We start from the raw sequence: 72,089 nt of genomic DNA, 5'->3' as shown, positions 1-72,089 counted from the left end.
AGGGTCATGTGTTATATCAGTTCTGGCCTGAGATGTACATATGGGGTACTAAAAGGTTCCCCAAAATTTGCACATGTTTAAGGCCTGAGATTTTGCAGATGATAATGTTGGGACCTGCGGTATGACTGCGTCCATAATAATCCTATATTTTAGTATCAAAGGAGTTAGAGAAATAAATTCAAATTTATAGAAGGTCTATTCAACGTGGACGTCTCGGTTGCGGCAGTATAGGGTGCTTCAGAGGAAGTACGGTGGTTGATGAGCTTATGGGCTACGTGGTTCGTGCCAAGATTTGTCTGTACTGAGCTTTATTTTTGGGATCGTCGGGTACAAATAGGGGGGTATTACCCCAAGGAAGAATCGAGGAATATGTGAAGAAATGGTCAACTCGGTGGTGCTGGGTCAGCATAGCAAAGGAAGAAATTGGCCTTTGGAGAGATAATTCTCCACCGATATTTGTGGCAAGTCTATGAAGAGGGCAAACCCGCCAACATAACACCACCTACTTGGGCTAAGTTTTTAGAGATATTTTTGAGGGAGTTTGTTCCCCAGACTCTACGGAATACGTGGCGCACTGAGTTTGAACGGTTGCGTCTGGACACAATGACGGTGTTAGAATATGCCATTAAGTTCAAAGAGTTAGCCCGTCATACTCTTACTTTGGTTCCTACAGCCAGAGAGCGAGTTCACAGATTCATTAAAGGACTCAATTATGATCTTAGATTATGTATGACTCGGGGGCTACAAGCTGATACTTCATTTTAGCAAGTGGTGGAAATTGCCAAGATGTTAGAATGTGTTTGAGGTAAGGAAAAGGAAACTAGGGAGACTAAGAGGTCTCGAGGTTCTGGAGAATTTAGTGAATGTTACTCTGTAGCTACAACTCATTATGGCGGAGACTCGAGCAGTCGGTTAGCTCAGTCCGCGCATCAGATTACTCGGGGTGCACCAGTAAGTTCTTTTACTGCACCACCGACACGAGATTCCTATAATGGTTATTCGAGTTATTCGGCACAGACTCAGTATGAGCAGCCAAAATCATAGATGAGTTGTTATGAGTGTGATGATACTAGGCACATCATGAGAGATTGTCCCAGACTTGGGAGAGACATATTACATCAGAGCAATCAAGCAACGGGCTCCATTTCAGTTGGTACTCTACCTACATATTCAGTTAGGGGTGGAGGACAGGCGGATAGAGGGCGTCCTAGAGGTGGAGGCCCACCCCGTTGATATAATTTCTATGAATTGACTGAGGCTATTACACCAGATGGTGTCGTTATAGGTATGATTTAATTCATAATACATAAGCATTATTCTTATTTGATTTGATTCCGATTATCGAGGTGAGATCTCCTTTCGTGCTCCTTATATGGTGAGTTTGTGAATTTGTACTCTACTCTCGTGTTTATCCATGTTGGAAGATTTGATGGTGTTAGCCCATGTCTATCATTTTTTTTATATATACTATTGAGTGCTATGAGTCCAAAAGTGACTTTCTGTTACTCACTACAGTGGGTTTTGATGTAATTTCGGGATAATTGATTACAATTTGTGAATTATATGCCCTACCGGTATGGAGGTTCATTATGTGTTGTGATTCTGTTTAACGGAAATTATTTTAAACAAGAAAATGGAAAGATTTTGATTGGCATGATGTGCATATTACTTGTGATTCAGAGCTGATGACAGAATCCTCGCATTTTAATATGATTTGATATGATTAAACCAGGTTACGCGCCACGGTGGAAGTTACATCAGGATGAGATCCTTGTGATAAAAATTTAAATGTTTAAATTCTCCCTTGTGAAATTAAATTTGTACTATAGTACTGAAAGGGAGTCATGCCTGTTAGGCTTATTTGATAATTCTTATATATGCTTCTCTGTGCATAATTTTCCATATTCGTATTGTAATTATTGAGTTTTAGCCTACGAGTTGGGTGCCCAGATGACGTTAAATGTGACCCGTTAATTCGGGTAAATAATTATAAAGTCTTCATGCCTCGTGTCGCGTTGTCAGTATTGTGAAGGTTTGAAACGAGATTTTGTTAACATGAAGTTAATTGATGATGTTGTAATTGGTTATGTAACGAACCGACTGGTCGTTTTGAGCAATTGCATCCGGTTTGGCAGTTTGAGGTCACGAGTAGTTTCACACAGTGTAATATGACTTGCGTGCATCATTGGTTCGGGTTTTTGAGGGGTTCGGAAAGGAGTTTTAGAAGTGACTCTCATTTTGAGAAGCTCGAAGTTGAAAGAATTGACCAAGGTTTGACTTTTGAGTATTTGACCTCAGATTGGAGTTTCGATAGTTTCGATAGCTCCGATAGGCTCGGGTGGTGATTTTGGACTTAGGCGTGCGTTTGGATTTGGATTTGGAGGTCCGTAGGGTAATTTGAAGTATATTGGCGAAAATTAGAAAGTTGAAATTTTGGAGGAGTGAGAGGTTTGACCGAGAGTTGACTTTTGGTGATATCGGGGTCGGAATGCGGTTCTGAGAGTTAGAACAACTTCGTTATGTTATTTGGGACTTGCTTGCAAAATTTATTATCATTTGGAGTTGATTTGATATGGTTCGGACGCTTGGTTGCGATTCTAGAAGTTCTTGAAGTTCATGGTGATTTTCATGTATTCTGGCATCCGATTCATGGTTCTGGAGGTTATTTTGGTATTCTGATCGCGTGAGCGAGTTCATATTATGTTTTTAGACTTGTGTGGGTATTTGGTTTGGAGCCTCGGAGGCTGGATGAGTTTCGGATTGGTTTCGGATTATTTTTGTTAAAATTTTGAGTGTTGGTTCTGGTTTAATCGCATTTGCGATGTTTTGGTCACAAATGCGACTATCGTATTTGCTAAGCAGCCTTGCATTTGTGAACCTGGGCTGCTGGGCAGGAATTCATTTTTGCGGAGAATTCCTCGCATTTGCGAAGGTTCCCTGTTCGCATTTGCGAAGCATTTGGTCGCAAATGCGACCTTAGCAGAAAACCTCTTGTTTTGCTTTTGCGATGTTTTGTCCGCATTTGCGAACCCCCTGTCACAAATGCGACATCTGCAGCCTGCTAATAGCTGGGCATTCCGAGTTTTAGCTTCATTTTATCATATTTTGAACCCTAGGTCCGAGAATGGGCGATTTTGAGAGAGGATTTTCATATCAAATCAGTGGGTAAGTGACTTTAATTAATTTTCAATTATATTTTATGATTATACCTTAGATTTAACATCATATTCATGGGAATCTAAAGGAAAATTTGGGGAAAATTTGTAAAATCTTTCAAAATTGTAAAATGATGATTTGAAGGATGAATTGGTATCAGAACTTGATAATTTTGGTATGGTTGAACTCGAATCATAATGGGTGTTCAAGTTTTATAAATTTTATCGGGTTCCGAGATACGGGCCCGGACAGTTGACTTTTGTTGACTTTTTGCAAATTGTATAAGGATCATAGCTTTGTTAATTGAAATTATTTTCTCTTGCATTATTTGATGTATTTAAGTCGTCTTTGGCTAGATTGAGCCGAGTGTTGGTGAATTGGTAAAGGAAAAAGCTAAATTGAGTATTAAGTTTGCCGAATTGAGGTAAATGTCTTGTCTAACTTTGTGTGGAGGAAACCATCCCTTAGGAATTGAGTTAATTGTGCTATCTTGTTATGTGAAAGCCGTGTATGTAAGGTGATGAGTGGGTACACGGTCTATATGTGATATTGACCGGTTTAGATTGTCTAGTCTCTTCTTATGCCTTTGATTAAATTGTCATAACATGAAGTATCTCGATGTTAGGCTACTCTCACATGTTTTATTTGACGTTGTTAGCACTTATTGTACCTCTTACTTGTTGTTTGGCCCTTATATGCCTTAGCTGAAGTTATTGTCTTCCTTATTGCCTTGTTACCTCTTAATTGTTGAGTTCGTCTATGACTATATGCATATCTGCTACATGTCCAAATTGTTGTGATTACCTGCTTAGTTATCACTTGCCTTACATGTCTTGTCATTTTATAAAGGTTGTTGTATTCCTTTGATTTTACGTGGTTCCCTTGTTGCCATGTACTCATACCCTTGATTGTAGAAATTCTGATAAATTTAGTTATTGAATTGTTGTTGTTGATTTAAATTATTGTACGGGGGATCGGGTTGTACGCCGCAACAGGTGAAATAAGGGAGGTAGTAGAATAAGGGAGGATATTTATATTGTGATATTGTTATTGTACGGTGGGATCGGGTTGCACGCCATAACATGTAAAATAAAGATGGATTATTATGGTGAAAAAAGGGTGAATTATGATATTGATATTATATGGTGGGATCGGGTTGCGCGCCGCAACATATTTTGTTTATTGTTATGATATTGATATTGTTATTGTATGGTGGGATCGGGTTGCACTCTGCAACAGGTGAAATAAGGATGGATTATTATGGTGAAATAAGGGTGAATTATGATATTGATATTATATGGTGGGATCGGGTTGCGCGCCGCAACATATTTTGTATTTTGTATCCCCTGCTTTATTGTATTGGCTTCAGTTCCTTCGTACGAGACTCTGAGAATTTGTAATTTCGGTTGTCCCTATTTTTCTGAGGGTTGAGTTATTGTCATTGACATATTGCCTTACCGTCATTTCCTGAGCTCTTTTCCTAATACTATTATTCTCGTGAATTGATTTTCAAGGTGAATTTACTACGTTGAGTCATTACTTCCCGCCCTGCTGAGTTGTTAGTAATATAGTGATTTAAAATAAAAGAATTAATATCATGCCACCTTGTGTGACTTTTAAGTTAGAACTCGCCGTATATTTCAGTATTTACTATTTCTAATAATTGTTATATTTTATTTCAATTGATTTCTCAACTTAATCTCCTTAATCTGTCTGAGGTTTTTAGTTTACTTAAAAAGGAATTATTATTATGTTTTAAATTTAATAAATTCCATATTAAATGCAATAGATTATTCGATGTTGTATTTTATTTGAAAATGTTATTTTTTTCACTCAAATGATTTCTAAAATAAACTCATCTTTCTCGGTGATTTCCTATTTGGTCTAGAAACTGTAAATTTATTTTATGATATATAGATGGAATCTCTTGAATATCTTAATTAGCATTTGACACGGATATTATGTACCGAGTAGCACGTGAATTTTGCCGTGCAAAGTGAGATGGAAAGATGTGGGCACAAGGTGCCGTGTGTGTTAAAGGTTTGGAAGATGTGATTTATGGTATGAGATTACGAGAATTTGGATTATTGGAATCGTGTATTAAAAACGATTTGATTGGTTGAGTTGACATCGTTTTCCCTACTTGAGCACATTTACACTTATCTGTATCCCAACTATGTTATTGTTTAATTACTTGGCTATTCTTGTTGCCATTCGTGTTTTCCTTGTCACTACTACTGTTTGTGATCCGATTTCTTTTTGCTATTGGTATTGCTTGATATTCCTTCCTTGTTAGCTTTATATCCTGCATAGGTTTATATATTCGGTAGGTGTCTTGACCTGGCCTCGTCACTACTCCACCGAGGTTAGGCTTGACACTTACTGGGTACCGCCATGGTGTACTCATGCTACGCTTCTGCACATTATTTTTGTGCATAACCAGGTACTTCGGATCGAGTTGGTTTTAAAACTTACGCTTGGTGAGGCTGGAGACTTCAAGGTACACCTGCTGGGCATTCGCAGGCTCCGAAGTCACCTTCTATTGTATTTATTTCCATTGTTTCCTTTTGTTCCGGAATAGTGATGTATTCATTATGTAAAATTTCTCCTAGAAAGGCTTATGACTTGTACTACCGGTTTTGGGATTGTAAATTGTATAGAGATTTTTATTTCAAAATTGTTCGATGTTAGTAAACATTGTCGTTATTTCAGTTAATGTTAGGCTTACCTAGTTTTAGAGACTAGGTGCCATCACGACTCATTCGGATGGATTTTGGGTCGTGACAGGTTATGAACAACTATTATGACCAGAGATGTGGTTATGGGCGTATGCATATTGTGATAAGTTATGTGGTTGTACCGTGCGACTGTAGGCACGAGTTGCTACAGCTGGTTGAGACTAATACCGTGTGTTGATATGAAAATCAGACCTTTTGAAAATATTTGGAGTGTAAGAAATTTGGTTCTAAGGTCTATAAGGGTAGACAGGAGAAATAATCTCAATGGAGATGGTAATGCCAGACTTATGTCGATCGGGGTGACGTGGGATCACCCGCGAGTATATGTGTGAGAGTAAAATCAGCAATTTGATAACCTCGGAATAATTCTTAGCACGTTCGAGGATGAACGTTTGTTTAAGAGGTGGAGGATGTAACGATCCGACTTGTCGTTTTGAGAATTAGCACCACGTTCAGCGGCTTAAGATCTCAAGCAGCTTCGTAATGCGTATTATAACTTGCGTGTGTGGTCGAGTTTGGTTTTCGGACGATTCAGGATCAAATTGGAAGAACAATTTTTATTTAAGAAGCTTAAAAGAAAAGAGTTGACCGGAGAGTTGACTTTTGAGAAAATGACTCCAGAATGGAATTTTTACGATTCCAATAGTTTCATATGGTGATTTTTAACTTAGGAGTGTGTCTGGATATTTATTTGGAAGTCCGTAGCTGATTTTGGCTTGAAATAGCGAAAGTTGGAAATGGAAGGTTTGGAAGTTTGACCCGGAAGTTGATTTTATTGAAATCGGGGTTGGAATCCTATTTTGAAAATTTGAATAGGTCCGCTATGTCATTTATGACATGTGTGAAAAATTTGAAGTCAATCGAACTTGATTTGATAGGTTTCGGTATCGAATGTAGAAGTTGGAGTTCGATAGTTTTATTTAAACTTGAATTGGGGTGTGATTTGTATTTTTAGTGTTATTTGACGTGATTTGAGATCCCGAGTAACATCGTATGATATTTTAGGACATGTTGGTATATTTGGTTGAGGTTCCGAGGGCCTCGGGTGGATTTCGGATGGTTAACGGAATTTAAATTCTAGAATATTTTGACGTCATTTTTTCAAGAATAAGTGGTATCACATTGAGCAAATGAGCTCCAAATTCAGTTTTGATAGAATTATTAGATCCGTATTGAAATTTCGGAGCCATAGCAAAAAGAATCGTCGAATTCGGACATCGTATGAAAGAGTTATGCCCATTTCTGTATCGGGATAAAAAAATTCGTCGCCAGCGTCCAAGGTAGCGTGTGGCGCTATCCCTGGCACTGGGACTTTTGGAGTTCTGTAAATGGTACCACAGGCAGCGCGCCACACCACCTGTGGCGCTACAGACATAAAACCCCTATAAAACGAGGAGTTTTGCCATTTTTAACAAAAGTAGAGTTGGAGAGCTCGGTTTGGACGATTTTCAAAGGGGGTTTTCACAAAATTTGAACTAGGTAAGTGTTCTTTATCCTAAATCATTTATATATCATGATTCCATACTTATTTACATCATGAATCCGTGAATTTAATTGAAGAAAATCAATTTTTTGTAAAATCTTTCAAAAAAATATAAAATGAAGATTTGAAAGGCAATTCGATGTCGGAATTCGATAATTTTTGTATGGTTGAATTCGTATCGGAATGGGTGTTAGGATTCCGTTATTTTTTCATCGGGTTTCGAAAAGTAGGCCCCGCGTTGACTTTCGGTTGACTTTTAGAATAAAATTAGAAATCGACGTATTATTATCCGAAATTATTTTTTTATGAATTATAATTAATTTATAAAAATATTTTGATTAGATTGGAGCCGTCTGAACGTCGTTTCGTATAAGAAGGCTATTTTGGGATATCGGCCTAACTCCGTAAAGGTAAGTGTCTTGTCTAACTTTGTGTTGGGGAAACCATCCCTTACGATTTGAGATGATTGTGTCATTCGTGTTATGTGAAGGTCGTGTACGCGAGGTGACGAGTGGGTACACGACCTATATTTGGTATTTGACTAGTTTGGACTGTTAGGCTCCCTTCATGTGACTAATTGTAACTATCGTTTCATGACTACATCTTTTGTGTTAGAATTATTTGTACGTGTTTTACTTGAAATTGTTAGCACATGTTCCATCTTTGTTGTCAAGATCACCCTATGCCAATTGTTGATTGTAACCACTCGTTGAATTCATGCTTTACTTGTTACATGCCTTAATTGTCAATTGATTCTCATAAATTGTGCCTTGGCTTATAGATTATCATTTTCTTGCTATTTGATTTCGTGAGCTATCGTGTGGCCTTTTTCAGTAGTTGCGAATTCTTTGTGTAGCCTCGTTATTCCTTTTGATTTTGTGGCGTAGTTGGTTATAAATTGGTTGCTTAATTTGTGTTGCTTGAGGATCGGGTTGCACGCCACAACGAAATTTATTTGAAAGATTATATTGTTGGATCGGGTTGTACGCCGCAACAAAATTTATTTGAAAGATTATATTGTTGTATCGGGTTGCACACCGCAATGAAATTTATTTGAAAGATTATATTGTGGGATTGGATTGCACGCCGCAATGAATTTTATTTTAAGTTTATATTGATGGATCGGGTTGCACGCCGCAACGGAATTTAATTGAAGGATTATATTGTGGGAATGGGTTGCACGCCGCAATAAATGTACAAATATGAAATTATTGCGAAATTAAGGTTAGTTCCAATTTGTGATTCTCCTGATGCATTTCATGCTAGGACGGTTACTGTGATTTCTTAAATCACTTCATTGTATTTGATCATAATTAATTAACTATGTATATATTAAAAATAGAATAATATGGACTTCTTGTGTGAGTCATGCATCATATGTGTTATGTTAAGTTGCTGAGAATTTTGTAAAGGTAAATGAAAGCATTTTTTTTCAAGTTGTTCCACTTGTGTGTCTTTCAAAAATAAAACTCATATCTTATTCGGAGATTTACTAAATTAATTGGTGATTATAATTTTACTCTAATTGATACCTCAACTTTCTCATTATCTTATCGTCATGTAATTGTGTGAAAAATTATTATTTCATTTTACTTTAATAAATCTCATATTGATCTCGTTAAAACTTGATTGAATGTCTTATTTGGTATAAATGCAATATTTTTATTGGATCTCATATATTTATAAACTAAACTAAATTGATAATCTATTTGCACAACCTCTCTACTATTTTACCTTATTTGAATCCTAAATTGGCTCAGTAACCCATTTGACGCTTCGCTGTATTCAATTTGGAAATTGTATTTAAGTGTGTTTAAATTATTTATTGGTCATCTTGGTTGATATTGATACGGAAACTATACACATGGTAGCACGAGAAATTTGTCGTGTAAAAGTGATTCGGAAAGATGTGGGCACAAGATGCCACATGTGTAAGAATTGGAAGTTGTGAATCGAGATTTGAGATTTCCAAGGAATGATACCTCGGGAAATTTATGTTGAAATAAATGCATTATAAATGATCTAATTGACTGATTATCACATGATTCCTTACTCGAACCCATTCATATGTGAATTGTACTCTGATTATGTTGTTGCTTAATTATTTGGTTATTTCCTCGTTGCGACCCGTGTTCTCATTGTTCTCATTGTTTATTGGAATTAGAAAGTCTTCTGTTATTGGACTTACAATGATATTCTTTCCCTGTTAGCTTTATGTAACGTTTGTACAAGTTTATATGTTTGGTAGGTGTCTTGACCTAGCCTCGTCACTACTCTACTGAGGTTAGGCTTGATACTTACTGGGTACCGCTGTGGTGTACTCATACTACTCTTCTGCACATTTTTGTACAGATCCACGTACCTCAAAGTTGTTGATATTCCTGTTATTTGATCGGGCATTTCTGTGGAGACTCAAGGTACACCTGCTGTCGTGTTCGCAAGCCTCAAAGTCACTTTCTGATATTTTCTTTGCACTGTTTGATTCTATTATGGAATAGTTGTATTTAGAGATTTTCTAATAAACTCTGTAGAGCTTGTGACTTGTACTACTGGTTTTGGGATTGTAGGAAATTTCTATTTCATATTTAATAATTGTTGGTTGAGTTACCACTAATTCAGTAAGTGTTAGGCTTACCTAGTCCCTAAGACTAGGTGCCATCACGACATTCTACGGAGAAAAATTTGGAATGTGACAGGCCCGGACCTCGGAATCCAATGAAACTCACAAAATCCGACAACCCATTCAATTACGAGTCCAACCATACTAGTTTCACTCAAATCCGACTCTGAATCGAATGCCAAAAATAAAGATGGATTCATGAAATATAATCAAAACCGAATGTAGAACACTTACCCCAATCCATTTGGTAAAAATCCCTTCCAAAATCACTCAAATCCAAGCTCCTCAATTCAAAATATGACCAAATGAACAAACCCTCGATATTATATACTTCTGGCCAGCTGTTCTGCCTCGTTTCTTATGCCAAACGATCCCCGAAACTCACTTTTGATGCCTCCAATGGATTACTCATGAAATTCCAGTCAAGTTAGGCTTTTGAATCACTCCATTTGACCTTATAGTGAAGGAGATATGTTGGTTTCAATATTTGAAAATAGTGTAGATTTTTAAATACGAATTCAATGGCAATTTCGTAATTAATCTAAAACAAAAAATCTAGCAACCCAATTTTTAATAAAATGACCATAAATTCTTCATACAATGTCGAAACTTGATGATTTCAGTTGTTATGGTTCCAAAATTACGATACGGATATAATGATTTAATTGAAATACGAATCAAAGGTCGTTTGCTCAATATGGTAACCTTTATGCTCAATTCGACGTCGAAACCGAAAACAATCACCATACAACCCAAACTTATCCAAAACTCATTGGAATTTAACCAAACTTTGTGGATATGTCCAAAATCATCATACAAACTTATTGGAATAATTAAAACCCGATTCCGAGTCTGTTTAATCAAAAGTCAAACCTTGGTTAACTCTTCCAACTTAAAGCTTCTAAAACGAGAATCATTCTTCAAAATCAATCCCGAACCGCTCGAAAACCGAAACCAACTATACACACAAGTCATAATACATAATATGAAGTTACTTAAAGTCTCAAACCAACGAATGAAACAATAAAGCTCAAAACGACCGGTCGGGTCATTACACAAGTGTTGCATCGAGTTGCGATTACCGAGTTTCAAACTTTCGAAATTATCTTCGATACCCTTGACGATTGGGTCATCAGACCTTGGAGTGAAAGAGAGGGTTGGGAACGATGGCTCTAATACCAATTGTAGTGAATGCCACGGTGGATTCACCGTTTAAACAGGAAAGCGAAATTAAGAGAGAAAAGAAATTTAAAAAGATAAGAATTCAAATTTTCATTCAACATCTCTTGAAGTTACATCAGTATATAAAAAGAAAAGGAAAAATGTGTAAAAAGCTAACTTCAAAGGTAAAAGTAAAAGCTACTATAATACTTAGGACTAAAGTATAACTCTGAAAAACTTTACAACTATTCAGGAGGCTTCATTCGCAACAGTTAAAGAGCTATACTTTGATTCTTTAGAGACGTTGTAAATTAAAGTCTTTTAATGGTCAGAAAACATCAAACAAGTCAAGTAAAGTGATTTCTACCTTACATTAAATTAACTACTTTTCATGATTATTGGACTCCTCCAGCTAACACTTAATAATTATTTGAATTCGAAAGAGTTAGAAGATAGTATATATTATACCAAGGTTAATTTCACAGGAACTATCCTATATCTAGTATTAATGGTGAAAGGCTTTGTCATTGACCTCATTCGTCCAAACGTTTATAAGAAGTAGCTGTTAAATATTGCTTCTCCATTCTCCATAAATAAAAAATAAGCTTGTCAAGATATATCCTCCAATCAAACTTGATCAGCAATACGGACACTTAAAACCAAGAAAAAGAAACAAAATGTCTAAAAAAAGGAACAACATCCGAAGTGCGTGTCACAGGGATATAAGAAATGTTTTAAAACACAGTTTCATTTGTTCCATAAAATAGAATGATAGAATCTAAAGTTTAACCAAGTCAGCTAACGGGATTATTAGTTCTTTATACAATAGAAAAGGTAACACATGAATATGAAATAAAAAATGCAACTCGATTCAAAGTTCAATCTAAAGTGACAGATTTAAGGCTAATGTGGAAAGATGATATACCCTTTTTTTTAACTTACTGACAAGACCTTAAAACTAAATCTTTTACTTCTCATCCTACAATTATCATCTTTTTTCCCCAATCAAACATAATATTAACTAAAAATACAGCAATTTCTCAAAAGAACACCCAAACTACGAGCATCTGGCCACTTCAATATGATTACAAGATGACGATGTGAACAATAGGAGGCTGCAAATAGTACACACTTTCCAGCCGGAAGAACATGAGTACATGACAAAATCTTCACATCTGGAAGTGAAAAATCAATAATGGTCGAAGTTGAGTTTGTACACAATTGTTTGCGGGATAAATTAAGATATGATGAAGAGGAGAATCATATACACTGTACACAGGTATATTACATCACACTAAAATATCTGACCGGAACTCTCTTTCTAGTTTACTGTTTCAGCTTTCAACAAGTCCTTGAAGGATCTTTTTAGCTTGAGCGAGGCTGTCCATGTGATGAACTTTGGAAACCCATATATTTTGCATGGGAAGCATCAACATATCCAGCTCAGTCAGATGTGTTTCCAGCCACCTTACAGCATCTGAACTCATGAGACTGCCAACAACAGTCTGCCAAGAAAACAATAAAAAGCACATCCTGAAGTCGCTCATCATAAAGCAAAATGAGCATCACGGGAAAATATATAGCTACCGAGCTTGCAGGAATTGGCTGGTGGGTGAAAACAGCATAAAAAAATAGATTGAAGTTAACCCAAGCACACCTCCTTAACCTATTATGTGGTAGACCATATGCTTATTCAACCATTATATTGGGTGAACTATTATGCCGTGTTCCATTCTTTGTTCAATCGATATATTGGGAACTTACTGTTGTTTGCAGCTAGTGCAAAGTGAGAACAAAAGGTAAGTTGAGAGCCAAAATAACAGAACAAATTCAATGTGACTGAAACTGCTTCACTCAAATTGATTCTATTATTATTAAAAGGTATAGTGATTCCATAAATAGAGAACTAGTCGTACTACATCTCTACACTTCAATTTAAACTGCAATCAATACAATATGCACATTGTATATGTATAATTTATAATATACATACACACACACACACATACATATATACAATCTATAGGTATACATGCCTTGCTTGTATTATGCCATACCATAAGACGAGAAGGTAAGTAGGACACATGCGACTGCCAATGAAACTTACCAAAAGGGAGCTGCAGCAAGCTTTGAGGATGAGAGACTGAAAGAAATCTTGATCTGAACTACTTATAGCCTTGTCGGGATTGGCAGAACACACAAGGTCTTGACATGATGAATCAAAGATGGAAGCCTGGTTTCTCACTGTGACCCTGCCATGCCGCTTCATAATTCTCCTTAAATGGGCAATAGTTAAACTGCTGCATGCCTGCTTTCTCCTGGTCTTCTTTGATCTCTTGTGAGTTTTAGCATAGCTTTCACCTGAAACCTCATTATGTAACCCCAACAAAACTGCTGCAATCTCCCAACTAGCCCAGCAACAACATGATGATGACCCGTCATCTGCGCAAGCATAGAGAATAGTCATGGAAAACTAGCATTGTCTGATAACTGGACAGGACACTTTTCAGAGACTAGGACAAGATCTAACTGCCTGTTGCAAGTGAGCTTTTTCCAGTAGCAAAAGAAACTTCATTTAATATGGAAAAAATGGAAACAACCTACCCAACCACCCCCCCCCCCCAAAACCCCACAGGGGTTTGGTGTAGTGGTACAAGTGCAGCCTGTGATGTGGGTTTGAACCCTGACAAAAGCCTAGTATTTAAGTGGAGAAGAATAGAGAGCCGGGCCCATCATCCACCAAATTTTGAACCGTGCACAATTGGCCCTGGAGGACTTCTCAGTTATCAAAAAAAGAAAAAAGGAAACAATCTAAATCTCTGCATAGAAAATCCAAATATAAAACCCTGGCAGTCTTCATGAAAATTAAAAAAAAAAAAAAAAAAAAAAAACTACTCATCGAAGAACTTGGTGGTTTATAAATTTTAAGAAAAAACCACATGACTGTAAAAGTAAAGGAAGAATAACAAGGAGCATCATAAAATCAAGTACAGTTCTTTGATACTGGAGATCAAAAGCTGTGCAACATATACATACAGAACATACCAAAGATAAAACCAGCAAGTGGAATGTCAACACCATATGAATTAGGTCTAGGCTCAGTTCTTGTATGAAGGTATTTGCCTTTCCTGTTGTACTCCAAGACAAGGACATAAATAGCCACAACCTGACATTATTGAGCAAAAAAATAGGATGTCCCATGAGAAGATAAGTCCAACTATCACGCACAAAATGTTAGGCAAAATATTATAGATGCCCTAATAGCCCATGTACACCCTAAAACATTTTCAACTCACTTAGCTTTTATATCTTCAAAATTCGCCTTAGATAGGCATTTCTGTCATATCTATAGAAATACCATTAAAAGCTTTTCCATTTTGTAGAAAACCTAGGGCTTATGATCAAACACATTTTCTTAAATTACAGTTGGTCAAATACTTTCCATGGATCCTAAAGGTAGTAAAGAAGATACAGGTTCTTCTAACTCTATCAGCATCTATAAATTTCATCCTAGAGATACTATTTAACCCAAGAAATCCAAAGGTTGTTGCACCAAGGAAGAAAGCAACAAAATGATGGAATAAAGGAGATGACGCACATGTGGAAGCTTTGAATATGCAATATGAGCGGTGTCTTGTTAATGCGCTTCTCTTGTTTTCTCATTCTTTTACTTTGAATTATGTTTTTTCTTTTCCACTTGGTTGGTAATGCTCAAGTGATCTTAAATGAGAATAAGTAGAAGAACTAAAAAAGGTAGTAGAAGAACTAAAAAAGGTTCTTGTTCAGTTCATTCAATTGAAAATTGGAGTGGGCTATACAAAATTTTGGATGGTTTATTCAGCGCTTCAAAATATGTCCTCTTTTCGATAAATTGAGGTTTCAAAGTATGTTTAGGGCCAAAGAAGATATTGTTAATAGCATTCCTAGCAGGAGTTCAAAGAAGTGACTAGAAGAGAAGAATTCGCAAGTAGATAAGAGTGAAAAATTGTTCAAAAAGTTACATGTTTTCTCTTTTCAACAAGATCAGAGAAGCAAATTGTTTAATAACCCAACTAATATCTGCATAAGAACTGTGATTACCCTGCAATGGAACTCCACTGGTTGAGTCTCTAAACAGTTTGCTGTATCAGAAATCAGAGATGCAGTAATAGCACATAATGGAGAACCACCATCCAAGTTCAAAGCAGCAGATTGGCAGGTGTATGCATCCTCGTTATGATCATTAATCACACTTGATGGGTTGATAACAATGAAGGACGTAGATATCATCATAAAGTTGTCCTGCGCACTGGAAAAACAACATGCTTTAGCATATCGAATAATTTCAGTATCAAACAAAATGCTATACTTAATTAACTTTGTCCTGCGCACTGAAAAAAAAACTTGCAGGGTTAATAATTAAAGCATAAACGCTACTCCAGGTTAAAAGAGAATATTAAGATTATTAATACACTGCTAGTACTGCACTGCAGTATCAAAAAAACAAGCAATTTTTGTCAACCACAGCCATAAAAAGGACTAGTGACAGTCTCTGTCATTTTTATTTGTCAAACATAGAGAAGTTTGTTAGTGGAAACATATTAGTGGATAATGCAAGAAATGTAGAAGCTTACGGGTCAGAAATTTTAGAATGTTTCAGAATCTTTTCTAGATCTTAATCTTCCTTTCGCGTGTCAAATATGCACTCACATGACAAAGCTCATTTAGTGAAATAAGCAATAATAGCACCAAGCAATTGCAAGAGAAAATTATTACTATGATCTACAACTATTTATTATTTTCAGCTCAAATGTCTCTATATCTTACATGGGTAGAAGTGCTGGAGGTGAAGGTTAGCAGAACCATTGAGCTGAAAGAGTTGCTAAAATATATAGAAATTGCATACCTGAGGGCAAGTACTCTGTGAAATGATGCAGTAACGCCTCGTCCAAATCCAGCAGGGTAAGCAACTTTTTTTGCAGTCCCAAAAATCTTGACCTAGTCAATCATGAAACAGTCTTAAAGTAACAAAAATGCTGTCTAGAGAGAAAGAGGCAATAGCATTATATAATAAGTTACAAAAGATGAGAAGCAAAAAGAAGATACCATCTTATGGTCCATTAAAACGTGGACACAGATACTGATAGTTCCTTCAAGGAATAATGACGAACAATCATGATTGATGCTTTCACACCTTAAATGTTCTGCATACGATTTTCCATCTGAACAATGAACCGCCTTGATCTGCCCATGAATAGATGTTAAGTTTCCCTCGGGCAAATTATGATCAGAGGGGTAGATGTTGGTCATTTCTCCAAATGGAACAAGAGGCCCGAGAGAACAGTCCTCCAACAACTCCAAGTTAACATCAAATAAGTTTGTGATATCAGATGAAATATATAAGTTGACATCTGAAGAGATCTCATTGCTTCCATTATTGGGTACACAATTTGGAGTTTGAAACCGATGATAGTCTTCTGGAAGAACCCTATGGTGGCTTAAAAATGAGTCGCACTGTTTAAATAAGCAGGATACATCTAAACTTTGGAGAGAATTGACATATGCGAAAGAAAAACTCCAAATATTTGTTCCAGAATTCACAACTATTTTATCACCTATTCCATCAGTACATAACATGCCTTCTTTCTGATGTTTTATAAGGTAATGACCACTGATTTTCAGCACCTGCAATGTTAAAGAACAAAATTTATTTTAAGTTGTTAATGCAAATTTCGTATAGCAAAGTTTTATGTCATACATCAGAACAAATAGTGATGAAATGACATACCTCATAAACAGAAAAAGCTTCTGATTTGAATTCCAGCAATGCCTTTCTCACTTGTGGTTTGCAACAGGACCCCACATCTGCTTTCGTACCTGTGTGTTGCAACATACCAAGAGACGGATAATTAACACAATTTCCAGTCACAAGGCACGGAATTTTGCCTGGGCAGCATGAGTTATGATGCTTGTCCGCCACAAAAGAGCACATGTAAGCAGAGTGACTGGAGCTGCAACTTGGTTCATTTTCAGTATCATTCAATCCAGACGTCAAAGCCTCACGAGACAGTTGGTCAGGTTTATGTCTTTTGCACGCAATAAGTTTTCCATTTTCCATTCCGTTAAAAAATTTCATTGGTTCCTTCAGTTGATCTATCAAAGGCTTATCAATATGGGTATCTCTGCTTTTGTCAGCAATAAGTAAATCCCAAGGCAGAATTAAGGCCTCGGCAAATGCGCTTGATGTACTTGAAGCATGTTGACTTCCTTGAAACTGCTGCAAACATATCCATAGACTGATTAAATTTGTTATCACGAACTCGTAAGAAGGCATTGTTTTTTGCAAGACGCCTACCTTTTGCAGAATAGGGAATTTATGCATCAACTGAAGTAGGTGAAACTTTCCTCTTCCAACCTTCCCAAAGTCAACTTGGGAATCTACGCAGATAGTAAAATGATGATTTACAGGTATTACGTCCCTCATGTTGTAGTAAAGATGGAGTGGCATGTTCATCTCTCTCACAAATGGGGCATTCTCAAAAATACTTCTGCATGTGAAAGGTTCATTTTGGATTAAATCCACATGATCCAGCTTCATGGGTATGTCTTCCATAATTGACAAAAAATTTCTGACCTGAAAAAGAAAATATTTAGTGGGAGAAAAGAAAAAGAAAATTTTTAGTGGATGGAACAATTTCCACCATGTAACATTGATAGTGCTGCACATTAAATGATCAGGAAATGAGAAACACAAAATGAAAGAAGATTGATGTTGTATCACACCTCATACATGTTATTGAAATTCCAACTTGATGGAAGATCTGGTATGATAACATCAACGCTTCCAGTTGCATCAACAAGCAACATCCTTCCAGAAGATGGTGAGACCTGGCTGAACATAAAATTAACTTGATAATATCTTATAAGTTTATAAGAAATATAAAGTCTGAAAAAGGTTGCTTTAGATATCAAATGCATGCAATGTTAAGAAATCAGGAAGCTTGCATGGGGAATCTTAGTAGCTCAGTTGGTTGGCTGCATAAAACTTTCACCTTATTGGTGAGGGTCCGATTCCGCAATTTATATTCCCCTCCCCCATTTCCTTTTCCAAAAAGAACAAAAGGAAGCTTGCATAATGTTAAAACTTCTATTGGCCTCTTTTCTATACATAGAATGATGCTAATAAATGATTTGTCCCATTTATACAGATCAATGCAATATGACTACAACTCTTTTTTCTATGATCATAAATCAAAGAGGCCAACCAATAGTTAGGAAATGCTACCTAACGCTAACATCAAATAGCATACCATACACCATAACGTCATAAATCATAACAGGTTCAAGCACCTAAATTCTGGCAAGTATATCCTTGCAACAACAAAAAAGAAAGTACAAATAAAACGTCCGAACCTTCAAGATTCCAAGCAAAGAAACACCTATGTCTTCACTGTGAATGGCTCTCTTTATAGACAGCACAAAAGGTCTCCTGCCACAAGATATGGAGTTATACTCCTTTTGGGTACCCATGATACCAAAATCTCTGCCCTGATGGCAAATCAGTTTCCTCCACATTGCCTCACAATAATTAATTAAATTAGCAATAGGTGCCACCTGAAAGTGATTATGCAACGACTATTAGATCTTTATGCAGCTAAGTGAGTTTTGATTACTAGAAAGTAAAGCAGTGTCCAACCCCTGACCCCCAGAAAGAAAAAGACCTTTGATAATGATAATTTCATAAAACCTGCAAACTTACCAACTTCAAAGGAGCGGAACTTGTTTCCCTGCTACAAGCACATCTATCGTGCTTGACAAATTCCATAAACAACCCATGCTGCCGAACCAAAATTTATTTACAAGTGAGTACAACAACTAAGACCCAATTTATATGCTCACAATGACAACACACTTACCCGAATTTGGAAGGCTGAAGCGGGCAAATATGAAGTTGCATATATCTGAGCAAATCCTTTCTTCTGGCAATACCTTGCAATTTTGCACATCAGCTAAGGATAGTTTTCTATGACACTAGACACAAAGAAAAGATATCATGATAAAACAGAGTCTTAGTTCTAATGTATATCACCGGTAAATGCAAGCAACTTACACTTGTCGATCCCAAGATCTCTTTCTCAGATAAGATCCCAGAGAACTTTCTCCTAAAAGAGATTACGACAAGTAATACCCTGAAGCAAATGAAAAGATCATCATATAAATAATAGTATAAAGACACACACAAAATCAATTTGATCGTTGTTACTCTTGCATTACTACCATAGCCTGGCAACAAATACTAAGGAGTCAATAAACTTCGCAAGAAGGCTCTGGCAGCAGGTCACTGTATAACATCTGTGGGCCCAAAAAAGATCGAACTAGTGAATACAATGAATAAGCATCTTGTACAGTCGAAACATTTACAACGAGTATCTAGAAGCCCTAACCCTGTTTCCAGCGAGGAGAAACATTCCACAGAAATGCTAGTTTTAACACAAGAGCCGAGTATAAGTGTCTTTGTCCATGAATAACTAGGATTTATAAAATGAACCTTTTTCACTGATACCTGAGAAAAAGCAACCCATTAGAAGAATAAACAAGTAAACGTCATACTTCTCTCAATGTCTCTCTTAATTTTCTTATCAAAGTAAAGTTACACTTTACCACCTTGAAAACATGGAAATTAGTCTAAAAGCTATTGTAACATACCATTGCTCCAACTCTCACACTATGTGGCACAGAAAGCTGTGGATCCGTTAACAGTAGCAACAGTTCATTATCCAACTCAACAATCATACCCCTCGTGTAAACTCCTGTCACAGTCCCAGTATAAGTAACAAGTTCTCCCTCCCCGCTAGCGTCAATTTCCTTAACGGGGATACATTGCTGGGGCAACTCAGGAATATGCATCAAAGAGTTATCCGCAGCTACATACATCAAATGAGACACCTTTTTCCCCACAAATACAAGTCTCTTCTTCAACCCCGATAATGAAACAATTCTCCTTATTAATCTTGTAAACACTGGATGCCAAGAAGAAGCAGATCCACAAAAGTACACAATCTCGTGTTTGTTATAACAATGACCACTCATTTCATCATTCAAATTCTTCATATCCAATCTTAAATCTTTAGGATTACACAATTTACACCCACAAACTAAAACATTTACGAGGAAACCCCGAAGATTTTCCGGACCAGCTCTTGACCCATCTCTGCAGGGAACTACTGAAACAGGGCTAACAGATTCTACTACGCCGCGTACAAAATACCTAGCTTTTATACTAACATTTTGATCAACGCAACAGCCAGACAGTACATTAAAAGTATCTGAAGAATTTTCAGAAGAAGAATCAGGAAAAGCCCACCTAATAATTTCTAAAAACCCACCATTACATTTCATGGGAATAAAATTCCAAGCCAAAATTTGAACTTTTTTGTTAATTAAACTAGGATTAAACCGAAGAATGTCACAACAAACAGTGGCGGACCCATCAGAGAAACGAAAACAATTGCATTTAAGAGGTGAGTTTTCTGCGTGAGGTAGAAAAAGAGTGCCTGTAAGGACAGTGGGGTAGTTAAGGGATTTGAGGATTTTGGGGGGGAAAAGTGTGGGGAGGGAGGGTGTATGGGGTTGGTTTGAAAATTGGGGCGGTGGAATTTTATGAGAAGGATTGGAGAAGAGTGAGGATGCGCCGGTGAGAGGACGAGATTGATGAAGGAGCTCGGCGATTGATAGGGTTTTGACGGTTGCTTCCTCCATTGATGATACAACTCACATGTACACTGGCGGATAAAAGAAAATCAGAGAGAAGGCGACACAGTATTGGGGTGGGGTTGGGGATGGGAGTTTGCCGGCAAGTGACGGAAGAGGGAAGCTGTACGCTGCAGCTGCGCGGGAAGGAGTGGAGGACTATTTTAAAAGTATTCTTCCTGTATATAATAAGAGGGACTTGGATTATATGGACTAATTTGTGAAACATGGCACAAACTTTTCTTTGCCTTTTCTCTTCTTACTCTCTTTTCTCTTCTTACTCTTGTTCTTATCGGTACCAGACATATTTTAGAGAAACTTGGCAGACTAGAAAGCTTGGGAGATGCAGGTTCTATATATCAAAAGGTTAACACCCAAGTTATTCCAAATTCAGTATCACCAATATCCGAAAAGACAGTTTCCACCTTTTCGCTTCTCGCGCTTCCTAATATTATAGTTGCACTTTTGTAAATTTTCTCGCTTGGATATTGTTTCTTGTGAGTTTTCTTCTTCTCATCCTGTATTTCTCTATTTAAACTTTGATGGCATGCTAGGGCTTTGTTGCACAGAAAGTTTAATGTGCCCGTCCACATTGTTCTTTAGGTGTTTTGGGTAATTCTCGAAGGACTTTTTCAAGATTTCTATTGCCGTGATGGCACTCACATCGCCGCTAGTAAAGCTAAAGGTGAACTATTTATGTAATTGTTCATTTTAATATTTTTAAAGTAATTGATTTTATTTAATAAGAGAACGATTAATAGATGATTGTAGTAATGTAAGACATAAAATAATGAAAGAGTAAAATAGTGGATTTAATACTCAAACCATATAATATCTACTAGAATATTCCCAAAAACCCGATGTCACAAGTGCATGAGCAAACTAGTAGAATATACAAAACCTCCTATGCTACTGTCTGGAGTAAGATAGACAGAAAAATAAATACAACAAGAAGAGACTCTCACCGTTGCAGAACGGCATAGAGAGCAGCTCACCACTAAGTCTCCGAGTAGCAGGGGTACACGCCTGTATGGCCGCCAGATGCACCTGCCTCAGATCGTGCACGATTAGTGTAGAATTGTAGCGTGAGTACATAAACAACATGTACCCAGTAAGTATCTAGTCTAACCTCAAAGAAGTAGTGATGAGGGGTCGACATCGACACTTACTAAGGGTCGATAAATAAAGTGTAGAAATTATAAATATGCATGGAATATATTAGTAATAATGCAATAATTAGCAATAAATAAGTGGTTCTTTAACTAGATATCAATTTAGAAAATCCAACCATCATATACTAATTTCAATAAATAAGAGCCATCAAGTAATTATAAATTCTCAAGTCATGAAAGAAATATCAAGTATAATCGGACTCCGAGCAATATCACGCACGATTTATGCCGAGGTCGTACGGCCCGATCCAGAATAGTGTATACACTGTTGAGGGTCAACCGGCGCGAACTATAGATGCATCTATTATATTGTCGAGGCGTTCGGCCTGATCCACAGGAAGAGAGAATACTCTACGAACTCCAATTAACGGCTACTACATACTGATAATATTCAAGGAAGGTATAATTTCCACCAACAGTTAAGTAACCCGCCAAAATTCAAGGTAGTGAAGCTCGGTCTTTGCGAATTCTTTATCCAATCTTTCAAATATAATTTTAAGGAATTAAACTAATAAGTTGGGCACAAATAATACAAGAAACACATGGTAGAGTCCTAAAACTACCCGGACATAAGCATGATTTTAGTTACATGCGGACTCCCATCACATCGTACGCACGTGGCATCCACAATTATTAGCAAACAATCACTTATAGCACCTACGGGGATAATTTCCTCTTTCAAGGTTAGGCAAGAGACTTACATCATTTTCAAGTCCTCTTCCCGGTCCACAATTCACACTAAAGCCTCAAATCTGTGTCACGCAATCCGAAACTAGCCAAATATTGTATAAATTAATCTATATATGCTCAAAAGTCTATAATTTAACTATTAGAGTAATTACCTAACCTAAATTGAAAGATTCCTAAAATTCAACCCCAGGCCCACGTGCCCGAATTCCGGAAATTTTTGCAAACAAAAGTTACCCATAACCTTATGATCCCAAATATATAATTTTTGCTCAATTCCATAATCATTTTCGTGGTCTAATCCCATTTTTATTAAAACCTAGGTTTTTCAACTAAATCCTAAAGTTTCCACAATTTATATGTTAAAATCTACCCAAAATTAGTGTATTAAACTCACATTAAGTAGTAATTACTTACCTTACAGTGATAGGTAAAAAATCTCTCTGCAAGAGCTCCACAATCGACCAACCCAAAGTGAAAATTAGAGAAAAAGAGCCTAAATCCAGCTATAAATGCACCTTTCTGCCCCCAGCGGTTTTCGCTTCTACGAAAATTTCGCCGCTTATGCGGCTCCGCATTTGGGGAAACTACATCGTAGATGCGGTCCTTACCCACTGGCCCCCTTCCGCTTCTGCGGTCGCGCACCTGCGCTCTCACGTACGCACCTACGGACTCAGCCCACCTAGCCAAAACTCGCACCTGCGTCTAGCCAGCCGCTTCTGCGGTGCCAAACTCGCGGCAAATTCCTAGCAGGTGTGAAAACACCAAATCCCAGGTGCCTTCAGCAGTTCTCCTAAGTTCAAACATGTTTCGCACATCATCCGAATAGCAGCCGAGGCCCCAGGGGCCTCGTCCAAACATACCAACAAGTTCTTAAACATAAAAATAGACCTGCTCGAACCCTCGGAACGCGTAAAACAACATCAAAACTAAGAATCGCACCCCAAAACCAAATTGAATCAAATTATGAACTTCAAGCTTTTCCAACTTACTCCAAACGCGCCGAATCATACTTAGACTACTCGTAATGACCCTAAATTTTGCGTACAAGTCATAAATCACCATACGAAACTTTTCTCAGGCTCAGAATCCCAAACGGACCTCGATAACACTAAAGTCTACTCCAAACTAAATTTAAAGAACTTGAAAACCTTTAATGCGCCAACTTTCAACATTAAGCATCGAAACGCTCCCGGATCGTCCGAAACCCGATCCGAACACACGTCCAAGTCCAAAATTATCATACAAACCTTTTGGAACCGTCAAATCCTAGTTTTGAGGTCGTTTACTAAAAATGTTAACTCAAGTCAAACTTGGCCATCTTAGGCAATATTAAAGAACCAAATGTTCTGATTTGAACCCGAACCCTTCCAAACCCAAGTCAACCATCCCCGCAAGTCATAAAATAGTAAAGGCACATACATGGAGTCTTAATTGGGAGAACGGGGATTTAGAAAGCAAAACGACCAGTCGGGTCGTTATATTCTCCACCTCTTAAACAAACGTTCGTCCTCGAACGGGTCTAGAATCATACCTGGAGTGCTGAATAGGTGTGGATATCTACTCTGCATGCCTTCCTTGGTCTCCTAAGTCGCCTCCTCGACTGGTTGGCCCCTCCACTGGACCTTTACCGCAGAAATCTTCTTAGACCTCAACTGGCGAACTTGCCTGTCAACAATGGCAACTGGCTCCTCTTCATAACCCAAGCTCTCATCTAGCTGAACTGTGAAGTAGTCTAACACATGCAACCTGTCGGCGTGGTACCTCCGAAGCATAAACACATGGAAGACCGGATGAACTCCTGATAGTCTGGGAGGCAAAGCAAGCTCATAAGCAACCTCCCCAACTCACCTCAACACCTCAAATGGGCCAATAAACGTTGGGCTCAACTTGCCCTTTTTCCCGAACCTGCGAGACTTTCAAGAGAACCTTCTCGCCTACCATAAATGATAAATCATGCGCCTTCTGATTCGCGTAACTCTTCTGTCTGGATTGTGCTATGCGAAGTCGCTCCTGAATCAATACCTTCTCCAAGGCATCCTTCACTAAATCTGTGCCATATAACCTAGCCTCGCCGGGCTCGAACCATCCGATGGGCGAACGACATCGCCGACCATATAAAGCCTCAAATAGAGCCATCTCGATGCTGGAATGATAAGTGTTGTTATAAGCAAACTCGGTCAAAGGCAAGAATCGATCCCACTGCCCTCCGAAGTCAATCACACATGTTCTGCGCTTATGCTCCAGGATCTAAACTATCCGCTCTCACTACCAGTCAGTCTGCAGATGAAAGGCTGTGTTGAGCTCTACCCTGGTACCCAATTCGCTATGTACTGCTCTCTAGAAATGTAAAGTGAACTGAGGGCCTCTATATGAAATGATGGACACAGGCACACTATGCAACCGGACAATCTCCTGATTATAAATCTGGGCCAATCTCTTTGACGAGTACGTAGTCATCGCTGGAATAAAGTGTGCCGACTTGGTCAGCCTATCGATAATGGCCCAAACGGCATCAAACTTCCTCAATGTCCTCGGCAACCCAACTACGAAATCCATAGCGCTCCCATTTCCACTCCGGTATAACCATCTGCTGAAGTAGGTCACCTGGCCTCTGGTGCTCATACTTAACCTGCTGGCAATCTAGGCATCTCGCTACATACTCAACTATATCCTTCTTCATCCGTAGCCACCAATAATGCTGCCTCAGGTCGCGATACATCTTCGTAGCACCTGGATGAATAAAATATCGAGAACTGTGTACCTCATCTAGAATCTTCTCCCTCAATCCACCAACATTAGGAACACATAGGCGACCCTGGAGTCGCAGAACACCATCCTCACCGATAGTAACCTCCTTGGCACCACCATGTAGTATCGTCTCCCTAAGAACCAGGAAGCAAGGATCATCATACTAACGAGCCTTGATCCGCTCAAATATTGAAGACTGAGCCACAATGCATGCAAGAACTCGACTGGGCTCTGAAATATCCAACCTCACAAGTCTGTTAGCCAAGGACTGAATGTCCAAAGCCAATGGCCTATCCTCCACTGAAATGAATGTCAAACTACCCATACTCTAGGCCTTACTGCTCAAGGCATCTGCAACCACATTCGCCTTGCCCGGGTGATAAAGGATGGTAATATCATAGTCCTTCAGTAACTCAAGCCACCTGTGCTACCTCAAATTGAGATTTCTCAGCTTGAATAAATGTTGTAAGCTGCGATCGGTGTAAACCTCATAGGACACCCTATAAAGATAATGCCTCTAGATCTTTAGGGCATGAACTATCACGGCCAACTCCAAATCATGTACGAGGTAATTCTCCTCATAGGGCTTCAGCTGACGTGAAGCATATGCTATAACTTGCCTATCCTACATCAATACACAACTCATGCCAACGCGTGAAGTGTTGCAATACACAGTATACATCCCTGAACCGGAAGGCAACACTAACACTGGTGCTGAAGTCAATGCGGTCTTGAGCTTTTGAAAGCTCACCTCGCAATCATCGGACCATCGGAACGGAGAACCCTTTTGGGTCAATCTAGTCAAAGGTGCTGCAATAGACGAGAAGCCCTCCACGAACCGGCGATAATAACCTGCCAACCCTAAGAAGCTCCTGATCTCGGTCGCTGTGGTAGGACGAGGCCAACTCTGGACTGCCTCGATCTTCTTGGAATCTACCTTAATACCCTCACTGGATACCTCGTTCCCCAAGAATGCCACAGAATCTAACCAGAACTCACACTTGGAGAACTTGGCATATAGCTTCTGTTCCCACAAGGTCTGAAGCACAACTCCCAAATGTTGCTCATGCTCCTCCATACTACACGAGTAGATCAATATGTCATCAATGAAGACAATGACAAATGAGTCAATATATGGCCTGAATACGCGGTTCATCAAATCCATAAACGTTGTCCGGGCATTGGTCAAGCCGAAGGATATCAATAGAAACTCATAGTGGCCATATCTAGTCCAGAAAGTCGTCTTCGGAACATCCGAAGCACGAATCTTCAGTGGATGATACCCAGATCTCAAGTCGATCTTAGAGAACACCCTCGCACCCTGCAACTAGTCAAACAAACCATCAATACGCGACAACCAGTACTTGTTCTTATTGGTAACTTTGTTCAACTGGCAGTAATCAATGCACATCCGCATAGTCCATCCTTCTTTTTTCACAAACAACACCGGTGTACCCCAAGGCGACATATTCGGCCTGACGAACCCCTTTGCTAGCAACTCCTCAAGCTGTTCTTTCAACTCCTTAAACTCTTTCAGAGCCATGTGGTATGGTGGAATAGAGATAGGCTGGGTACCTAGCACCAAATCAATACAGAAATCGATATCACGATCTGGTGGCATGCCTGGTAGATCAGAAGGAAACACATCGGAGAACTCCCGCACCACGAGCATTGAATCAATCATGGGAGTCTCTGAAACAGTATCTCGAACATAATCCAGATAAGCCAAACAACCCTTCTCGACCATATATCGAGCCTTCAAGAAAGAAATAACCCTACTGGATGTACTGATTGATGAACCCCTCCACTCCAATCTAGGCAACTCTAGCATCGCCAATGTAACAGTCTTGGCATGGCAATTAAGAATGGCATGGTATGGAGACAGCCAGTCCATGCTCAGGATGACCTCAAAGTCGGTCATGTCGAGCAACAGAAGATTCGCTTTGGTCTCATAGCCACAAAAAGTCACAATACATGACCGGTAAATCTGATCCACAACAATAAAATCGCCCACTGGCGTGGAAACATATACAGGAGCAGCCAAGGACTCACGAGAAATACCTAGAATATGAGCAAACAGAGATGAAACATATGAATGCGTATACCCTGGATCAAATAGTACCAAAGCATCCCTACCACAGACAGAAATAATACTTGTGATCACGGCGTCTAAGGATACTATATCTGGTCTGGCTGGAAAGGCATAGAACCTAGCTGGAGCACCACCTGACTGGCCTCCACCTCTAGGGAGACCCCTACCCACCTGCCCTCCGCCTCTGGCCGGCCAGACGACTGGTGCGGCAGCTAGTGCGGTGATCATGGGTTGATGGCCCTGCTATACTACCTTGACCCAAAGCCTGGGGCAGAATCTCCTCACATGACCAAGCTTCATGTACTCATAGCAACCTCTCGGTGCAGAAGATGACTGACCCTGAGTCTGACCCTAGGACCTGAACACCCACTGGGAACACCTGAATAGCCGGTGGACGGTAAGAGATCTCTAGAATGGCGCTGAAATAGGGCCACAGTGGAGCACCCCGAGAAGGTGGCGGTGTTGAATACGTGAGCCTGCTAGACTGGACCCTCATAAACTGACCTCTACCCCCAGACGGAGCACTAACGAACCCTCCAGAATATCGAGATCGCTTGTCCCTCGGCGCCTGTGATCTCGTCCAAGTTCACACCTCAATTCGAGGTTATGAAAACGGCCGATGCAATAATAGTACCCAACAAGAGTCGGGGTCGAATTCCACAGGGAGCTATATGAATAGGAGTTAGTAGTATATATCTTAGTGCGTGAGTTTGTATATCTAAATTTGTACTTCCACAATATTTTGTTTGTTTAAAAATCAAAATTACACTACGATTGCAATTTAAAGACTGAAACTGGGAAATTAGTTTTGTTGTTTTTCAAATGATATAAAAGGCATAGGGCTATGACCTTTACCTAGGTGTTTGCCTAATAGGTTATAAACTTTAAAGCTTGTTTTATTGATCGGGGTGTATTATAGCTATCAAAACTCGGTTACCCACTCAATACCTCTCGGTCAGAGAATGATTTTGCCCAGTTTGGCTTTCTCAAATCCAAATGGGTATTGAACAAAACGGTTGAATAAAAGCTCAAGTCGGGTTTTCCTATCTCTAGGTTCAACCATTTAATTAGGCTTATCAATCTCTCGATTGACCCAATTTCTTATTAGCCAAGTTTTTCTAGACTAAGTCTCTCTTTCTCAAGTAGAGATCAAGTCAGATAGGCATGAGCTAATGTTTGCAACCATTAACTCTTCAAATAAAAGCAAGAACAAGGCTAAATAATAAACACCCAACCATAAACAAGCAATAAATCAAACACCCATTAAGTTTATACATTAGGGTTGGGTCACAACCCTAGTAAAAATCTAGCTACTCATGCTTAAACTAGAAGAAATAGGAGAAGAAATGATAATTAAACCCATATTGCTAATTAAATTGATAAACTCTATGTTCAAAAAGCTCAAAATAGCTAAAACTACTAAAAAGAGTAAAAGAAACTGTCTATTGTAGCATCTGATGTCAAAAGTTGACCTAAAAAAGTGAAACTCTTCTATTTATGCAAGGCTGAAATTTTCTGACAAAAATGCCCTTTCGGAGGTTCTACGGCCGCACAATTCCATGTGCGGTATGCACTTTTCTTTAGCTTGACAGGATTGGAAATCTGCGGCCACATATTCTGATTTGCGGCCGCACTGCTCTCCTTCTGCGGTCTGCATAATTGTAAGTGCGGCCGCACCTTGCTCTTCTGCGGTCCGCACAATAATTGTGCGGTCCGCACTTTTGTTGGATTTGAGATGCAGGTTCTCTGAACTTTTGCTCTGACCCAGCTTCTGCGACTGCACATTTCATGTGCGGACCGCACTTTGCACATTTCTCTGATGGCAATTTCTTCAGAACCTGCGGCCGCAGATGATATTCTGCGGTCCGCACTTCTAAGCTTTTGTGCCTATTTTTGTCCTTGCGTTCAGATTACTCCTTCTTGAGTTGGATTTAATCTTGGGAGCTCATCTTTCAATATTCATGCAATTAAGCACATTTCATCAATTTTCGGAAATACAATTAAGCGCTTTTGGACTAAAACGAAAGATAAAGGGCGCTAATAAGTAGTCAAAATCCCCACTTATCAACTCCCCCAAACTTAAGTTTTTGCTTGTCCTCAAGCAAATAAAGTAATTCCCACCTCCACAAGTTAAGAGCTATTCCAGCTAATCAAAGGTAAGTCATTCACACATCAATTGGGATCAACAATTACCCACACCACTTATGAATTATCAACAAGGCAACAAGTTAAACTTTTAAGCATAAATAGTTCTAGTGTGACACTTGAGTATCAAGAGTTGACTTTGTTCATCAAGGAAGCTCGCTCTTTCATGTAGGTCATTGTGGCTCCCAAACTCCTCCTCCTCTACTCTCCATTTGCCTATCTCACTTAAGAATATAGCACTCAATCCAAAGATTTGTGAAAGGTTCGCTCAATTCTCTCAAAAGAATGTCGCAAGTACGGCTTTAAGTACCATAGGCTTTCCCATCATGTAAATCACCACTAATGTAAGCTTACTCGGCTTAAAATCACGTAGGAATTTTTCGGAATGCAATGAAGGCTTTTGGAGTAAGGTTGGATATGCTATGAGAGAACGGGTCATCTTTCCTTAAGCACTCAATTTTCTTTTCTAGGCTCATGCTTTGCCAACTCTTTGAGGCATTTTCTTTTCCTTAGGGAAACTAGAGAGACTTAACATCACTCTTTCTTGGTCATGATATTTATTTTCTCCTTCTTTGATTTCTCCATGCTTTGCATCATTACTTTTCTTTGAATCCCTTCAACTCTTCAACTTATTCACTCTCTATTTGTTCTTTCTTTTTCTTGCCTTTTCTTTTCTTCATTTCTTTTCTCTTTTGTGCCTTGATACCTTTTTCAAACTCCTCGTCTCTCCCCCAAACTTACGTTTTTAGCCAATTATTTCACAAGAGTGTTAAGAAAAGCTCGGGTGCCAAGAGAGGGTCACGACAAAACGGGTAAAGGCTTGTAACATGGTTATCAAATAAGAAAGGTTTTAGGCTCAAATGGGTTGACTAGGGATAACAACATTGATGGGCCATGGAAAATTTCAAGTGGGACAAGGAGAGCCTACAATCATTTTTCAAGCTAAGCAAAACTTAAAATTTCGCCTAAAAACATATTCGGGGCAAGTTTTAGAGCATTCGCACGGGTACTTGGACTTGCAACAATAACATCTCACCCCTCACGTAGCTGGATTGTTAAAAAGGATAGAGTTGAGGGCCCACAACGACCATATTCAAGATTGAAAATCACTATGGTTCGACGAAACCACTCGATGATTGCCTAAGTCAACACAAGAGTCAAAAGATCACTAACTAGAGCTATTTCTTTCCAAAAACCTTGTTTTTAACATAAGCACATAACTAAGTATGTTGGTACCAAGTGAAGCATGTTTGACTCTTCGAGCATGACTCAATTAGGTCTTTTTATTCATTATTACTACTATTATTACCTAACTACCAAAAACGGACTCAATCCCTTAAGAAGGTTGTCACGCCATCCATCGTTGGTAAGAGTCACCCGGTTCACACAAAAAAAAAACTACCTTTGGAAAGAACCGTGGCATTAAGAAAACCAAAGGCTTATTATCCACTAAAACATAAAAAGAAGCTATTAAAGCAAAAAAGAATCTACTAATTCAAAAAGAAAATCCAAAAGAAGTTACTAAGTCAAAAAGAAGACAAACATAAAGATAAAGAAGCTATAAAACAAAAATAAGCTCCTTTTGAAACAAAAGCAATGAAAGCTACGGCGTATTCATTAAAGTTACTTGAAAATTGAAATGGTGCTGACTTTATGCAAATTATTGAAAGCTAGACGAATATACATTATGAGGGAATAGAGAGAATCTATACAATAATGAGAAAGAAGAAGAAAATAGTAATAAGTTAATTACAGGTCAAATGTGTCATAGTTATCAAAATACAGAATCAGAATCATCAAAATATCAAAGAAACTCCACCTCCCCGAATAAAAATAAGCATTGTCCCCAATGCTTAACAAAATAAGAGTATACGAAGGGTGAGAGTGAAGAAAACTCCCTATGACTCTGTGGCCATCTCTGTGTCCCCAGCAGTGGCACCGATCTCAGTCTCCAATTGGATCTCATCATCCTCAAGTCCGAGAGTAGCTGGGTTGGTAAACATCTGACGGATTGCCTCAACAGTGTCAGCAGCAAGGTATGCCTCCTTACACTGGCCAGCTGCTGTAGTGGGCTCTATGGGATTTGGGCGTGGGTAGTGCGGGTCTATCAACATGTCAAATGGAATGTCTCTGGCTGCTGCAAGCTTGGTGACCTGTCGCCGGAGCTTATCCACTGATTTCTTCGAAGCTTGTGACTTCCGCATCTTCTTTACTTCTTTGGCCAATTCTTCAATCACGAACCTATGATGTACCAGAGTGGCCATGATAGTGTTTTGGTTATCCAGGATCTTCTTCAAAGTTTCTTCGACTGTGGGAGGAATCTGGGGTACCGGCATAGATGACTGTGTTGCAATATGACCGGATATGTCAGATAGCTTTGCAGTAGCTGTCTGCATCCAGTTGTTTAGGCTCGCCAAAGTCTGGGAGACTCGCAGTGCAGATAGTGGGGCAGAAGGCATAGGCACTGGCTTCAAAGCTGAGGAGGGAGGAACTGAGGCTGAAGGTGGAGGCATGGCAACTGCCCTGGTAGAAGGCTCTACTGAAGTGGATGGCATATCAGCTGTCTCTGTACCCACCACCGATGGCTCATCAGATTAGCCTACGGTGGTAGTCGACTGACCCTTTTTCTTTGGGTTGTGTGCATCTATCAGAGAATACCAAGAGAAAGGCTTCTTTGCCCGAACCTTCGTGTCAAAATCCCTGGGCTCTACCCATGCATCTGTAGGGTACTAATTGAGGGTGTTGGGATATGAGTAGGATGTATCAGCCTGCCTGGCGACCACTGACATATTGGCCGCCATCATGGCACCCACATTGATCGGGTACCCAGCCATAATAGATGCGACTAGAACAGCCCGTGGAATAGGTATGTTTGTCTCGTTCTGGCACGGGTCTAGTCTGCTACATACGAAGGTCTGCTATCCCTTCGCCTCAAAATTTCGGGTGTTTCGCTGAATAGGAACCCCTGCAGTGATCCATGGTGGTGGTGGCCCCAGGGCTGCAAAAATCTCAGCTAGCCATGGGCGAGCTGCATCACCCATCGCCAGCTTCTCCAAGTATTGCACTGGATCCACGTCCTCATACCCCAAGTAGGAGTTCAGTGTGTGCTGGTCGAACCGCACCTTCAGGTTTATCACTTTTGTAACTTTGGTCCCTTTCTTTATGTGTGCCACATTGGCATAGAATTCCTGGACCAAATACTCCTTGGCATCAACCCCAGTCTGGGTAAAACATATCCACCCCTTCCTCTCCCGAAACTATCTCAACACGGATGGATTATACTTGTCAAGATCTTTGAGTTGGAATTGTCGCTCAAGAGTGAGAGATCTCACCGGCCACCACTGACGGAAGCAGGTGAAGGCAACGAGACTCACAAAATGGTCCTCCTAGACCTCTTTCTTCTTCGACCTTTCAAAGCCGGCAAATGTAGTATCACCCCCTCGACCATTTCCCGGAATATCATCAACATCGGCTGCTGGTGCCTCAGGGGCAGGTTTAGAAGAAGGCTCCGAAGCCTGACTGGCACTCTCCGAACCCTCGAAGGTGCTATGCGAGGAGGAAGGCTCGTGCCGGAGTTAATACCTTCCCTGTGGCTGTTGTGGTTGTGATTGGACAACAGGCTGCTCTTGCACTGAGTCTCCCTCCGATGCTTCCTGAGATTAGGCATATGAACTATATTCGGAGGGCTCGGGCTATCTTCCTCGGCCTATTGTAGCTTTCTTAGTGATTATCTTCTGGAGGGCGAGGGGTAAAGTGCCTTTGGCTCGGCTCTGGAAGGTTCACCCCTCCCTTTTGAAGTGTCACCGCGGCCACGAGATCTAACCATTTTCTGTAATAAGCAACAACAGAAGTTACTTGTAATTCAATTGCACATAGACAGTATATCACACTGTAAAACATGAGTGAGGGGTGGGAAAGTGCGGTCCGCACAATTACAAGTGCGACCGCAAACTGGGTTGTGCGGACCGCACAATTTGGACTTATGTCCGCAGAGATAGAACTGCGGTCCGCACAATTTTGAGTGTGACCGCATAATAGAAGTGCGGTCCGCACATTTCTCATTACGGCCACATATTAGATTTTTCAAAAGTGCCAACTCTCTGATGACAGAGATTGGCCTGATCTGCGGCCGCACACACTTTTCAGCGGCCGCGGTGGAATTTCTGCGGTCCGCACAATTTTAAGTGCGGATGCATAATCTTACTTGACCGAGGACCCTAGATCTCAACTCTGCGGACCGCACAATTGCTTGTGCGGTCGCAGATTTCAAAATCAACTTGATTAGATCTATATGGTTTTCAAGTTTTTGCACAGTTTCAACATGGTATTAACAATTACGCATGCAAATCAAGTTACCAGTCCCTATAAAGCAATTAGTAGTTGATCCAACATAGATTAACCCCCACATGGTAGTAAAATTGAAATCTATTGACAAATGTCCTAAAACTATCTAACAAATGATAAATTTAACTAAAAAAATGAAAACTTCTATGAGAAATTAAACATACCAGATATGAAGGAGTGCAACTAAGTGATCACATATATGTATGGAGTGTGGTAGATAATTGAACAAATGATTTCTAAGTTTTAGAATTTAGAGTGCTCAGAGAGGGAAAAACTTGTACAGTAGCCCAAGGCTACTATTTATATTTAGACGCAGACTTGGGGAATCAACAGAGGAGTGCAGCCGCAGAATTCCTTCTACGGTCCGCACTCTGTTACCTGAAGGCTCAATAGCCTTGTTGATCTGTAGTCCACACAATTTATGGTGCGACCGCAAATTTTGGTTGCGGACCGTATAATTCGATGTGCGTCCGCAGAATGGCCAATTCTCTTACAGACCAAACTTCAGAGAGTTTGCAATTTCGCATCTGAATTTGTGTGGTCCGCACAAGAATTATGAGGCCGCAGATGCCTTCTGTTATAGCATTCAAAATTGTGCGGTCTGCACTTTTTCCACATTTAGCCAATTTTTCTGAGCACAATTCCTGTAAAGCACACTCATTTCTGCAACACACTTCAAATCCAGTTAGCACAAAATAACACCTATCTACAAAATAAGAAAAGAAAAAGAAAAAGAAGACATGGGTTGCCTCCCAAGAAGCGCCTGATTTAATTTCACGACACGACGCAGATTACCATCACTTCAAATGAATAACTGCCACCACGTGGCCATCATCAGCTTGTCCCAAATAATGCTTCACCCGGTGACCATTGACTCAGAATACCTCATCATTTTTGTTCTTCAAGTCCAATGCACCAAAGGGTGTCACACCCACAATTTCAAAGGTACCACTCCATTTGGATTTCAGCTTTTCGAAAAACATCTTCAATCGTGAGTTGAACAACAAAACAAGATCTCCCACCTTGAACTCCTTGTTTCGGATGTATTTGTCATGAAGGTACTTTATTCTCTCTTTGTACAAGGACGAACTTGCATATGCATGGTACCAGAACTCATCCAATTCTTTCAAATGTACAGCCCCCAAGTTGGCGGTTGCATCCCAATCAAGATTCAACTTCATTAAAGCCCATATGGCTTTGTGCTCAAGTTCCACCGGAAGATGATAAGCTTTGCTAAACACCAACCGGTATGGAGACATCCCGATAAGAGTTTTGAAAGCAGTCTGATAAGCCCATAGTGCATCATCAAGCTTCTTGACCAATCCGTCTGGTTAGCATTCACTGTTTTAGACAAGATACTCTTTATCTCCCGGTTGGAGACTTCCACTTGACCGCTAGCTTGAGGATGATAGGGAGTTGTAACTTTATGAGTGACACCATACTTGCTAAGCAAAGTGTCAAAAGCCTTGTTGCAAAAATGCGACCCCCATCGCTTATGATAGCCCGCGGAGTACCAAATCTTGTGAAAATATTCTTCTTCACGAACGCCACCACACATCTCGCTTCATTGTTGGGTAGAGCAATGGCCTCAACCCATTTAGACACATAATCAACCATGACTAAGATGTAGGTGTTTCCACAAGAACTCACAAAAGGACCCATGAAGTCAATACCTCACACGTCAAAGATATCGATCTCCAAAATGGTAGTGAGAGCCATTTCATTCTGCTTCGAGATTCCACCGGTCCGTTAGCATTCATCACATCTTTTCACCATATTACTTGCATATTTGTAGAGAGTGGGCTAATAGAAACCACAACTTAGCACTTTAGCCGCCAATCTTGATCTGCCATGGTGACCACCATAAGGCGAAGAATGGCAAGCCTCAAGAATAACATGTTGCTCTTCATCCGGTACACATCTTTTAATTACCCCATCCGTTCAAATCCGGAAGACGTAAGGTTCATCCCAATAATAATCTTGACAATCCCGTTTGAGCTTTTTCCTTTGATTTGAAGAGAACTCATCAGATATGATTCCACATAAAAGGAAGTTTGCTGATCGGCGAACCATGGCATCTCCTTCATTAAAATGGCCAAGAGTTGCTCATCGAGGAAGGAGTCATTGATTTCAAGGCCATCATGCGGCCTCCCCTCCTCCTCCAACCGAGACAAGTGGTCCGCCACTTGATTTTCACTCCCTTTTCGATCTTGAATGTCAATATCAAACTCTTGCAACAATAGCACCCATCTCATCAACCTAGCTTTTGAATCTTTCTTGCTCATAAGATAGCGAAGTGCCGCATGATCTGTATGAACAATAACCTTTGCATCCATCAAGTATGGGCGGAACTTCTCAATTGAAAACACAATGGCAATGAGCTTTTTATCAATAACGGTTTAATTTACTTGGGCACCATTCATGGTCTTACTAGCATAGTAAATCGGATGAAAAATCTTGTTGATACGTTGCCCCAAAATTGCTTCAACCGCTACATCACTAGCATCGCACATGAGCTCAAAAGGAATACTCCAATTAGGAACGGTGATAATGGGAGTTATTGTCAACTTGAACTTTAGCAATTCAAAGGCTCTCACGCAACCATCATTGAAGTGAAACTTAGCATCTTTCTCTAAAAGCTTGCACAAGGGTTCACCACTTTGAAAAAATCCTTTATGAAGCGCCGGTAGAACCCTGCGTGACCCAAGAAACTTCTCATGCCTTTCACTAATGTTGGAGGTGAAAGTTTAGAAATCACCTCTATCTTTTCCTTGTCGACTTCAATGCCCTTCTTTGAAATTTTGTGGCTAAGGACAATGCCCTCCTCGACCATGAAATAGCATTTCTCCCAATTCAACACCAAGTTCATTTCTTCACACCTTGCCAATACTTTATCCAAATTTTCCAAGCAATCATCAAAGGAATCCCCGACTACCAAAAAGTCATCCATGAAGACTTCAAAGTAGTCCTCGACCATATCCGTAAAGATCGCTATCATATATCATTGAAAAGTTATCGGTGCTTTGCATAAGCCAAATGGCATTCGCTTGAAAGCGAAAGTGCCATAGGGACAAGTGAAAGTTATTTTCTCTTGATCTTCCGGGGTAATAAGGATTTGGTTATAGCCAGAATACCCATCTAGAAAGCAATAGAAAGCACAGCCGGCCAACCTATCAAGCATTTGGTCAAGAAAGGGGAGTGGGAAATGGTCTTTCCTTGTCACTTTGTTTAGCTTCTGATAGTCCATACACACTCTCTAACCGGTCACCGTTCTTGTTGGAATCAACTCGTTCTTATCATTGGTGACCACAATTATGCCCCCTTCTTAGGGACACATTGCACCGGAGAAGTCCACGAACTGTCGGAAATGGGGTAGACCACCCCGACATCTAACCAGTTGATGATCTCCTTTTTGACCACGTCTTGCATGGATTCATTGGGTCTCCTTTGATGTTCTATGGAGGATTTGGAATCTTCCTCAAAGTTAATCTTGTGCATGCAAAATGCGGGACTTATTCCCCGAATATCCGCCAAAGTCCACCCAATGATTTTCTTCCTCTTGTGGAGCACCGCCAATATAGAATCAACCTGCACGTTAGTCAAACAAGAGGAAAAAATAACTAATAAAGTAGAACAAGGGCCAAGGAATTCATACCTGATATGTGGAGGCAATGGCTTCAAATCCAAGAAAGGAGGCTCTTCAATTGAAGGCTTTGTAGGAGGAGTTTTCAGATTCTCAAGATCCAAGGAAAGTTTCCGGGGTGCATAGTTGTACGACCCCATTCCTTGCAAAAAATTAACACATTCCATGAAACAATCCTCCTCGTCATCATCACAATTTAGAAAGACAGCCTCCAACATGTCACCCACATTAATCGTGGCACTTGTATCATCAATAATCACATCGGTCACCAAGTCCACGAACGAACACACTTTATTGCTATTCGGTTGCCTCATAGATTTGCACACGTAGAACACTACCTTTTCATCACCCACCCAGAAAGTGAGTTCTCCAGCTTCCACATCAACAAGAACCTTCCCCGTAGCAAGGAAAGGTTTACCAAGAATAATCGGGACCTCATAGTCTACTTCACAATCAAGAATAACAAAATCCGCCGGGAGAATGAACTCTTCAACTCGAACTAATACATCCTCAATCACCCCCAGCGGTCTCTTCATTATACGATCGTCCATTTATAATCTCATAGATGTGGGTCTTGGTTGCCCGATTCTCAATGTCTTGAAAATCGAATAGGGCATCAAATTGGTACTCGTCCCAAGATCACAAAGAGCTTTTGCAAACTCAGCACTTCAAATGGTACAAGGAATTGTGAAAGTACCAGGATCTTCCAACTTAGGAGCCATCGAATGCACAATTGCACTCACTTGGTGAGTGACTTTGATAGTTTCAAAATTCATCGACCTCTTCTTCGTCACCAAGTCTTTCATAAACTTAGCATATCCGGGCATTTGCTCCAAATCTTCAAGTAATGGTACATTTATCGAGAGACTCTTCATCATATCAATGAACCTTTTGAATTGATTCTTGCCATTTTTCTTGGCAAGCCTTTGAGGATAGGGAGGAGGTGTCTTAGGCAATGGTGCCTTAGCTTTTTGCACTACCGGTTCCGGTATGTCAATCACATGATCCCTAGATGGGTTCACTTCCTCTTGAGTCTCGTCCACCGTGTCATCAATATCAATCCACACTTACTTCATCATTAGCTTGCACTACATTGGTTGGGATCTCCTCTTCTTCTACCACTTGGTCATCATCCACAAGTTTCCTTTGACTTGAGGTGGGTACATTCCGACCTCTTCCACTTCTTGTAGTAATGGCCATGGCATGCCCCGTATTGTTCCCACCCTTCGGGTTCACCACCGTGTCACTTGGTAGTGCCCCCTTAGGATGAGAATTTAGAGTTTGAGAGATTTGACCCATTTGCACCTCTAGATTGCATATCGATGTGTTGTGTGAAGCAAGTTGGGCATCGGAATCGGCATTCTTCTCCATTATTTGTTTGAATATATTTTCAATACGGCCCATTTCATTGTTGGAAGAACTAGGACCATGGGAAGGATAAGGGGTTGGGTTGTTCGGTTGGTAAGACATCGGGAGCCTTTGAAAATCCGACCCCCGATTTCCTTGATTGTTGTTCCACCCGCTAATTGCCTTGGTTATTATTATTATGCCAATTCCCTTGGTTATTGCTTCCACTCTCGCTTTGATTGTTTCCACCACTCCAATTACCTTGATTTTGAGAATTCCAATTGTCTTGATTGCTTGAAGGTCTCCATTGTTGTTGACTAGGGCCTTGGAAGTTGTTTCTTTGCCCTTGAAAATTATTCACATATTGGACCTCCTCTTCTTGTTCATTGTAAGATTCATCTTGAGCAAATACGCTATCATCTTGCACAAAATTATCCACTCTTTGTTGCACTTGTGTACTTCTTGTTCTTCGCTTGTTCACCATCATATTTACTCCCTCTATTGTATTGACTTGCCTCAGGTTTTGCACTTGTTGAAGTTGAGCCTTTGCCAATTGGTTCATGGTGGTTGTTAACTCGGTTATGACTTGTCCATGGTCATGTAACTCTTTGTGAAGAAGAATCACATTTGGATCACCTTGTGGAACATTGGCTCTAGACTGCCATGCCGATGAAGTATTCGCCATCTCATCTAAAATATCACACGCCTCCGCATAGGGGCAATCTTTCACCATTGTTCTATACCTTTCCCATATCTCGTATAATGGTTCATTGGGCTCTTGCTTGAATGATAGAATTTCATCCCGAAGAATAGCCATGTGCCCGGGAGAGAAGTACTTTGAAATAAATTTCTCCGCTAGTTCATCCCAATTATGAATGGAATGATTTGGCAAACGTTCCAACCAATCTAAAGCTTTTTCCCGTAGAGAGAAGGGAAAAATCCTTAGCCTCAAAGCATCCTCGGAGACATTTTTTGTTTGCTCCCCCAACACTTATCTACGAACCCCTTCAAGTGTTTATATGTATTTTGACCCGGTGCACCGGTGAAGAACCCTCGTTGCTTGAGCAAAGTGAGCATCACGTTGGTTATTTGGAAGTTTCCCTCCCTAATACGGGGAGGGACTATAGCACTTGCATACCCTTCATTCGGCAACACCCAGTGTGGAGCCGCTCGTGGTGGAGGTGGGGTTGGAGCGTGTACATTGTCTTGAGGCGGTCGACCTCGTCTATTGGCTTGAGGTTCAAGAGCGACCTCATCCATTTGATCATCCTCAACATCCACATCCCCCATGGCTATGTTTCCGAGCTCGTTGTTTTCCATGATTGCACCTACAATACTCACACGTTAGTAACAAGGAAGGAAAAGAAGATATCCTAAAAACACACCTAAATATATAGCTAACACCATTTTTAGCTCCCCGGCAACGATGCTAAAAATTGATCTCGTCCAAGTTCATACCTCAATTCGAGGTTATGAACCACAACATACAGCCCATGACCTCCTGGAATCCCGGTGCGGACATAAAATCCGTCGGGGCTAGCTCAGCTGCAGGTACCTCACCCTGCTCCTCAATAACAGGATCCTCTACTAGATCCACTTGTGGCACAACAGGAGAAACTCTAAGACGCCCTCGTCCTCTGGCAGGAGATGGAGCCCTCCCTCGGCCTATGCCTCGGGCTCTAGCAATAGGGGGAGCAGCTCCTCCACTGCCAGGTACATCTGCCATGCGTGTTTTCACTATCTGTGAGAGAATAAGAGAAAGATACTTAGCACAACATCAGCTGCACGATAGGAGATGAAGAAAGAGAAGTTTCCTAACACCCTATAGCCCCTCGAAGATAAGTACGGACGTCTCCGCAATGATCCGCAAGACTCTACTAGGCCTGCTCATGACTTGTGAGACCTATGTGAACCTAATCCTCTGATACCAAGTTGTCATGACCCAATTCCCAATATAGACCGTGATGGCACCCAACGCCGCCTCTAGGAAAGCCAACGGTGAACTATCCATGTCATTGTTCATTTTAATATTTTTAAAATAATTGATTTTATTTAATAAGAGAACGATTAATAGATGATTGTAGTAATATAAGGCATAAAATAACAAAAGAGTAAAATAGTGGATTTAATACTCAAACCATATAATATCTACTAGAATATTCCCAAAATCCAGTGTCATAAGTGCATGAGCAAACTAGTAGAATATACAAAACCTCCTATGCTACTGTCTGGAGTAAGATCGACAGAAAAATAAATACAACAAGAAGAGACTCTGAGCGCTGCAAAACGACATAGAGAGCAGCTCATCACTAAGTCTCCGGGTAGCGGGGGTACGCGCCTGTATGGCCGCCAGATGTACCTGCCTCAGATCCTGCACGATTAGTGCAGAAGTGTAGCATGAGTACATAAACAATATGTACCCAGTAAGTATCTAGTCTAACCTCGAAGAAGTAGTGACGAGGGGTCGACATCGACACTTACTATGGGTCAATAAATAAGGTGAAGAAATTATAAATAGGCATCAAATACATTAGTAATAATGTAATAATGAGCAATAAATAAGTGATTCTTTAACTAGATATCAATTTAGAATCTCCAACCATCACATACTAATTTCAACAAATAAGAGCCATCAAGTAATTATAAATTCTCAAGTCATAGAAGAAATATGAAGTATAATCGGACTACGAGCAATATCACGCACGATTTATACCGAGGTCGTACGGCCCGATCCAGAATAATATGTACACTACCGAGGGTCGACCGGCGCAAACTATAGATGCATCTATTATACTGCTGAGGCGTTCAGCCCGATCCACAGGAAGAGAGAATACTCTATGAACTCCAATTAACGGCTACTACATAAAGATAATATTCAAGGAAGGTATAATTTCCACCAACAGTCAAGTAACCCGCCAAAACTCAAGATAGTGAAGATTAGTCTTTAAAAATATATAATATAATTTTAAGGAATTAAACTAATAAGTTGGGCACAAATAATACAAGAAATACATGGTAGAGTCCTAAAACCACTCGGTTATAAGCATAATTTTAGTTACATGCGAATTCTCGTCACATCGTGCACATGTAGCAAACACAATTATTAGCAAACAATCACTTATAGCACCTACGGGGATAATTTTCTCTTAAAAGGTTAGGTAAGAGACTTACCTCGTTTTCAAGTCATCTTCCCGATCCACAATTCACACTCAAGCATCAAATCGATGTCACGTAATCCGAAACTTATCAAATATTATATAAATTAATCAATATATGCTCAAAAGTCTATAATTTAACTATTAGATTAATTACCCAACCCAAATTGGAAGATTCCTAAAACTCACCCCAGGCCCACGTACCCGAATTTCGGAAATTATTGCAAATAAAAGTTACTCATAACCTCATGATCCCAAATATATAATTTTTACTCAATTCCATAATCATTTTCGTGGTCTAATCCCAATTTTATCAAAATCTAGGTTTTTCAACTAAATCCTAAAATTTTCACAATTTATATGTTACAATCTACCCAAAATCCATGTATTAAACTCACATTAAGTAGTAATTACTTACCTTACAATGATAGGTGAAAATCCCTCTCCAAGAGCTCCACAATCGACCAACCCAAAGTGAAAATGAGAGAAAAAGATCCTAATTCCCGATATAACTGCACCCTTCTGCCCCCAGCGACTTTCGCTTCTGTGAAAATTTTGCCGCTTCTGCGGCTCCGCATTTGGGAAAACTACATCGCAGATGTGGTCCTCACCCCAACTGCCCCCCTTCCGCTTCTGCGCTCCATTCCCCCAGCTCCAGTCCGCTTCTGCGGCCGCGCACCTGTGCTCCCACGTCTGCACCTACGGACTCAGCCCATCTAGCCAAAACTCGCACCTGCGGCTAACCAGCCGCTTTTGCGGTGCCACACTTGCGGCAAATTCTTCGCAGGTGCAAAAACACCAAATCCCAGCTGCCTTCAGCAATTCTCCTAAGTTCAAGCATGTCCGCACATCATCCGAATAGCACCCGAGGCCCCCGGGGCCTCGTCCAAATATACCAACAAGTTCTTAAACATAAAATGGACCTGCTCGAACCCTCAGAACGCATAAAACAACATCAAAACTAAGAATCGCACCCAAACCAAATTGAATCAAATTATGAACTTCAAGCTTTTCCAACGTACTCCGAACGCGCCGAATCATACTTAAACTACTCGGAATGACACCAAATTTTGCGTATAAGTCATAAATTACCATACGGAACTATTTCCAAGCTTAGAATCCCAAACGGACCTCGATAACACCAAAGTCTACTCCAAACCAAATTTAAAGAACTTCAAAACCTTCAATGCGCCAACTTTCAACATTAAGCGTCGAAACGCTCCCGGATCGTCCGAAATCTGATCGGAACACACGTCTAAGTCCAAAATCATCATACAAACCTATTGGAACCATCAAATACTAGTTCTGAGGTCGTTTACTAAAAATATTAACTCAAGTCAAACTTGGACATCTTAGGCCGCTATTAAGGAACCAAGTGTTTCGATTTCAACCCGAACCCTTCCAAACCCAAATCAACCATCCCCGCAAGTCATAAAATAGTAAAGTCATATATATGGAGTCTTAATTAGGGGAATGGGGATCTAAAAAATAAAATGACCGGTCGGATCGTGACATCTACTATTATTTTCGGTTTAATTTTTTGATTGTGAAATAGTTGGGGAAACCTATGAGGAAATACTAACAACTGCCTTTGCTTTCAATTAGACCATACGAATTGAACTAAACCATCCATGCCTTGTGTATTTTTCTCTAAAAAAGAGAAATTTCAATATTAAGTTTGTGTTAAGCTCTTTAATTGTTTTTTTCACACTTGGTCTTTGTGAGTGAGACTTAGAAACTTAAAGTAACATCTGCATGTAGAGTTACCACCTGATTTTTAATGAAATTGTGATATAGATAGAGCTATTTATTTTTTATTCACATTGATAAGATGCTGAATGTACAAAAGTCCATAAATGTTCTCAAAGTCTTGAAGCTTAACGCTTGATGTATCCGTCACAGGTGGAGCTGAAATTTTTTGTTTGACGACTACATTTATTTTTTAGCAGGATCCTAAAACACATCAATTCTTTTTTGTTTTTCCATTTTTTCCCCTTTTCCCTATTTGGTTAGCCCCCAAGGGTTGAATAGTTTGTATTAGCAGTGAAGGAACGTGAATAATAGAATTTCTCAAATAAAACATTTAGAGTCATTATCATTTCCTTAGTTACAGAAGAGCGCAAAAAAATAGATTTTGAATGTTATTTCATTGCCAATCAACTTTTATTCTATTTGTTTAGCTATATTGATTTCTTATAATTTCATTCCTCTGTTGGAGACACGCTTTAATTTGCCTACCCAGCTCTGAACGAGAAAGAGCAAGCACGATTCCAAAAGGATATCCTGATTTGAGAACTATATATTCATTGGAAGTAAGTAGTCTATTGTTGTCCTTGCTTTTCCGGTTCTTATCTTTACACTTTGGTGAATTTTCCTGTTTGGATCATTGCTTTCTTGTGAGCTTTCTTCTTATCTTCTATTTCTCTATTGTATCTGTTGTGGCATGCTAAGGCTTTGCACCCAAAAAATTTAATATGTCAGTCGTTTTTGCTTGATACCATATTTTTCACGACCCAGCCTAGGGTCGCGACGGATAACCGACACTAAGTGTCGATCATCACTAAACTTGCTGATAATCTACTAATCATGAATATAAATGGATAAAATGAACAAGCATAAGCATAGCTGATAAGAACTGTACAATCTGGAAAACTGACAAGGCTAACACAAGCTGACATATAAAACCATACTAACTGCACATGTGCATATCTACAGGCCTCTAGGAGTACTGAACTGAACAAGTACTGGACAGAACAGGGCTCCGTCATACCCAAACTAGCTGAATGTACACATACAAAAAGGTAAATAACTCTGGGAGTAAGCGGAGTGACTCCAATAGCTGGTGGATGGCCTACTGATGTGGCTCAAACGCTGATCTATCTGTACCTGTGTGACATGAAACACAGCGCCCCGGAAGGGACGTGAGTACGATATGTACAATGTATGTAAGGTGGAAAGCATATGTAAATCATATTAAAGTATGACTGTAAGAGGGAAATCTAAATATAAGCTGAAAGCTAAACAAGAGTCTGAACTAGCAACTGGTCTGGAACTGAACCGAAGTTTAAGTTGAAATTGTGCTGAAACTGAACAACTATCTTAACTGGTACCTGTCTGGTGTTGTGGGTTGTATTCCCCCAATCATCTAACTGTAAAATTAAACTAGCCTCATGTGTAGTCATGCAATGCAAAATGTAGCTATATACGCGTACGTAACATGCTTGACTGGCGTTATGGGCTATATCCCCCAAGCAGGTAAATATATAATAAAAAAGTCCGGCTGGTGTTATAGGCTATCTATCCCAACATATAATCAATAGGCCTCGTTGGCGTTATGGGCTATCTCCCCTCAGCATATAATCAATAGGTCTCGTTAGCGTTATGGGCTATATCCCCCCGGTATAATCAATGTAAGCATGTATGAGGCATAACACATGTGGCAACATCATATGAACTCAAGGGATCATGAAGGAAACTATAAACAGAATAAAAAACATAATCCGATGCTCATCATCCATATATTGGACAAAGGATCCTATCCCCATTTTAGGGAGAAACTGAGTATGTACATGAGATACTACGGCTAATTAACTCGTTAGGATCCCTCTAGAATTAATTTAGAACCAAAGAACTCAAAATTTATCCAACTCTTCGAATTTTAAAAAATTTCGGCAGAGTTTTTCCTAAAACTGGATGATCCCCAAAAAAATAGCAAGCACCATAATATACACGGGCATGGATACCCGGACAAGATAATAAAATCAAACTAAAGGATATCCTATTATCCAAAATAGTGTCAAACGATCGACAAAATGAAATTATAACATAATGTCGGCTCATAGTAGCTAACTTGTGACATAAAAGTCTAAATATGATTTAGGAACAATCTAACCGTCAGTACATGATAATTAAACTTATATAATCTTAAATGATACTATTAGGATCATATGGGGGTTAGGTGTACATAAACATCAAAGGAACGAAACAAACGGAAGTCTGGAAGGCATAGGCCAAATTGGCGATTTGCCCTTTTTATTTTTGTTGTGTTTTGAAGTTCCAACCTAAACTAGTTTCTTGCATACTTCACATATGGAATTGAATATATACAAGGATACAATACATTCTGAAATTTTCGTTGAACAACTCTTAAAATATCAAGAAGAAAGACTAGAACATAGCTAAACTAAATTATGCCGAAAATGAAACAAAAACCGTACATACCTCTTGTGTTCTTGCTTCCAAACCTTGTTACCTTTTATCCACACCCTTACTTATACTTGTATAACTAAAATATAGAGGTGACAAGCTTTCTTAGCGATGAATCTCTTTCCAAAACACGAGTTATAAGGAGACAAGGGGGATAGCAAAGTCTTACATATGTCGTAAGGATCGCGTTGATGTGTTCGCTTCTTGATTTTGAGTTGCGGATGATGGAATTGATTCAAAACCCTAAGGATGTGTTTAGGAGGTCTAGAGAGAGTTTTTAGGTCTGATTTGGGTTGAAATGAGGCTTAGAGACGAAGGCTACAACTTTATATATCAAGATAATCCTCAACCGACCGTGTGGGTCTCAAAGGGAGCTGCTTGCGCAGTCTTGCTAAAACGCAAATATCTCTCCATTCCGACGTCGTATCGTCAAATAGTTTAGCAGCTCTCCGTCGTCATGTCTGCTTGCAGATATAGGGGCCTTTAGGTCTTTTTGCTTAGCTTTTGTGTTCTAAAATATTACGAGGAGCTTTTGTACAGCCACACGTGCCCTAAATTGCTGAGTTGGCTGGTTTTGAGATAAGAACCTACATTAAGCGATGACCCATATACATTTCTCATTGTTTTCATTGTTTTGCATTTGGTTTCCTCTGCTCCATCATCTCTTCTCCTGTATTGCTCCTCAGCTTGGGTATCGAAATTTCAGGTAAACTTTTACCTTAATTTTTGCTTTAATCTTCTTCCATTACTTTTCAATCCATCCTCCTCTCTCTTTCAATCTTCTCCTAAATACTTTTTTTCAATGGCTTTCTTCCTATTTCATCGGCTTCTAGCTTAAAGTATATCTACCCTCAGTACTAAGTTTAGAAGTGTTACTAAGAATGTATACTGATTAATGTGTATATTTCTTTGGCTTTGTATAAAGATCCTTTTCTAGAAGACTTGTCTTCGAAAGACTCGACCCCCCTCCCCCCTCCCCCCAAGGCCCTATCTTCGGAGACTTTCTATATTAGTTAGGGTGTGCCTGGGCTGAGTCCAGGCCCAAAGGTTGGGCCGCATATTGTGAACTTTTAGCATGTAAGTGGCCGATGTATTAACATTATGAGCTTGTGTCTATTTTTATTTGTCTTTTAATTAGTTACAACAACAACAACAACAACCCAGTATAATTTTACTAGTGGGGTTTGGGAAGGGTAGTGTGTACGCAGACCTTACCCTTACCCTGGGGTAGAGAAGCTGTTTTCAAATGACCCTCGGCATCCTTCCCTCCAAGAACTCCTCACTTTGCTCTTGGGGTGACTCGAACTCACAATCTCTTGGTTGGAAGTGGAGGGTGCTTACCATCAGAGCAACCCACCTTGTCTTTTGATATTAGTTAACCACTTTATATTAAATTTGTTGCAAGGCTTGAAAATATGAAAAGTACATTCTTATACATTCTCATTTCCAGGGTATTTTGACTTGTTTTTCCAAGATTGACCTTAGCTCTCTCATTTGTTACAAATTATGAAGATTGTATTGTTTTGGTAATTGAAAAATATTCTTTTAGAGTGTCTTTTGCCACAACTTTGTTAACCGTGATACATACAACTCTAGTCTACCTAATGTGTCATAAGTTCTCCTTTTTATTTTGCTTTCAATTAGACAAAACTTTACAGTAGCAACTCAACATATAAATAACCATCAATCACCATGATATAAATAGTAGTATCCATTTAAATTTAAAAGTTACATGCTGATACTTTACATGCTATCATGTAAAAATTACTATTATGTTTGAATTATAAAGACTACAATAGTTTATCAATGTAGTTGTCCCACATGCTAATCAATTATTGGGAACTTATTGTTCTATTTTGAAATTATTTTCTCTGAACTAAAAAAGTAATGGAAAAAGTATTTCAACAATTTGAATAGGAAAAGTTTCATTTCGTGTGTTTTTTTCAAATAAATGAATAAAACATAAATATATTGACTATAAACTTGTTTCAAATATTAGCAAATTTTTTTACGGACATGGTTTGATGTTCCAGAACCACGAAATAGATAGTTGAAAAGAATTGCTATTTTTCCAATATCGCCACACAAAAAATGAGCAGCAAATGTGATGGTTTAAACATGTAAACCAAATAGATTTATTGATCTTTTATAAATAAATATGCAAAACAACTAACAAAGAGTGCCTAATAATGATTAATTTTGTCATCAGTTCTCTGCTTTGATTTTTTCATACTCTAAATTTCAAACAGAATGAGATATTACAAAAGGGAGGCACTGTCAAAAGAAGTTAAATGACCGTACCTCAAAAGGCTAAACTTTCAAATAATAAAGAAAACATTCTTTAAAAATGAGCTTTAGTTCTACCTTATTTAATTAAAGTTCTGATTCTCGTAAATTCTAACCATAAATCCAAAAGGTTAAACCTTAAAAAAATGAGATACTTAGAGAAGAAAAACATGTTCTAAAAACGTTTTGTTTTACTTTTCTTCTTCTTCTTCTTAAATAATCATTATATTATATGTTGTTTGTATCTTTAAATTGTTGGACCTGGCATATTTATTCTATATCAAACAAATTTTCTTTTACATTATTATGTCAACCTATTAGTTGTAGTTACCTTTTTGTTTTATATTAGATTCATCAACTCAATGTAACATTTTTGGTTATTTACATTTTTATAATACTCTTTACATTTGCGTGTTAGTTATAGTATACTACTTCTTTGTTTGGCTAATGGACGGATTTTATTGAAAGTAGCAAAGGGAAAATTAAAGTAGTTCATTACAAATTGAAACTAATCGGTTAGATATAATTCCATATGGTCTTTGCGAAATTGAAATAAAATAGATAAAGGAAAACACCACCTGCAAAAGGAAAACAAAGATGCCGTTGAAACACTTCTGACTATTTTGATTGTTCCAGTATTTGAGATTTAAATATTACTTGATATTATCTAAATTTACGTTGAAGAACAAAAGATATTAGCTTTTCCTTATGATAAAACCAAACACTTAGTCCGTTTGGCCATAAGAAAATTTTCACTCTTTTTCGAAACTATTTTATTTTTTTTAAAATCAGTGTTGTCCATAAAAATTTTAAATTTCACTTGAAGTTGAATTTCAAATTTTTTTGAAAATTTAAAAAATTTCAAAAAACTATTTTTCAAATATTTCACTACAAATCACTCACAAAAATTCAAAAATAATTCCAAATTGTATTCATATCCAAACACAACTTTAATTTTTAAATATTATTTTTACTTAATTATTTTTTAATTTTTCGAAATTTTACATTTCTTATGTCCAAACGTCCACTTAATAGTATTATTTAAGATGTATTACAGAAATCTGCTGCCATTATAACTTTTACAAACAAAATTGATTGTACAATTGGGGCTCACAGGTTAGGATAGCATTAAAAGGCTGCTAGTGGAGCCCACGTAAGAGTCATATATGACAATTGCATATGAAAAAGAAAGTTCAGGTGGGAGCCACAAATGAAAATGTGCACACTGTGTAGCACTTAGTACAACATAGTAAAGCACACAATAATTACAATTTTTCCAAAATAACCCTACGACCCCAAGCTTGGAGCCCACGTAAGAGTCATATGTGACAATTGCATATGAAAAGAAAGTTCAGGTGGGAGCCACAAATGAAAAAGTACACACTGAGTAGCACTTAGTATAATATAGTAAAGCACAAAATAATTACGATTTTTCCAAAATAACCCTACGACCCCAAGCTCCTCCTACTATCTAATAAGAGGGACTTAGCACATAGCTCGACGACATGTCTGCCTGGCATTTCGAGGGTAATATTGTCTTTCCGTTTAATTTCTTTTTATTGGCTTTACTTGGATTATATGGACTAATTTGTGAAACATGGCAATCATCGCTCTACAAATTTTTCTTAGCCTTCTCTCTTCTCACTCTTCTTGTTCTTATCGGTACCAGGAAAACAGGTTTTACAGAAACTTGGCTGATGCAGGTTCTCTATATCAAAAGGTTAACACCCAAGTTGTTCCAAATTCAGTATCACCAATGTCAGAAAAGCTCCACTGTCTGCCAGTTTCCACCTTTTCGCTTCTTGCGCTTCCTAATTTTATCGTTGCACTTTCGTAAATTTTTCCGTTTGGATCGTTGTTTCTTGTGAGTTTTCTTTTTCTTATCCTGTGTTTCTCTATTTAATCTTTGATGGCATGCTAGGGCTTTGCTACACAGAAAGTTTAATGTGTCCATCGGCTTTGTTCTTTAGGTGTTTGAGGCAATTCTTGAATGAATTAGGCTTTTTTCAAGATTTCTACTATTGTTTTCGGTATAACTTTTTGACTGTGGAATAGTTGGGGGGAAACCTATGAAGAAATACTAACAACTGCCTTTGCTTTCAATTAGACAGTACGAATTGAACTAAACCATCCATGCCTTGTGTCTTTTTCTCAAAAAGAAGAGAAATTTCAATATTAAGTTTGCGATAAGCTCTTTAATTGTTTGTTTTTCACACTTGGTCTTTGTGAGTGAGACTTAGAAACTTAAAGTAACATCTGCATGTAGAGTTACCACCTGATTTTCGATAAAATTGTGATATAGATAGAGCTATTTATTTTTTGTTCACATTGATAAGCTGCTGAATGTACAAAAGTCCATAACTGTTCTCAAAGTCTTGAAACTTAACGCTTGACGTATCCGTCACAAGCGGAGCTGAAACGTTTTGTTTGACGATTACATTTATTTTTTAGCAGGCTCATAAAACACATCAATTCTTTTTTTGTTTTTCCATTTTCCTCCTTTCCCTATTTGGTTAGCCTGTGAGGGCTAAATAGTTTGTATTAGTGGTGAAGGAACGTGAATAATTGAATTCGTCAAATAAATTTTTTAGAGCCATTATCATTTCCTTGGTTATAGAAGAGCGCAAAAAAAATTGGATTTTGAATGTTATTTCATTTTTACTCTGTTTGTTTAGCTGTATTGATTCCTTATAATTTCATTCCTCTATTGGAGACACGTTTTAATTTGTCTACCCAGCTTTGAACGGGAAAGAGCTAGCACGATTCCAAAAGGATATCCTGATTTGAGAACCATAGATTCATTGGAAGTAAGTAGTGTATTGCTGTCCTTGCTCTTATGGTTCTTATCTTTACACTTTAGTGAATTTTTCTGTTTGCATAATTGCTTTCTTGTGAGCTTTCTTCTCATATTCTGTTTCTCAGTTGCATCTGTTGTGGTTTGCTAAGGCTTTGCACCTAGAAAATTTGATATGTCGGTCACTTTTGTTCCTTATGTGGTTGAGAAAATTGTTGAATGAATCAGTCTTCTCATACTTGAAGGATGAGTATGATATCTTATTTATCTTATATGTGCCTATAAACTAAAATACAAAAATACTATATGCTCTTTTACACTCTATTTTGCATATACTGAGGCTTCGTTGCACGCCTTTTGTAATGATCCGACCAGTCAGTTTGAGCTCTAGCGCATCGTTCGGCGGTTTGAGGCCTTGAGTAGCTTCACTTTATGTATTATGGCCTACACGTGTGGTCGGTTTCAATTTTTGGGAAGTTCGGCGTTGATTTGGAACGATAATTATCAATTCAGAAGCTTTAAGTTGGAAGAGTTGACCAAGGTTTGAATTTTTGAATAAACGACATCGGAATCGGGATTTAAAGATTCCAATAGGTTCGTTGATTTTGGACTTGGGCATATATCCGGGTTGAGTATCAGAAGGTCCGGGAGCGTTTCGACGCATAATGTGGAAAGTTGGCATTATAAAGGTTTTAGAATTTCCTAAGTTTGATTTGAAGTGGACTTTGGTGTTATCGATGTCCGTTTGGGATTTCGAACCTTGAAATAGGTTCGTATTGTGAATTATGACTTGTATGTAAAATTTGGCATAATTCCAGAATGTTTATGTGTGATTCGGACGCGTTCGTCAAAGTTTGAATATTGGAAAGTAAAAGAAGGATCTTGATCGTTGATTCGTGATTTTGATGTTAATCATAGAATTTCAAGCCTTTGGATAAGTTTGAATAAGGTATTGGGACTGGTTGGTAAGATTGGACGGGGTCCCGGGGGCCTCGGGTGTATTTTGGGGTAGTTTTAGACTATTTTTCCTTGTTTTGCAACTGCTAGTGCTGGTGTCTGGTGTTGTTCTTAGCGAACGCGAAGAGATTCACGCGTTCGGGAAGAAGGATTTTTGGCTGCAAGGATTCTATGTTTCGCGTTCGCCACTGTAGACCCGCGTTCGCGAAGGTTTGGACGGCAATACTTCGCGTTCGCGATTCCAAGATCGCGTTCGCGATGAAGTAGCTGGGCCTGATGGGGGACTTGGCTATCGCGTTCGCGAATGTGCGGCCGTGTTCGCGATGGGAAGGCTTTGGTAAAGCTTCGCGTTCGCATGTCCTTTCTCGCGTTTGCGTAGAGGAATTGGGGAGTAGAAGCTGGTTGTGCTTCGCGAATGCGAGGGACTTGCCGCATTCGCGAAGAAGGGTCGAGTGGGCAGTGTATAAGTTTGCAAAAACGGGTTTTGGTTCATTTTATCTCAATTCTTTCATGGGAGTCGAGCTTGGGGCGATTTTGAAGTCCCATTTCTTCATCTATCATGTGGTAAGTGAATTTCTATACATTGTGAGCCAAATACATGAGTTATATATGGATTTAAACATGAAAATTTGTAAAAATTATGAAGTTTTTGAAGAAAACCTAGAAATTGAAATTTTGGATTTTTACCACGAAATTGGATATGGAATTAGGAATAAATTATATATTTGAGTTCGTGGTGTTATGGATAATTTTTAACTTCGAAAATTTTCAGAATTCGGGCACATGGGCCCGAGGATTGAACTTGTTGACTTTTCGAGTGGAGTTGAAAATTATTATAGAGTGATTAATCATGAGTATTGGAGTATATTGTTATTAGTTTGCATGTTGTTTGTCTAGTTTCGGGTTGATGGACATCAGTTTGAGGTATTAGAGAGGCGTTGGAGCCTGTTACGGAACTTTCGAGCGAGGTAAGTCTCATGTCTAACCTTGTGAGGAGGGAAGTTACCCCATAAGTGATGTATTTGTTATATGCTACTTGTTGTGGGGGCTACGTACGCACGATGTGACGAGAGTCCGTACGTAGCTAAAAGCATGTTTATGTCTGGGTAGACTTAGGACTATATCGTGCGATATTTGTATTACCTGAACTCAACTTGTTAGTTTAATTACCCAAACATGTAAATGTATTTTGATTATAGATCATGCTAGGTAGAATCTTGAAACATTGAGTTGTTTGGCGGGATATCCGACTATTGGTAATAATTATGCTTATTTTATGTTCTTGTTCTTGTATTTCAAACACGTGACCCGTTGTTCGATAAGTTTCTTCCTTTTCTGTGGATCAGACCGAAAGCCTCAGCAGTATATTGATATGCATCTATGCATCGGTCGATCCTCGGTAGTGTACACGCTATTTCGGATCAGGCTCAACATAACAAGGAACAAAAGATATACGACCCCGAAATGAAGTGGGGCTCACCAAGTCAGCTGGGAAGAGGGTGCATCGCTATCATTGATCAAAGCCACCTATTGTTGAACCACCTGCATCCATTAAAGATGCAGCGGCCCCGGCAAAAGAGACGTTAGTACATGTCGAATAGTACTAGTATGAAAAACCAAACACCCTTCAAGGATTTGAAAGTACAACATAAATGTGATGAATCATGGACACAATAAAAGAGCTTAGATAACCGTTGAAGCCATAGCAAATTCATTTTAAAACTTTCAATAACATTTATAAATTTCAAGTTGGGGGATCCTCTATAACAACCTCTACACAAAGCGGCCCCGTCGCCTTACCCCAATGTGTGCGTGTGGAGGTTTATTCACAATACCACAGTCTCTACACAAAGCGGCCCCGCCGCCTCACCCCCAATGTGTGCTGCTGAAGGTGTATTCATAGTACCACAATTTGGATTCTCAAAACGATAATAGTTTGTACAAATGATTTCCTTTCAAATCAAACCGTTTGAGACCTTTGGCCTTAACAAATATAAGTTCATAAGTTTTAGTACAAAACTTTCTTCCCAAAGAGGTATAACATAATTAAATCAAAATAGAGAATAATTAACACACAAGGGTTTTGACACGCTATACAATTTGGGGATCAATTTACTAGCTTGAACATCCCACCTCAATGGTGTTTCAAGTTCGAACTACACACGATGGAGTTTTGTAAGAATACGGTAATTTCGATACTAGAAGAAGAGTTTAGCCTCATACCTCGAAAGAGCTTTCCATGGTGTAACAATAATGTCCCGACACTCCTAATGATGCCAATCTATAGGAGAGGGGAGAATTACAAGCATGATTAGAGGAATTCGTATGGCAAGGGCTGCTACAATGACAACCCAACCTTTCCTCAACCAATTCAACAACAAAAACCACCCAAGGTTGTCCAACAACTTCCCTACAATACCTATTAGCTCATGCATGTGATATGTCTACACTCATCACCCATAACCAACCCAAAATCAAAAATTGGAGAATTGGGGGAAGAAATTCTCACCTTTTGAAAACCCTAGCAAGTTCCTCTTGATGAAATTCCAAGGCTTGATCCAAGTTGAGTTTTGAAATCCTTGAATCCTTCCCTTTCTCTCTCTAGAATAGCCCTCTCCTCTCTCTAAAATATCAGATAATCCCTCAAAAATGACCCCTATGGCGAGATAAAACGAAATAGGGCCGGGTTATAAAGTTAGAAAAATAAAGCCCTGATGCAGATCTGCGGTCGCATATATGCAACCGCATAACACTTTTGCGGTCTGCAAAATGGACCGCAGAATGGCCCTCCGGAATTGAGCATATCTGTGCAGGTGTGCGACAGGTCTGCGGTCCGCATACCAATTATGCGGTCACATAATGGACTGCAGAACCTCCTTCCAAAATTTCTCATGTTGGTTATGCGACGGAATGTGCGGCCCGCGAAACGCTTATGCGATTGCATATCTAACCGCAAAACAACCTCTAAAAATTGGCTCATTTCTCTGCTTCACTCTGCGGTTGATCTACGGCCCACAAAATGGTTATGCGATCGCATAGTGGATCGCAGAAATGCCATGTTCTGCAAATGGTTTCCTTCAACTCCTTGATATACTGTACGACCCAAAAAGTCCGTACCGAGGCTCGCAAGCTCACCGCAAGAATTTCTACAATCCTCAAACACATTAGCTTACCTCGGCACCATGAAAAACTGGGTTTTTGGTGAAATTTTATGGGAAATTACATCCTCCCCCCGCTTAGGATCATTCGTCCTCGAATGAGGGTCAAAATCTGCCATTAGCATCCAATGTGACCCAACTGTTACTTCACACACTAGTAGTTCCATATTTTGACTAACTCCCTAAATTTCCGAAACTTTCGCTAGAGTCTCCCCTACAACTGGGCCTCCACCTATTAGAGAATCCCAGAAACTAATCCTAACAACGTATACATAATCCAACGACACAACATAACATGAAAACAACACTAACCGTGGCCTCATAAGCAATATATTACCAGAAAGGAACACCCTTAGCATAAACTGTACAAGTGATACAAAATTCATAGGGAACAACTTCATAGATACGATTACATAGCTATTCAAATAAATGAGGGTACTTCTTCTTCATTTCTTCCTCGGCCTCCCAAGTAGCCTTCCCAACCTTTTGGTTTTGCCATAGCACTTTCATGGAGGAAATCTCTTTATTTCTCAGCTTTCGGACTTGCCTATCAATAATGGCAACTAGAATTTCTTCATTGGTCAATTCCTCATTAACCTCAATAGTCTAAACCGGAACAATGAGTGTCGAGTATCCAACTACCTTCTTCAACATAGATACATGAAAAATCGGGTGCACTAAAGACATTTCTGGAGGTAGCTCAAGCCTGTAAGCCACCTGACCAATCCTATGAATGATTCTGTACGGCCCGACATACCTCGGACTAAACTTCCCTTTCTCGCCAAACCGCATTATACCCTTCATGGGGAAAACCTTCAAGAATACCCAATCATCCTCTTTGAACTCCAAATCCTTGCGGCGTACATCCGAATAGGACTTCTGTCGACTCTGGGCAGTTTTCAACCATTCCTTAATGATCTTAACCTTCTCTATAGCCTGATGCACGGGGTCTGGCCCAATAACTCTACTTCCCCAATCTCGAACCACCCAATGTGAGATCTACATCTCCTACCATATAGAGCCTCGAACGACGCCATCTGAATGCTAGCATGATAACTGTTGTTGTAGGCAAATTCTATGAGCGGCAAATGATCATCCTAGCTACACTTGAAGTCAAGTATACAAGCGTGCAACATATCCTCGAGCGTCTAAATAGTCCGCTCTGCCTGCCCATTGGTCTATGGATGAAAGGTTGTACTAAGATTCACCTGAGTACCCAATCCTTGTTGAAATTTCTTCCAAACTTTAGCTGTGAACTGTGCCCCCTATCAGAAATGATAGAAACTGGAGTGCCATGCAACCTAACTATTTCCTTGATATACAACTGAGCATATTATTCCGCTGTGTCGGTAGCCTTAACCGGTAAGAAGTGTGCTGATTTCGTGAGTCGATCCACTATCACCCAAATCGAGTCAAACTTATAAGGAGTGCAAGGTAGTCCTTCCACAAAGTCCATATTGATCATCTCTCACTTCCACCATGGAATTTCTACGTTCTGTGCCAACCCACCAGGCCTTTGGTGTTCGGCCTTCACTTGCTGACAATTTGGACATCTTGCCACAAAGTCTGCTACATTCCTCTTCGTATCATTCCACCATTAAACTTCCTTAATATCATGATACATCTTTGTAGAGCCTGGTAATGGAATACCTAGAACTGTGAGCCTCGACTATGATTCTTTCCCGAAGACTATCTACATTTGGAACACATAATCGCCCTTGGTACCTTAATGTACCATCATCCATGCTAAGAGAAAAAGCCGTGGTCCTATATTTATGAATCCTCTCCTTTAACTATACCAACGATGGGTAGTTGTATTGCTTATCCTTGACTTCCACAACAAGCGATGATTCAGCCCTATTTTGCACAATCACCCCTCATTCACTAGAGTCCTCAAGACGAACTCCCAAACTAGTCAACCGATGAACTTCCTTGGCCAATGGCCTTTGATGTACCTCCAAGTGAGCCAAACTACCCATGGAGTTTTGGCTAAGAGCATCCGCCACAACATTAGCCTTTTCTGGATGATATAGGATATCAATGTCATAGTCCTTGAGTAACTCAAGGCACCTTCTCTACCTTAGATTCAATTTCTTCTGCTTGAAGATATATTGAAGGCTCTTATGGTCCGTGAATATATCCACATGAACCCCAAACAAATAATGATGCCAAATATTCAATGCAAAAACCACCGCCAAAAGTTCTAAGTCATGTGTGGGATAGTTCTTCTTATGATTTTTGAGTTGCCTAGAAGCATAAGCAATCACCTTGCCATGTTGCATCAATACACACCCAAGTCTGATTCTGGAAGCATCACAATATACTACAAACCCATTCGTACCTCTGGTATTGTAAACACCAGTGCCGTAGTCAATCTTGATTTCAACTCTTGGAAGCACTTTTCGCAAACATCTGACCATTGGAATTTAACATCCTTTTGCGTCAGTTTAGTTAATGGAGAGGCAAGAGTAGAGAACCCCTCCACGAATTTCCTGTAATATCCAGTTAAGCCTAAGAAACTGCGAATCTCTATTGACGTTGTAGGCCTCGGCCAATTTTTCACAGCTACGATCTTTTGAGAATCAACCTTAATTCCTTCTCTGGAGATGACATGACCTAAGAATGTGACGGATTCATGGCAAAATTCACACTTCAAAAATTTTGCATACAACTTGTGCTGATATAGAGTCTGCAGAATTGCCCTAAGATGATCGACATGGTCCTCTCAACTTTGTGAATATACAAGAATATTGTCAATGAACACTATCACAAAGGAGTCAAGAAAAGGCTTGAAGACTCGATTCATAAGATCCATGAAAGCTGCCGGGGTATTTGTTAGCCCAAAGGACATTACCAGAAATTTGAAGTGCCCATATCAGGTCCTGAAATATCTTTTCGGAATATCTTGCTCCATGATCTTCAATTGGTGATACCTGGATCTTAAATCAATTTTGGAAAAATACTTAGTACCCTGCAACTGGTTAAACAAGTCATTTATCCTTGGTAGTGGGTACTTATTCTTGATTGTGACCTTGTTGAGCTGTCGATAGTCGATACACATTCTTAGTGACCCATTTTTCTTCCTTACAAAGAAGACCGGTGCACCCCAAGGTGACACACTCAGCCGGATGAAACCCTTCTTTAACAAATCCTTCAATTTTTCCTTTAGTTCCTTCAATTCTGCCGGTGCCATTCTGTCATCAGGTTGGAGGATTATGTTAGTTACAGTTCTTACCTCATTATTACTGTTGTGTTTCATATCTATTTATAATTTGTTATATTGATTTATTGGACCACTAGTAAGTATCGATGTCGACCCTTTGTCACTACTTCTCCGGGGTTAGGCTAGATACTTACTGGGTACGTATTGATTTACGAACTCATGCTACACTTATGCACTTATTGTGCAGGTATATCTCTGATTGGTCATTTGGGCACAAAGGCACAACTATTGAGGGGACTTTGGGGGTGAGCTTCATCCCATGATATGATCCATAGAACACGGAGTCTCCATCATGTTTACTTATGATATTCTGTCTATTGTACATTTCAGACAGATGTTGTATTATGATTGTACTTCATAGTAGATGTGCATGTACTTGTGACACTAGGTTTTGAGATATTCTAGTTGATGTTAATGGTTTTGAATTAATATTATCATTTTATTTTATTTTATATCTTACTAATATTGTATGTATCCCTGATTTTAAATGCATTAAATTCTTTATTTAATAAAACTTATGATTTCAAAAGTAATAAAATGAGTAATTATTTATATGGTTCACCGTTGGCTTTCCTAACAACGACGTTGAGCGCCATCACGACCTATAGTTAGTTTTGGGTCGTGACAACTTGGTATCGGAACTCTAGGTTCACTTAGCTCTCACGAGTCATGAGAAAGTATAGTAAAGTCTTGCGGATCGGTACAGAGACATCTGTACTTATCTTCGAGAGGCTATAGGGCTGTTAGGAGATCTTTCCTTCTTGATTCCTCATCATGCGATTTGATTCCATTGAAGCTTATGTCTTCATTTCCTTCCTACTTATTCTTATACAATGTTGAGTACTTGTTATCAATTGGGCATCGAAGAGTTGTTGTGGTGCTGCAGAAGTGGTGCAGGATGTTTTTTCTTGTGTATTTGGGCGGACTATTATCGTCGCCTTGTGGAGGGGTGTTCTTTCGTTTCAGCCCAGTGTTAGTGTTGCCTACGGCTTCGAGGCTATGCAGGCGTAGTGCGATGTTCATGTGTTGTTACTGCGCAATGCTGGTGTAAATGGTAGGATGCTTAATTATGTGTTGCGGCAATGAATGACTTGAGAGGAGGATTATTTGGTTCATGGTTTAGAGACTCGGTATTTTATCCAGCGGAGGAGAGGCAATTGGACTATGGATGTTCAGTCTTTGGTTGACGGAGTAGCGAGATCGGATATTTTTGAACTTGATGGAATTCTCATTTGTGATGTGGTGTCGTCGTCCTTGCTTGAACGCATTAAGTCTCGTCAGTGTGATGCTCTTCGTTTGTTTGTCTTTGGGGCACGGTGTCACGAAATGGTACCTAAGAAGCAGTTATCAGAGATGATGGTGTATTGAGACTGCAGGGTCGGATTTGTGTCTTTAGTGTTGATGGCTCGAGGAAGATGATCTTTAAGGAGGCTTAGAGTTGGTAGCAATTTATTAGTTTGGGTGCTACATAGATGGACTATGATTTGAGGCAGTATTTTGGTAGCGAAGGATGAGGAAGGACATGGTGGAAGGTGTCTTGCGGTGGTTGAATTGCTAGTAGGTCGAGTATGAGCAACAGAGGTTGAGTAGTTCGCTTCAGAAAAAGGTTAAATCAGAGTGAGAATGTTGCGTATAGTATGGATTTTGTTGTAGGATAGCCATATGCTTTGAGAAAGCTTGGTGCGATTATGGCCATGGTGAACAAGGGGCTAAGTCTGTATATTTTGTTTGAGATGGTTGCTTCTTGTCATGACCCCAATTTTCCTCCGTAGGATGCCGTGATGGCACCTAGTCTCTAAGACTAGGTAAGCCTAACATACATGTAGAATATAACTGAGATAATGATAAAACTCTCAAATAACTCAACAACTATCATAAAAGAATTTTGCCACTCAACAGAAACAAACTCCCTAAAATCCGGTGGTATCCAGTCACAAGTATCCCTATACAACAGTATCTATAAAAAAGGGAAAATGAAATAGAACTAGATAGAGGGTCCCTATACAACAGTATCTATAAAAAAGGGAAAATGAAATAGAACTAGATAGAGGGTGACTCCGAGGCCTGCGAACGCCGGCAAGTATACCTTAAAGTCTCCAAATCCGAACTCGACTCACTGGTGCATGGGCTGGTAAGAGGTACCTAGATCTGCACAAAAAGATGTACAGAAGCGTAGCATGAGTACACCACAACGGTACCCACTAGATCTTCAACATAAGATAAATCCTTGTCCAATTGGGCTGAGCAGAAATCTAACACATGGGACAGATCACGGTGATACTTCCGGAGCATAGAAACATGGAATACTGGATGAACTGCAGCTAGACTAGGTGGCAGTGCAAGCTTGTGGGCCACCTCACCAATCCTCTCAAGAATCTCAAAAGGTTTGATATACCTAGGGCTCAACGCCCTTCTTCCCAAACCATGTAACACCCTTCATGGGCGAAACCCGGAGCAAGACCCGCTCTCCAACCATGAATACAATATCGTGAACCTTCCGATCCGCATAACTCTTCTGTCTAGATTGGGTTATATGAAGTTGATTCTGAATCAACTTAACCTTTTCCAAAGCATCCTGAACCAAGTCAATACCCAATATCCTAGCCTCACTTGGCTCAAACCAACCCACCGGAGACTGGCACCGCTTCCCATACAAGGCCTCGCAGAGCCATTTGAATACTCGATTGGTAGCTGTTATTCTAGGCAAACTCTGCAAGCGGCAAGAACTAATCCCAAGAACCCTCGAACTCCATAACACATGTACAAAGCATATCCTCCAATATCTGAATAGCGCGCTCGGACTGTCCGTCCGTCTGAGGGTTGAATATTGTACTGAACTCAACCTGTTTTCCTAACTCACACTGTACGGCCTTTCAGAATCGCGATGTAAACTGCGTACCCCAGTCAGAGATGATGGATACCAGCACACCATGAAGTTGGACAATCTTGCAAATATAGACCTGAGCCAGCTGCTGTGAAGAATAAGTAGTCACCACTTGAATGAAATGAGCTGACTTGGTCAACCTATCCACAATCACCCATACTGCATCAAACTTCTTCTGAGTCCGTGGGAGCCCAATAACGAAATCCATGGTAACTCGCTCCCATTTCTACTCGGGAATCTCAAGCCTCTAAAGCAACCCACCTGACCGCTGATGCTCATACTTCACCTGCTGACAATTTAGACACCGAGCTACATACTCCCCTATGTCTTTCTTCATTCTCCTCCACTAATAGTGCTGCCTTAAGTCCTGATACATCTTAGCGGCACCCGGATGAATGGAGTACCGTGAACTATAGGCCTCCTGAAGAATCAACTCACACAAACCATCCACATTGGGCACACATAGACGACCCTATATCCTCAACACGCCGTCATCCCCAATAGTAGCCTCCTTGGCATCGCAGTTCTGAACTGTGTCCTTGAGGACAAGCAAATGGGGATCGTCATACTGATGCTCTCTGATACGATCATTTAGAGAATACCGAGAAACCACTCAAGTCAGAACTCGACTCGGCTCTGAAATATCTAATCTAACAAACTGGTTGGCCAAGGCCTGAACATCTAATGCTAATGGCCTCTCTGCTGCCGGTAGATATGTTAGACTGTCCAAGCTCTCCGCCTTTCAACTCAAAGTATCGGCCACAACATTGGCCTTCCCGGGATGATATAGAATGGTGATATCATAGTCCTTAAGCAACTCTAACCACCTCCACTGCTGCAAGTTAAGATCCTTCTGTTTGAACATATATTGTAGACTCTGGTGGTCGGTATAGACCTCACTAGGGACACCGCATAATAGTGCCGCCAAATCTTCACGACATGAACAATAACTGCAAATTCCATGTCGTGGACAGAATAATTCTTCTCATGCATCTTCAGCTGCCTAGACGCGTAGGCAATTACTCTACCGTCTTGCATTAACACCGCGCTGAAGCCAACACGTGACGCATCACAGTACACAGTGTTAGACCCCAAACCCGTAGGCAACACCAACACTGGGGCAGTAGTCAAAGCAGCCTTGAGATTTTGAAAATTCTCCTCACACTCCTAGGTCAATTTGAACGGAGCACCCTTATGGGTCAATCTGGTCATAGGTGCAACAATAGATGAGAAACCCTCTACGAAATGACGGTTATACCCTGCCAAACCAAGAAAACTCCGAATCTCAGTGGCTGAAGACGGTCTGGGACAACTCTGCACTGCCTCAATCTTCTTCGGATCTACCTTAATCCCCACACTCTCCACCACATGACCCAAAAACGCCACTGAATCAAGCCAAAATTCACACTTTGAAAATTTTGCATACAACTTCTTTTCTCTTAAGGTTTGAAGCATGATCCTCAGGTGGTGCTCATGATCCTCCCGGCTTCGGGAGTACACCAAGATGTCGTCAATAAAAACAATGATGAATGAATCAAGATAGGGTTGGAATACACTGTTCATCAAGTGCATGAATGATGTTGGGGTGTTGGTCAGCCCAAATGACATCACAAGGAACTTATAGTGACCATACAGAGTCCTAAAAGCAGTCTTCGAAATATCCGGATCTCGAATCTTTAGCTGGTGATAACTTGATCGCAAATCAATCTTTGAGAACTCTCTAGCACCCTATAGCTGATCAAATAGGTCATCAATGCGTGGCAATGGATTCTTGTTCTTCACTGTAACCTTGTTCAACTGTCAATAATCAATACACATGCACATAGAACCATCCTTCTTCTTTACAAATAAGACCGGAGCACCGCAAGGTGACATACTAGGCTGAATGAAGCCCTTATTGAGCAACTCTTGCAACTGCTCCTTTAACTCCCGAAACTCCGCTGGGGCCATACGATATGGTGGAATAGAAATGGAATGAGTGCCCGGCAATAAGTCAATACCAAAATCAATATCCCTATTAGACGGCATGCCCGGAAGATCTGCTGAAAATACATCTGGATAGTCTCTCACTACCGGAACTGACTTAACGGTAGGAGTATCAACACTGACATCTCTCACAAAGGCTAGATATGCATCACACCCCTTCCCAACCATCCGTTGTGCCTTAAGGGAAGACACCACCCTGCTAGGAACATAATCCAAAGTACCCCTCCACTCCAACCGCGGTAAACCTGGCATAGCCAACGTCACCATCTTGGCGTGACAATCAAGAATAGCATGATAGGGCGATAACCAGTCCATGCCCAAAACAAAATCAAAGTCTACCATACTGAGTAACAATAGATCAACTCTAGTCTCAGAACCACCAATAACAACTAAACACGACCGAAATACCTGTCAACAACAATAAAATCTCCTACAAATGCGGACATATAAATAGGAGAACTCAAAGAATCACGAGATATACCCAAATACGGAGCAAAGTAAGATGATACATATGAATAAGTGGAGCCTGGATCAAATAAGACTGATGTATCTTTACGACAAACCAGAACGATACTTGTGATAACTGAGTTAGATGCAACTGCCTCCGTCCTACTTGGAATAGCATAACATCTGACTTAGCCTCCCCCTCTAGGGCGACCCCTACCCGCCTGAACTCCACCCTAGCTGGCTGAGCAGGTAGAGTGGCAACTGGTGCGATAAGCATAGCCTGAGAAGTCTGGGGACCCTGTGGAATATGTGGAGCCTGAGTAGTCTGTGGAGGTGCACCCCTCCTGAGTCTGGGGCAGTCCCTCACCATATGACGAGTATCACCACACTCAAAACAAGCTCTCGGAGGATGTAGTTGCTAATACTAGCTCGGGCCTGGTCGGCTGGACTGACCGCAGAAAGCACCCCGTGCAGGAGGTGCACTAGACAGCAGCGGTGCATAATGGGCAACCTGAGACCTAGGAGTGGCCGAAATACCACTGGAAGCTGGAAGTGCTGAATGAACTGGACGACTCACATTGCCTCTGCCATGACGGACTGCAATTGGGGCTCGGGAACCACTATATGTGCCAGAATCTCATGGCCTCTTGGCCTCCCTGTTCTCTCTCTCCCGGCCCCGCATACCCTTAAATCTCCAAGCAATCTCTACCACCTGTTGGTATGGGGTATCAGTCTCTAACTCTCGATCCATGCTGAATCTAATACCATAGTTGAGCCCTTCAATAAATCGACAGACTCGCTCTCTAACTGTGAAAACTAAGGCAGGTGCATGTTTGTACAAATCGCTGAACCCGACAATATACTCTGATACTATCATAGCACCCTGGCGCAACTGCTCAAACTCCGCGCACCAAGCATCCCGAAGGCTCTGGGAAAAAAACTCTCTCAGGAACATCTTTGAAAATTGAGCCCAGGTGAGTGAAGCTACCTCGGCGGGGCTACCCTCCTCATAAGCCCGCCACCACTAGTACGATGGTCCCGACAACTGGAAAGTAGTGAAAGCCACCCATTAGTCTCCACCCTCCCATGGTATAGAGAATACAATGGCACTTCTCCAAAAAGCCCTATGGGTCCTTTGTAACTTGTCTGTTAAATGTAGGAGGATGGTAATTCTTGTACCTCTTGAGCTTGAGCTCCTCCTCCTCAGATGTTTCTGCCCTAACCTCGGGCTGAACTAGGACAACTGGCTGCCCTGGTATGATCTCTGGGACCTGGTTAACATGGACCCACTACTCTGGGGTACAGGCTGCAGGAGTCTCCTCCCTCGGCCTGAGATGTGGCCTGTGCAAATGGAATCAACCCCGCCTGAGCTAGAGTACCAAACATGCTCAAGAACTGGACTAGAGTCTCCTGAAGTGCAGGGATAGTAACAGACGCATAAGGTGCCTGCCCCTCAACTGGAGCTATTGGTGGCTCCTCTATCGCAGCTCGGGCGGGTGCTCTAGATGCATCATGAGCCCCTTCTCGGCCTCTGTCCTGGCCCCGATCTCTCGCGGCTCTAGCAGGAGGCGTGGGTGTTTGATCGTCAGATCCAGCGGTGCGTGTCCTCACCATATGTGAGAGAATAGAAAGACAAGATTTAAAATTTTGAAGTCAACAAATTCGCACGACTCTTTCATTCGGCAAAACGACCTTTAGAAGACCGCCGATCCGCATCAAAGTAGCTTTTAAACTTGTCCTGGTTTTTGTCTCGATCCCGTCCCCCGGTTGGTACCGGGGAACCAAGTTGATCGTCTTCTATCATTATTTTTGACTTGTAACGATTATGGGCATCCGCCCATGTGGTTACTTGAAACTCAAGCAAGATTTACTTCAGTTTTCAGGAGGCGTTGGAGCTCCGCAGATTTAGACCCTTTGTGAATGCCTCAGCTGCCCACTCATATGGTAACACCGGTAGCAGCATCCTCTAATTCTGGAACCGGATCACGAAGTTTTGCGACAATTCGAACTCGCCCTGCGCAATCCTTAAAATGTTCGTCTTTCTGGCTTGAACCTTCCTTGCCCCGACATGGGCCTTAATGAACGAGTCTGCAAGCATCTCCAATTGTCAATTGAATGCTCGGATAAAAGAGAATACCATGTCAGGGCCCTTTTATGAGGGTTTCACCAAACTTCTTGAGTAAGACCGACTCGATCTCATGTTGAGCCAAATCGTTCCCTTTCACAGCCGTGGTGTAGGTTTTGATGTGCTCATGTGGATCCGAAGTCCCATCATATTTTGGTATTTCTGGCATCTTGAACCTCTTCGAAATTAACTCTGGTGTTGCACTCAGCTTAAACGACAATTGCGTGTATTTTTTCAAATCTGGGCCTTTCAGAACTGGTGGTGCGCCCAGAATCTGATCCATTCAAGCGCGAAACTCCTTTGCATTTTGATCCATTTGTTCGTTCATTTCCCTCAAAAACCTCATGAGCTTGATTTTGAAGGGATCATTCCCGTTGTTATTCCTAGATCTGCTACCGGTCCCTCTGGCACCGTCGAAACCAACTTCACCCCTTGGGGTGTAATTATAGACTCTCTGAGCCGTTTGATTTGCCGGAACACTGGGAGGAACCGGACCCCTTCCATTTGCATTATCGAAGGCGCCTGGCAATGCTTGTTTTAACTCTGTCATTACACGATCGTGCCTTGAGAGGTGACTAATGATTGTCTTCTACAGTTCTCTTAAGATTTTTATCATTTCCACGACATGTTCCTCCATCGCATCATTGGGAGTTGTCTCTCGCACATGCCGGGGGTACTGTCCTTGACGAACTAGGGTTATTTTGTCACCTTCATTATGGGTTTCGTTGATTGAGTCATCATATTGAGGAAAATCTTTGCATTCCTCATCGTTATACGTGATGTTGACATCAGTAGCTGCCATATATGATTTCTTACGAAGGAAAGAATCAAAACAAGTTAGTAATAAATGAATGAATCAAACCAATTACGCATCTGTCTATGCCCCGCAGTGGGTGCCAAAATATTTACCCGTAAAACGGTACAGTTGAATTTGTAACGTGGTTAATAGACAAGAGAATTGATTTGATCCAAGAAATGGTAAAGAGATAAAACTAATATTTAGATTGGCAATTGAAATTGAAGAAGATGACAAGCCTGACTCCGAATGCAGTCCCTCCGGGAGCAAAACTGGAAATATCGATAAGGTTCAAATAAAGTTCTTACATTGAGAGCGAAAATAATAAAATAAAGCTTTAGAATGCAAAAAAAAAATCGTCTTCTTATAATGGCTGCAGAGCCTGCTATTTATAGATTTACCTAGGGAAACAAGACCCTAGGATCAAGCTCCTCTTAAATGATAATAAAAGAATCATTGATGAACACGTAACGGCAGGCCATGAATGCAAATATTTTCTGCAACGGTCACTCATTTAATGTTAATGAATATTCCCTCATTGGATGCTATCCAATGGAAAACCCTTGAACTTCCCCCGTTGACTACGTTCCCTTTGGGATTTACCCCGATATTGATTACATTCATTGTATCCGGTATTATCGTTTGCCTATCTTCGGTTTCACGTGTCATATTACCATTCGACCATATGTTATAAACCAATATTACCCCTTACAGTTATTTGATTAAAACGTTCACACATTTGGGGTATGTCTGGTATGGATGGAAATATTTTCCTAAAAAATGAGTAGTTTTATCATTTATTTTACTATGTTTGGTTGGTGAGTGAAAAATAAAAATTATTCAGTATTTGATTAATGAGTATAAAATATTTTTTTGAAAAATATATAATTTAGGCGAACATTATGGGGTGTGGATGGGGAGGCGAGGTTGGGAGTGGGGTGAGGGTGGGGGGTGAGTTGGTGGGGGTTGGTGGAGGTGGGGAATAGGGTGAGGAAGGTTGAGAAGGAGTTTTGGAAAATGGGTGGGGTGGGAAATAGGTGGAGAAGGTGGATAAAGAGTTTTGGAAAAGTTTTCCCTCCTCTTTATAAGGAAATTATGTAATATTTTCCAAAGCATTTAAGCCAACAAAATATAAAAAAATTAAAAATATTTTCCTTCGTAACAAACACCCTTGGTATTGAACATCAACGCGTGCTAGCTAATTTCATTTAATCCCATTTGTATCTCTATATATATACTATATATTTTACTTGTCATGTTACGTTATAAGTGAAAAACATGGAAGGCTTAGATGCAATGTCTGTTGTTTGAGAGGTATTAAAAAGAGATAAAAGATATCAGTAATAATTTTGAGCCCCATTATATTTGTGGGCATCTTCTCTTTTGCAACATGAAAGATAAACTTCATAAAAATATTTTTCAGAGGTTTAAAATTTTAGTGCAAGAAGTTAATTAGATCATAATATATGATGTCAAATATCTTTTGCTAATTCTCTCATCTTGATTAGTGGACTGATGTGTTATGGAAAGAGGAAAAGGTCTTACGTAAAGGAAAAAGTGTTTCTAATATTAGTTTCACTTCCTTAATTAGTAAAGCACTACTTACAGAACAATCGATTAAAATCATTAACCAGGGAACACTTTTATCATGTGATTCTTTTACAAGCAGAAAAGGTTGAGTTCTTGGAAGATGCAAATTGGGGTGGGGGAGGGTGTTGATGTGACAAGAAGAAACTGAAACACAGAGAGACCCCCAAAATTTGGGATGCCGGAACCATTCCTTTTGGACTCAAACGATAATAATAGGTGAAAAAAAAAGTGACTACCATTTTATATATAACGTAATTATTCATCGCGCTATACCTTAACGACACGTTTGTCCGTTAAGATATAGCGCGGTGAATAACCGCGCTATATTTGAACTCAAAATTGGCGGGAGGTATAACGCATATATAGGAGGCGCTATAATATAGCGCCTCCTATATATACGCTATACCTCCTTAAAAAAGCGGGCCATCTCCTTCCCCGACCAAAAACCGGCAGAAACCCAAAAATTGGTCCCCCACTCCCATTTTTTAAGCAGAAAAACTCCATTGGAGCCCACCCGTCACACGAAAAGTGTATCTTCTCCGTATTATAGCAAGCTAACACCAAATCCAAGGCGTTGTCGTGTAGTGGATCTCGTCTATTGCTCGTTTCGGCCCCCAAATCCTCAAATTTTCACATTTCAAAAAATTTTAAATCGAGGTATTCCGACTTATTTTTTGGTTTAACTCGTGTATATAAAATGCTTATTAGTTATTTTTTATTGTGGTCTATTTTGTTTTTTTTGTGATCGTTTTGTGATTTAATTAATTTGTCAGTTTTTATCCGGATTTATGTGGTAAAAATTAGAAATTTTTTTTTGTTATTTTATGAATAATTAATGTTATATGTGATGTTATTGTTATACGTTTATTAATATGTGACTTTATTATTGTTTAGTGCCCTTTAGCTTATGGTAGTTGACTTTGTTCATGGCCATTTAGAGTAGTGTTACTTTAGTAGAAACTTGTTGGAAACTAACATATGAAATATTAATATAGAAAATTATATTTGTAGTTATTGAAATTAATCATTTAATTATCTGTTAACACCCAAAATATCTGAAAAAAGATGATAGTTCAAACACAAACCCTCTCGAATTTTAGTCAATAAATGTAAGAAAATAAAATAAAAAACAACAATATCGAAAATTTATCAAACTAAGTATTTTATATGAATACTTATTAATTTTATCATGTATAGTTATGAAAATTAATTATTTAATTCTGTTATACCCAAAAATAGCTATGTAAGAAACAAACATATAAAATAATGTAATAAACTAATATATAAAATAATAATATAGAAAATATATCAACCTAAGTAATAATATAGAAAAAATATTGATTAAATATTAATACGAAAGATATTGCAATATATTTAAAGATGTTACACAAATAAACAGAAAAATATTTTAATTAATATTGTTCAATTTACAGATATAGTCATGGAGGTTCCCCATGTGCATCCCGAACCGCATCTCGAGAGCTACTGTTGCTACAGGGCAACCATAGGTCTTTACACATCTGGGATGGGCAGTGTCTGTCCCAAACATTCCGCCCCAGACGTATAGATGATATATGGGAGTTCATTAGGGACTACCCACTGCATCCCTGTATAGTTAGACGTCTTCAGGATACGGGTTTCTACAGGATCATAGAGATCGGCCGGTTGCAGTTCGACTGGGCGTTGATCACGGCTACGATAGAGCGGTGGCGACCGGAGATGCACACGTTTTATCTACCCATCGGCGAGGTTACCATCATGCTTGAGGACGTGGATGTTCTTTTCGAGCTGCTTGTTAATGGTATACCTATAGCTTACCCGCATGCTCTTAGAGACTATACGGGATTGGATTACTTTCATATGTTGCAGCGGCTCACCGGCTTCCAGCCAGCGGAGCCGACTACATTGAGTGGGGCCAGTCGATTGTAGCTGACGCTCGTTCGGCAGCATTTGGTGGTGATGGACGCGGAGATTACGGATGATTCACCGCCAGATGATATCGACCGGCACACGAGACTGTTGTTGTTGCTGCTGATGTTTGGTGGTATATTGTTCCCGAACACTTCGGGAAACCTAGTCAGCTTGAAATTTCTACATTATCTGGAGCGGCTAGATAATTTATCTAGTTACAAATACGGTGCAGCTGTTCTAGGTTACCTGTATAGGTAGATGTGTCGGGCGTGCATGGCCAATTAGAGAGATGTTGCCGGATTTTTACCACTGCTTCAGGTGAAAACATAGTCATTCTTTTCATGATTATAACATATATAGTAAAAAAAAATACCTTAAATTTTACGTCTACAATCTATATTAGGTTTGGGCCCGGGAGCGATCCCTGCAGTTCCAGCTACCTCTACCACCGATCACTTCGGATGCACCACCTCCACCGTTTCTCCCTTTAGCTTGGAGGTGGGTTGATAGGCGAGGCTACGCATGCGAGGTCGAGGATCGACATCATCTCCCTTATTACAGGGATGTTGGATTTACTTGAAGGCGCACAGGTACATATATACTTAAGTTTACTTGTCCTGTCTTGATATGTGTTGCGTTTACTCACGATTTTTGTGTTTAATAAATAGTTCATATGGAGGCCATACAACGACGTGCTCATAGCTGGTTTGCCCGATTATTGCTCCCATGGCTGAGCTATGTGGAGCTCTTCCATCTCACTGATATGTCTCGATATAGTCGAGCATCATGCCACCGAGCGAGTCCTTCGCCAGTTTGGTCGCCCGCAGCTTGTACCTATTACGCCCACTTGGCACGGGACACATTACCAGCGGGATGATCGTTGCAGGGTTGACCAGACATACTTGGCCTGGCTAGAGGCCCATATTGAGGTTTGGGTCCAGAGGTATGACCTGATTCCGCCATACCCTCCACCTGACCGTATGGAGGGGGAGCATGAGTGCACGGGTTGGTATCGCAGCATTACCCGACTTCTCGTCGAGAATCCCATTCATCGCGTTGGTAGTCGGTACATTCCATAAGCCGGGATGCATGAGGCACTGGTATGTTATTTGTTATACTTACTTATAACTTTACATTATCATTCCATAATTAATATTTTACATGTTATGCAGGCTATTGGCGTACATCAGTTCTACCAGTTGGGACTGGAGATGCTGCATCATACATGCGAGGGAGCGCAACTTTGCACGTGTTTGGCCGTTGGGTTACTGATCTTGTTACTGACACATTGAGACGTGCCCGAGAGGATGAGCGCTTAGGATACGAGGCTACTTATGTGCTGCCCGAGGAGTACCATCATGGGCCACCAGTGGAGCCTGAACATGGTAGACGTGGCAGGCGTTCTCAGAGTGGAAGGGGTGGCCCACGAGGTCGTGGTGGTCGGCGAGGACGGGGTCCCCAGCAAGGGGGCGTTGAGGCACCCGTGGAGGATATTAGAGGTGA

At 39.9% G+C, this 72,089-nt stretch overlaps 2 protein-coding genes across 10 annotated transcripts; one reads left to right on the top strand and one right to left on the bottom strand.

The window, feature by feature from the left end:
- Positions 1-12,259: 12,259 nt before the first annotated feature.
- On the bottom strand, positions 12,260-21,394 carry LOC104119149 (CST complex subunit CTC1). Of its 4 annotated transcripts, none has more exons than XM_070188716.1 (16): positions 19,844-21,394; positions 19,582-19,700; positions 19,415-19,489; positions 19,248-19,326; positions 19,059-19,116; positions 18,897-18,982; positions 18,551-18,751; positions 17,921-18,025; positions 17,493-17,771; positions 16,926-17,414; positions 16,244-16,822; positions 16,044-16,135; positions 15,239-15,446; positions 14,204-14,324; positions 13,266-13,600; positions 12,260-12,625 (listed from the first exon to the last, which is right to left on the bottom strand). In XM_070188716.1, exons 1-16 carry the CDS (start codon positions 20,894-20,896, stop codon positions 12,602-12,604), a joined length of 3,903 nt encoding a protein of 1,300 aa, XP_070044817.1. In that variant the 5' UTR covers positions 20,897-21,394; the 3' UTR covers positions 12,260-12,601. The 4 variants fall into 4 exon arrangements, with proteins under 4 accessions (XP_070044817.1, XP_070044815.1, XP_009628868.1 ...); XM_070188714.1 differs by having other exon boundaries at positions 12,260-12,663; positions 19,844-21,390; XM_009630573.4 differs by having other exon boundaries at positions 12,260-12,663; positions 18,897-18,974; positions 19,054-19,116; positions 19,844-21,389.
- Positions 21,395-46,978: 25,584 nt separating this feature from the next.
- On the top strand, positions 46,979-59,299 carry LOC104119147 (uncharacterized). Of its 6 annotated transcripts, XM_018778609.3 has the most exons (5): positions 46,979-47,135; positions 50,385-50,579; positions 51,429-51,522; positions 53,364-53,434; positions 59,035-59,299. In XM_018778609.3, the coding sequence occupies exons 1-5, from the start codon at positions 47,029-47,031 to the stop codon at positions 59,108-59,110; spliced, it is 543 nt and encodes a 180-aa protein (XP_018634125.1). In that variant the 5' UTR covers positions 46,979-47,028; the 3' UTR covers positions 59,111-59,299. The 6 variants fall into 6 exon arrangements, 3 of the variants coding, with proteins under 3 accessions (XP_018634125.1, XP_018634123.1, XP_018634124.1); XR_011411941.1 differs by lacking the exon at positions 53,364-53,434 and having other exon boundaries at positions 51,453-51,522; XR_011411942.1 differs by lacking the exon at positions 53,364-53,434.
- The last annotated feature ends 12,790 nt before the right edge of the window (positions 59,300-72,089 follow it).

Source organism: Nicotiana tomentosiformis, chromosome 11 (assembly GCF_000390325.3).
Source record: "Nicotiana tomentosiformis chromosome 11, ASM39032v3, whole genome shotgun sequence".
Classification (NCBI taxonomy): Eukaryota; Viridiplantae; Streptophyta; class Magnoliopsida; order Solanales; family Solanaceae; genus Nicotiana; species Nicotiana tomentosiformis.
This window is presented reverse-complemented; position numbering and strand designations above follow the sequence as displayed.

Excerpts from the sequence above, each read along its gene's own strand:
- LOC104119147 (XM_018778607.3), top strand. The coding sequence starts at position 50,221 with ATGTCTGCCTGGCATTTCGAGGGTAATATTGTCTTTCCGTTTAATTTC. Across the intron at positions 51,523-53,363 it reads GAACCATAGATTCATTGGAA|TTTCGGGTTGATGGACATCA; the intron begins GTAAGTAGTGTA and ends TTGTTTGTCTAG. Across the intron at positions 53,435-59,034 it reads TTACGGAACTTTCGAGCGAG|GTATATCTCTGATTGGTCAT; the intron begins GTAAGTCTCATG and ends CTTATTGTGCAG.
- LOC104119149 (XM_070188714.1), bottom strand. The coding sequence starts at position 20,896 with ATGGAGGAAGCAACCGTCAAAACCCTATCAATCGCCGAGCTCCTTCAT. Across the intron at positions 19,327-19,414 it reads GTATTTGTTGCCAGGCTATG|GGTATTACTTGTCGTAATCT; the intron begins GTAGTAATGCAA and ends CATTTGCTTCAG. Across the intron at positions 15,447-16,043 it reads CACAGAGTACTTGCCCTCAG|TGCGCAGGACAACTTTATGA; the intron begins GTATGCAATTTC and ends TTGTTTTTCCAG.